This window comes from Symphalangus syndactylus, chromosome 13 (genome assembly GCF_028878055.3).
Source record: "Symphalangus syndactylus isolate Jambi chromosome 13, NHGRI_mSymSyn1-v2.1_pri, whole genome shotgun sequence".
Taxonomy (NCBI): Eukaryota; Metazoa; Chordata; class Mammalia; order Primates; family Hylobatidae; genus Symphalangus; species Symphalangus syndactylus.
Window position 1 is genome coordinate 44,401,736 of NC_072435.2, and position 68,911 is coordinate 44,470,646.

Genomic DNA, 68,911 nt, shown 5'->3' on the forward strand with positions numbered 1-68,911 from the left:
TGCCCAGGAGGCCCTGACAGCATCTCCCCTCCAAAGATCATCAAAGCATGACCCAACCTCAAGCCAGCGTTTGCCCCTCTGTGCTGGGTGACCTTGACCCCGTGGCCTCCCTGAATGTCCATTTCACAGCCAGCCCGGAGGGGGCAGCTCCAGGTTGGAGTTGGGGAGACGGCTTGGGGACACCTCCCGGACAAGGCACATGACTCAGACCCAGCACCAAGCCTCGGTGTCCCCATTCTGATAGAAAAGTCTGGACGGGGCTGGGCACGGTGGCTCACCCTTGTAATCCCAGCACTTTGGGAGGCTGAAATGGGTGGATCACTTGAGGCCAGGAGTTCAAGACCATATTACCATATTAGCCTGGTTAATATGATAAAAATACAAAAATTAGCTGGGCATGGTGGCACACACCTGTAGTCCCAGCTACTCAGGAGGCTGAGGCACAAGAATGGCTTGAGGCCAGGTGCCGTGGCTCATGCCTGTAATCCCAGCACTTCGGGAGGCCAAGGCGGGTTGGTCACCTGAGGTCAGGAGTTCGAGACCAGCCTGACCAAATGGTGAAACCCCATCTCTACTGAAAATACAAAAAATTAGCTGGGTGTGGTGGCAGGTGCCTGTAATCCCAGCTACTTGGGAGGCTGAGGCAGGAGAATCATTTGAACCTGGCAGGCAGAGGTTGCAGTGACTCGAGATCGTGCCACTGCACTCAAGTGTGGGCAACAAAAGTGAAACTCCATCTTATTAAAAAAAAAAAAAAAAAAATGGCTTGAACCCAGGAGTCAGAGGCTGCAGTGAGCCAAGATTGCACTACTGCACTCCAGCCTAGGTGACAGAGGGAGACCGTCTCAAAAAAGAAAAAAAGAGAGAGAGATGGGGTTTTGCCATTTTGCCCAATTTGGTCTCAAACTACCAAACTCAAGCAATTCGCCCACCTCAGCTTCTCAAAGTGCTGAGATTACAGTGGTAAGCCACCATGCCCGGCACCCCCAGTTTTGTTTGTTTGTTTTGAGACAGGGTCTTACTCTGTCACCCAGACTGGAGTGCAATGGTGCAATCTCAGCTCACTGCAACCTCTGCGTCCCAGGCTCAACCAATTCTTCTGCCTCAGCCTCCCTAGTAGCTGGGATTACAGGCGCACACCACCACGCCAGGCTAATTTTTGTATTTTTAGTAAAGATGGGGTTTCACCACGTTGACCAGGCTGGTCTTGAACTCCTGACCTCAAATGATCCACCTACCTTGGCCTTCCAAAGTGCTGGGATTACAGGTGTAAGCCACCATGCCTGGCCCAATTTTTTTATTTTTTATTTTTTATTTTTTATTTATTTATTTTTTTTGAGATGCAGTCTTGCTGTGTCGCCCAGACTGGAGTGCAGTGGCGCGATCTCAGCTCACTGCAAGCTCTGCCTCCTGGGTTCACACCATTCTCCTGCCTCAGCCTCCTGAGCAGCTGGGACTACAGGCGCCCGCCACCACACCCGGCTAATTTTTTGTATTTTTAGTAGAGACGGGGTTTCACTGTGTTACCCAGGATGGTCTCAATCTTCTGACCTCGTGATGTGCCCACCTCGGCCTCCCAAAGTGCTGGGATTACAGGCATGAGCCACCGCGCCCGGCCACCTTTTTTTTTTTTAACTAGCCAGGCATACTGTCGTGGCCCTGTAGTCCCACACTGCACCATTGCACTCCAGCCTGGGCAACAGAGCAAGATCCTATCCCAAAGCAAAAAAAAAGTTACCTCCTCAAAGAGGCCTCCCTACCTTCTCAGCAAAACTGGACACCGCAGCCCTTGTGGTTTGGCCACAGTCTCAATCTGTGACTCCATGGCCTTCCACGCCACCTGCAAAGATCTCATGTGATCTCCTGATTCTTTTTATTTTTATTTTTTTGAGATGGAGTCTTGCTCTGTTGCCCAGGCTGGAGTGCAGTGGGGCGATCTCAGCTCACTGCAAACTCCGCCTCCCCGGTTCAAGCAATTCTCTGCCTCAGCCTCCTGAGTAGCTGGGATTACAGGCACCCGCCACCACACTCAGCTAGTTTTTGTATTTTTAGTAGAGACAGAGTTTCACCATGTTAGCCAGGCTGGTCTCAAACTCCTGAGCTCAGGAGATCTGCCCGCCTTGGCCTCCCAAAGTGCTGGGATTAAAGGTGTGAACCACCGCACCCAGCCAAGTGATCTCCTGATTCTTATCTGTCCCTGCCTCGAGTCTGTGGATCCCCTGAGAGTAAAGACATGGTCCCCACTGTGACCCCAGCACAGAGCCCAGCACATAGTAGGTGCTCAGTTAATGTTTATCACACGAGTCTATAACTCAGGAGGCCTTGGATGAATGGTAGGGCCTTTATTTCCTCAGGTTCTGCTCCTCCCCAGGGATCCCAGCCCCATCCACACCCCCATCTCTGTTGGCTCCTCAGGGCTCACTCCTGGAGGTGGTAGGCAAAGGACAATCTGTCATTCATGGATCCCTGAGGAAGGAACACACAGGGAGGCATTCAGACACCAACAGGCTCTGCAGCCCAGGCTGGCCCTGCTTGGGACGGCAGCTCCCCCAACCCTGCCTTGGCCCCAGGGCTGAGCCCCCAGCCCAGCCCCTACCTTACCATGGACACCTCATCCAGGTTCTCAAACTTGGACTCATCCCAGTGACAGAATCTCACAGCCATGACTACAGATCCAATGAGCAAAAGAGACACCAGCAAACACACAACCACCACCACGCTCGGGTTCCTGTGTAACTCATGGGGCTCAGTGTCACCTGGAGCTGGGGAAATGAGCTCAGAGTCAGCACTGGGCCCTATTCCCCACAAGCCTAAGACACCTACCAGGGCCCAGAGCCTTTTAAATCTGTTCTCAGGAAGCTGAGCTCTCTTCCCTCTCCAGTTGAGGCTGCCACTTTTTAATCATTTATTTTACAGACAGGGTCTCACTCTGTCATTTGGGCTGGAGTGCAGTAGTGCGATCACAGCTCACTGCAGCCTCGATCTCCTGGGCTCAAGAGATCCTCCCACCTTAGCCTCCCAAGTAGCTGGGATTACAGGCATGCACCACCATGCCTGGCCAATTTTTTTATTTTTTGAGACAGGGTCTTGCTCTGTCACACAGGCTGGAGTTCAGTGGCGTTATCTCAGCTTACTGCAACCTCCATCTCCCAGTATCTAGTGATCCTCTTACCTCAGCCTCCCCGGTAGCTGAGACTACAAGTGTGTGCCACCACACCCAGCTAATTTGTGTATATTTAGTAGAGATGGGGTTTCACCATGTTGCCCAGGCTGGTCTTGAACTCATTGGCTCAGGTGATCCACCCGCCTCGGCCTCCCAAAGTGCTGGGATTACAGGCGTGAGCCACTGAGCCCAGCCTAATTTTTAAATTTTATTTAATTAATTACTTTGTTTATTTTTGAGATGGAGTCTTTTTTTTTTTTTTTCCCAAGATGGAGTCTTGCTCTGTCTCCCAGGCTGGAGTGCAGTGGTTCAATGTGGACTCACTCCAACCTCCGCCTCCTGGGTTCAAATTATTTTCCTGCCTCAGCCTCCCAAGTAGCCCGGATTACAGGTGCCTGCCACCATGCCTGGCTAATTTTTGTATTTTTAGTAGAGACGGGGTTTCACCATGTTGGCCAGGCTGGCCTTGAACTCCTGACCTCAGGTGATCCTCCCACCCTGGCCTCCCAAAATGCTGGGATTACAGATGTGAGCCACCACGCCCAGCCATTTTTATTTTATATTTATTTATTTATTTATTTATTTATTTATTTGAGACAGAGTCTCACTCTGCCACCCAGGCTGGAGTGCAGTGGCGCCATCTCATCTCACTGCAACCTCTGCCGCCTGGGTTCCAGCGATTCTCCTGCTTCAGCCTCCCCCAAGTAGCTGAGATTACAGGCGTCTGCCACCACGCCTGGCTAATTTTTGTAGTTTTAGTAGAGACGGGGTTTCACCATTTTGGGCAGGCTGGTCTTGAACTCTTGACCTCGTGATACCCCCCCCCGCCCCTCGGCCTCCCAGAGTGCTGGGATTACAGGCGTGAGCCACCGTGCCCGGCCATTTTTAGATTTTTTTGTAGAGACAAAGTCCTGCTATTTTGCCCAGGCCCAAGTACATAATGTATAACCTGTCTTCCCACCACAGCAAGTATTAGTTTCTCTTTTTGCCCATCACTGCGTGCCCAGCCGCTTAATAATAAGTGCCACTAGGCACTTAATAAATGCGCATAGCATGAAGGGCTTTAGACAATGGAGCAGAGACAGGAAGCTCTTCCTAGAGCATTCTCGGGGCTGTACCTCCCCCTGGTGGTCAGTTCCCAAACTGCAGCCTGTTACACCCGCCACCTCCCTACAAACACCCAAATCTCTTGATACTCACCTGGGCCAGGAGGCTCCAAGGTCTGGTCAGTGAAGGTCAAGGGCTCCGTTCCGGGGCTGTGGGAAGTGGGGCTCCAGTGCGGGGTCAGGGATTCGGAACTGGGGAGGGTGGAAGAGGGGGTGAGCTCTGCAATGGGGGAGCCAGAACTAGGGTGCATGATTGTCTCTGGTTGTGGGGAGGAGGGAATCATCCTTGAATCTGTGGAGCTGGGGCTTGGCTGGATGGTAGGGGTTGCCCCCGAACTTGAGGGGCTGAGGTGGGTTATGGAGCCTGTCTCCAAACTCATGGTGCTGGAGTAGGTTTTGGGGGGTTCCCCTGAACTGTGGGTGCTGTGGGTGAAGGGAGAAGAAATCAGAGAGCTGAGAGGTGATGTCTTCATACTGTTCCCTGAGGTCGTAGTACCTGGAAAGAAAAACATCATTGGAAACTGGGCGTGGTGGCTCACGCCTGTAATTCCAGCACTTTGAGAGGTCAAGGTGAGAGCATCACTTGAACCCAGGAATTAGAGACCAGCCTGGCAACATAGTGAGACCCTCTCTCTCTTTCTCTTTCTCTCTCTCTCTTTTTTTTTTCTTTTTTTGAGATGGCGTCTCACTCTGTCACCCAGGCTGGAGAGCAGTGGTGCGATCTCAGCTCACTGCAACCTCCACCTCCTGGGTACAAGCAATTCTCTGGCCTCAGCCTCCCAAATAGCCGGGATTACAGGCGTGGCGACGCCTGGCTAATTTTTGCATTTTTAGTTTCACTGTGCTGGCCAGATTGGTCTCGAACTTCTGACCTCAGGTGATCCACCTGCCTCGGCCTCCCAAGGTGCTGGGATTACAGGCATAAGTCATCGTGCCCAGGCTTTTCATTTTTATTTATTTTTATTTATTTTTATTTTTATTTTTGTGAGATGGAGTCTCGCTCTGTCGCCCAGGCTGGTGTGCAGTGGCGCAATCTCGGCTCACTGCAAGCTCCGCCTCCCGGGTTCACGCCATTCTCCTGCCTCAGCCTCTCCGAGTAGCTGGGACTACAGGCGCCCGCCACCGCGCCCGCCACCACGCCCGGCTAATTTTTTGTATTTTTAGTAGAGACGGGGTTTCACCATGGTCTCGATCTCCTGACCTCGTGATCCGCCCGCCTCGGCCTCCCAAAGTGCTGGGATTACAAGCGTGAGCCACCGCGCCCGGCCCATTTTTATTTTTAATTAATTTATTTTTTTGTCCAGGTCATAGGGAGACCTGAAAGATTTAGGACACCATGTGAGCACTCAGTGGGAAACTGAAGCTCCCCCTCAAATTCCTGCTCCTCGTCTGAAGTCCCACAGCCTGGGTTCAAGTGCAGATCAGTGTTCCCAGTCCTCTTGGCTCAGAGCTCTAGAAGCCCTTTGGACATGGGAAGTGACTGCATCCCAGGCAGTGCTGGGCAGCTCCTTTAAATTTTCTGGGACTCAGTTTTCTTTTCTGTAAAATGGAAATCATGTGGCGCTGGTGCCTCTGACAGTTCATCAATCAGGTTCGTAGCGGGTGTACACAAGCCAGGTGCTCCCAGCTATTGGGGAGGCTGAGGCGGGAGGATTGCCTGACCCCAGGAATTCAAGGCTGTAGTGCGCCATGATTGCGCCACTGCAATCCCGCCCGGGAGACATAACGAGACCTTGTCTCTACAAAAAAAAAAAAAACAAAAATTAGCCAGGCATGGTGGTGCATGCCTAGTCCCAGCTACTCAGGAGATTGAGGTGGGAGGATCGCTTGAGTCCAGGAGTTCAAGGCTGCAGTAAGCCATGATCATGCCACTGAACTCCAGCCTGGGTGACAGAGTGAGACTCTGTCTCAAAAAAAAAAAAAACCACACACACAATAGAATAGAAACACAGTGGGTGCACAGTGACACTCAACTATAAAGATCCACCTATGAGCCCAGAGAGGATCAGCACTAATTTTCTCCAGGTACCCCTAGGCTAACCTCAACTTTAATGGAAGACACAAAGATGCGGGCGCTGGGAACATGTCTCTGGAACCCACCCTTCTGCATGTTGGTCCAGCCACTTCCTGGCTCCCATCGCATCCCAGGCATGGAGTCCAGGGACCAGGCTGAGGGCGGGTAAATAGTTCATGAGCCACCTCCCGCAATGACTTCCCACCCAGTTCCAGGTGACTGGGCCTCTTCATTCATCAACTCTCTGCTCCACCCATCCACTCTGCTCTGGGCCAAACTTTGTGCTTCCTCCTTGACTCACCCCAGGCAGCAGAAATGCGGAAATAACACACAACACTGGCCCTGAGAGAGGGCTAGGTCCACATGCCACCCTCCCCAGATCTCTATGTAGCCCCCCAGGCCCTGTGGGGATGACAGCTGAGTCTAGAAGAAGCATGGAACTCAGGCTGGACTTCATCCCCATTTAACAGATGAGAAATTGAGGCTCAGCGTAGCAGAGGGTCTGGCCTGAGGTGACTGGGGAGCTGGGCAGAAGGCCCCTCAAGGAACTTTGTCCTCTGTTTCTGCTGAAATGAAGATGATTCAGAGGCCATAGTGGACCCCAAGCCAAGTCAGAATTCTGGGGAGCTGAGTGCTTAGTGAACTGAAAGAGGACTTGAAAGAGGAAGAGTTGGAGAACACAAGCCTTGCTGAGTGCCTGGCACTGAGTAGGCACCGGTGAGCTGCTGAAGAGTTGACCAGAAGGTGAAAATAAAGCTGTTTCCAGGCACTGCGCTGGGTGTATGCTTTTCCCAGAGACTCCTAGACTGGGAGGCTCATGTGAGCGAAGGCAACCAGTTCCAATCTGGGTCTGGGACAAGCTGGACTGAGCCTGTTTCCTGAGCTATGAAATGGAGATAAAAGTGGTGCCTTCTGAATGAAACCCTTCCCTGCAATGAGCATTTCAGCAGCCATGGTGGCCTCTGCTCTGCTATTACAGGTCTCGGGGGCAGGACAACGGGCAGAGAGAGTGACGACATACTGGCAGGCAAAGGGCAGAAAAAGGGAATGCGAGAAGCTCAAGGCTCCTCCCCTCCACCCTAGGCACTGTCTTATAGGAGAGCAAGAGGGAATTAAGTCAGACATCCAGAAGAACTTCTCATGGGAACCACAGACGTTTGATGACCAGGAAGTGAGTCCCTGTTCCCTGGAACCCCCATGGCCCTGCGGTCTTCACCATTCTCCCTTTGGGGATTGGCTAAAAGGAACAGATTTGAAAAGAAGCCCCAAAGTAGGTGTGAGGCCGTCTGTCGCCTCCAGCAGGTTCAGGGCTCACTGGAGTTGCAGAACCCACAGCCCCAGGGCTTGGGAGCAGCGGTGCCTCATCTGTCCTCACAGCTGCTCCGTTTGTTTCTGGGGGAAAGGCCAGCCTTCCTCGGAGGGTTGGTGGACCAGCGTGGCCTGAGGGAGGGGTCCAGAAGCCAGGTGTGTGACTGGGCTGTGTGTCCCCCACCCCCACCCTTCCGCTTTCTGGAAGCTGAGCCTCCCTTTTACCAGCTCTTACCTTTAGTACTGTCATTCCTATCAGCTTTCAGCAGCAGCACTAGCACCAAAAGCAGAAGTGGCGGCAGCTGGGGGCGCGCCATTCCTGTGCCGGGAGGGCCTGCCACTAGCTCTGCACAGGTGTGTGGCCAGGCGTGTGCCCAGGTGCCAGCTCCTTGCACCTGCGTGTGCGCTCCCTGCTGGCGGAGCAAGGGGCTGTGCAGGGGCGAGGCGCAGGTGCGGCTTCAGGGTGTGGGACCTCCCTGGGGCACTCCTGTTCCCCGGGTGCAGTTCTCGCCCTCTTCACCTGGACTCCACCCCTTCTAAACACGATGACCCAGAAGCTCTCAAAGCCAGTCATCCACTGAAGACACCCTGCCCCTGCCGTCCTCTTTCCCCCTACTCCTGGCTCCACAGCTGCCCAAACCTCTGCTGTCACTCCCTCTGCCCCTCCTTCAGCCAGGTTGCCCCCTCTGGGAGCCCCTATTGCTCCCACCTCCCTCCTATCCCTGAACCCACAGGGCTGGGGATGTCCTTGTTCTCCTCTGTCCTCTTCCTCTTCTGTCCTCTGTCTCACCCAGACTGGGGCCTTTTGGGGACATGACTGAAACCTTCTAACTTTCTAGCATTTGTATTATGGATTTTTCTTTCTTTTATTCTCTTTTTTTTCTTTCTTTTTTTTTTTTTTTTTTTTTGAGACGGAGTCTTGCTCTGTCACCCAGACTAGAGTGCAGTGATGCAATCTCGGCTCACTGCAACCTCTGCCTCCCAGGTTCAAGTAATTCTCCTGCCTCAGCCTCCTGAGTAGCTGGTGCCTGCTACCAGGCCCGGCTAATTTTTGTATTTTTTAGTAGAGACAGGGTTTCACCATGTTGGCCAGGCTGGTCTCAAACTCCTGACCTCAAGTGATCCACCCGCCTCGGCCTCCCAAACTGCTGGGATTACAGGCATGAGCCACCGTGCCCAGCCCTTTTTTTTCTAAGAGACAGGGTCTCACTCGTTGCCCAGGCTGGAGTGCAGTGGCACAATCACAGCTCACTGCATTCTCGAACTCCCAGATTCAAGCAACCTCTCGTCTCAGCCTCCCAAGTAGCTGTGATTACAGGCGTGTACCACCATGCCGGGCTAATTTTTTTTTTTTTTGAGACTGAGTTTAGCTCTTGTTGCCCAGGCTGGAGTGCAATGGCACAATCTTGGCTCACCACAACCTCCGCCTTCCGGGTCCAAGCGATTCTCCAGCCTCAGCCTCCTGAGTAGCTGGGATTACAGGCATGTGCCACCACGGCCAGCTAATTTTGTATTTTTAGTAGAGATGGGGTTTCTCCATGTTGGTCAGGCTGGTCTCGAACTTCTGACCTCAGGTGATCCGCCCACCTCGGCCTCCCAAAGTGCTGGGATTACAGGTGTGAGCCACCGTGGCTGGCCTTTTTTTGTTGTTGTATTTTTTTTAGTATAGATGGGGTTTTACCATGTTGGCCAGGCTGATAGCTCTAACTCCTGACCTCAGGTGACCCACCCGTCTTGGTTTCCCAAAGTGCTGGGATTACAGGCATGAGCCACCGCACCCAGCCATCCTGTAGGATTTTTTAGGGGTGAGGGACTTGAGGTGAGTGCTCTGGGCCGGGTCCCAGACACAGTTCTAGAGTGCACTGGGGACAGTTTCCATCTGGGATGGGCTGGACACCACCCCACTACCTGTACACGGATATGGCAGGGGCACAGCTGAGAACACATTGGCGGCACCTGACCTCCAGGAAAGACTTGAGGTCCCCATGCTGGCCACAGACCCCAGATGCATACTGCATGGTTGGAAACTTCAGAGTTCTCTTCCCCCTGGGATGTTCGATTCCCCCACTATACCCAAGCCACTTCCATTAACCCAGAACACATCACCCAAGATCTAGGCTCTGGAGGACTTTATTCATTAGACCCAGAGAGCCATGAGTGCCTCCCAAGAAGTCCCCACTATAGGGAGCCAGAGTCCTAGATGCTGGGCCAATGCGTGTGCCGTGAGCTGGCCCAGGGGTCTGCTGGTCCCAAGAGCGCCTCTGTGTTCTTCAGACAGCTCCGGGTATGGTGGCCTCTCCAGGTGGCTTGAACCATCTTCGCTGCCATTTGCTGCTGCCTCATCTGCTGGCGGATCTTAAAGCCCCTCCAGGCGGACTGGATGGCTGTGGCCGCTTTGTCCTGGTGATGCGGCTGCCTGGGACTCGGGGCAGCCCGCTGGTAGGTGGAGGCCCAAGACACTGCCCCGGGGCCCCCAGCGCCCCGGCCCATGCCCTGCACCACGCGGGTGGGCTGGGTGCGTCCACAGGTATGACAGGTGCGAGAGCTGGAGCCCACTAGCATCACCACGCTGGGCGGGCTCCCGATCCTGGAGCTCAGGGAGTGGCAGACGCTGCAAGCGTGTGCCTGGCAGGACTGGAAGCAGCGATGGTCAGATACTGTCCTGGCTCTGCCATCCTGGAACCAGCTTCGGTCAGACATGACCCTGGCCCGGCCGCCCAGCTCCACCCACGTGACAGAGTGGAGCATCTGCCGGTGCTGGGCTTGGTCCCGGCGGGTGCTGTAGCCGCGCCAGGCAGCCTGGATGATCGTGGTGGCTCTGCAGAGGTGTGCCAGGTTCCGCCGCACACGGTAGCCGCGCCAAGTAGCTTGGATGACCGTGGCCCCCCGGTGCCACACCTGGATCCTGCAACGCGCCAGGTAGCCACGGATGCCCGCCTGGATAGTGATCACTGCGAGGATGCGGATCTCCTCTGCAGCCTGCATGGACACCATCGGCTCCCCGGACTGCCTGGGATGCACCACCGCCTTGTTGCGCCGGGTGTCCCAGGACGCAGCACACCTGGCTGGCTCCCACGCGTGGTTCCACGATTGGCCACTAGCCACACCAGCGTCCGCGGGGCCCTGGAGTATAGTGGAGTTCAGGGATGCCTTGTGATTAAGGGCAGGATTCTGGGGGCTATAGGAGTCCTGCGATCCCCACGGTGACTCCTGGTTAAAAAAGGGGCGGCAGGGAACCACTCGGGGAAGACTCGTAGCCTAGAGACGCCCTCCGAACTCCCAGGGCCAGCGGAGGAATGGCCGAGGAGTGTGTCATCTCCCCAGTGCGGATGACGGGCCTTACCTCTGCAGAGGGCCTATGGGTGGAGTTTGCACCACCTCGAGCTGAGGCCTGGGATGGTTGTCTTTGCACATACTGGAAGGGCCTAACCCTGGCCACAGAACTTTCTAGCAGTTCTGGAACAATCCTACCATGCACGGATCTGTAGGAATTTTTAGGGCCCATGGAGTCCCAGCAGCTGCTCTGAGCCAGGTTTCCAGACACTGTTTTCTGGAATGGATTGGGGACAACTTCTGTCTGGAAGGGACTGGACGATGCCCTTCTAGCCGAGGACGAATATGGTGGCACATGTGAGACTATGCTGGCAGTCCCTGACCTCTGAGGAAGACTAGAATTCCCCATCCTGCCCACAGACACTGAAAGCAATCTGAAAGCCTCAGAACTGCCACAGGCCAGCTGGGGTGATCCTGAGACTACATTAGAAGCCACTGTACCCTGAGAGTGGTTTTGGGGTATGACGTGAACGACAGACCCCTGTTGATAAACTGAGGGGGTCTTAGTGGCTAAACCCAGGGCCTGGAAAGGGACAGGGACCATGCCACTAGCATGGCTGGGAGCCACCTCCCTGAACAATGGTGTTTGGCCTTGGGGAAGAGTCCCTTTCTCAGACAGGGACCTATGATCATGGCCATCAGCTCCCAGAGGACTGGGGTACATCCACGGGGTTGCGCCAATGACCCTGGCTTTGCTGATTAGGTCACTGGATCCACTTGATCCTGACACTTGGGACACAGCCTCATCCAATTCTCCTAGCTCGGCTTGGTCCCCTGTGGCCCCAGATGGCATTATCCCAGCATCTTGGCTCAATTTTAAGGCTGTTGATAGAACCGTAGGCACTGGCTGTAGACTCCTCACTGTGCCACTAGCTGCCGGGGCTGAGGAGTGACCTGGAGCCAGGCTGGTGGTGTGGGGCATCTGCAAGGGGGCTATAGACCTCTCCTCAGCCAGGGCTTTGAGGTAAGGAGGGGCAGTGATGTCAATCACCATGGACCCCTTGGAGCAGCTCTGAGCCACACTAGGGGCCCCAATCATTGGCACAGAACCAGGGGGGACAACTGGGCTCACCCCACTCACTCCCGAACCTGGGAGCAAGTTTGGAGCAGCTAAGCTAGCGGAGGGTCTTACAGATAAGACTCGGCTTCTTTCTGTCTGCCATCAGACTCGGAGCCAGCCAACTGGACACAGAGCCCGCGGGAAGGCTCTGACCCATGCCTCGGATGGTGGAACCCGGGGGAAGGCTGGAGGTTATGCCACCAGGCAGAGTGCCTGGGACTGCGCCCATGCTCATCCTACAGGCTACAAAACCCCCTGCTGCACCACGACCAGCCCTGCTTTTCAGAGAGTCCTGCGGAATCATATCTCTCTGCTGGTAACTGGGTGGGACCATGGGTGCCTCAGAAGGGTGCCAGCGGTCTGTTTTTTGGAATAACCACACCGATCTGGGAACTGCTGGGGCCCACGCTGTTCAGGGAAAGATTAGACTGAGTCACGGCCAGTCTGTCGGGCGCTGAAGCCAGAGAGGGGCTGGGGGCCATCCCTGTGGTTCCAGAGGGTTGCATCAAAGGGCCACCTGCCTCTAAGACCTGGGATGCAAGGGAAGCCACGCCGTTGGCCACCTGACATTGACTTTGGCCCATGCCAGTTGCTATGGTTCTCCAGGGGAGACTCCCAGCTAGGCCAGGAGACGTGGTCCCCTGAGACCCACTGAGGAACATAGCATCAGCCAAGGGCTCCTGGGGATGGCTTGTAGCCACACCCCTGAACAGAGGCGTGATTCGCTGGCCTACACAACAGGCCTCCTCATCAGCATGAGAGAGATTTGGTGTTGAAACACTAACCACAGAGGGTGGACACACATGCTTCCCACCAACCCTGGGTGGATGATGGAACCCAAGGGACACGTTGTTGAACTTGAAGTCCGGGAGGCTGGATACCATCTCACTAACCATCAGAGGTTCTTCACATAGGTTCACCCCAGTACCCAGGGATGGCTGGTTCGGACCCCGGTCCATACTTCCAGCCACAGAGGAATATGGTCCACCGGGCTAACTGAAACAAACGCTGATGGGTGACACAGACGTGCGGCTACTGAATCCACCCTTGAACACTGCAGATTTGAATCCAGCCTAGAGCCCCAGCATGCCTCATTGGGGCCATGACACGTACCACTGACCACAGATGGCTAGGATCTGCTTGGGGCCAACCCAGTGTCCGGGGGTGACTGAGCCAGGCTTAGGGCTTCCTTGTGGGCCACAGATGGTGGGAACAGGCTGGGGGATATGGCTGGCTCGGCTAGGCTGGAGGCTAGGGTACAGGATGAATATGTCTTCCCTGGGCTGGAGGCCACAGATGGTTGGGCTTGCCTTGGGGATACTGCAGTGGTCTGAGATGGGTGGGCTAGGCTGGGGCCCACCCCACTGGCCACGTATGGATGAGCTAGGCTTGGAGACAACCCATGGGGTCCTGATGGGTGGGCTAGGCTTGGAGACACACCAATGGCTTGAGATGGCTGGGCTGGGCTTAAGGACACCACACAGGTCATAGGTCGGTGGGCTAGGCTTGAAGACATCCCTGTGGCTTGAGACGGCTGGGCTAGGCTTGGGGATACACCACAGGCCATAGGTTGATGGGCTGGTCTTAAGGGCATTGCAGTGGCTTGAGATAGCTGGGCAAGGCTTGGGGACACCTCACTGGGCATAGATCGATGAACTTGGCTTGGGGACACCCTACAGGTCATAGATGCATGAGCTCGCCTAGGGGACATCCTGCTGCTTACAGATACGTGAGCTTGGCTTGGGGACACCCTGGAGGCCATTGGTGGGTAATCTCGTCTAGGGAACACCCCACCGGCTTGAGATGGCTGGGCTAGGCTTGAGGAAACCCTACTGGCCACAGATTGGTGGGCTACACTTGGGGACACCCCAGTGGCCTGAGATGGCCAGGTCAAGCTTGGGGATTCCCCAGTGGCCTGAGGAGGCTGGGCCAGGCTTGGAGACTCCCGAATGGCCATAGATGGGTGAGCTAGGCTTGGGGACACTCCAATGGTGTGAAACGGCATGGCTAGGCTTGGGGGCACTCCAATGGTCTGAGATGGCATGGCTAGGCTTGGGGATACTCCAATAGTCTGAGATGACATGGCTAGGCTTGGGGACACTCTGATGGTGGGAGATGGCTGGGTCAGGCTTGGAGACTCCCCAGTAGGCTGGGATGGGTAGGCTGGGCTTGGGGACATCTCAGTGGGCTGAGATGGGTAGGTTGGGCTTGGGGACTCGCCAGTGACCACAGATGGGTAGCCTGGGCTTCCATCAGTGGCCATAAATGGGTAGGCTGGGCTTGGGGACACCTCAGTGCACTGATATGACTGGGCCAGGCTTGGGGACTCCCCAGTGACCACAGATGGGTAGGCTGAGCTTGGGGACATCTCAGTGGGCTGAGATGGCTGGGCCAGGCTAAGGGACTCCCCAGTGGCCACACATGGGTAGTCTGGGCTTGGGGACACCTCAGTGGGCTGAAATGGGTAGCCCGGGCTTGGGGACACCTCAGTGGCCATAGATAGGTAGCCTGAGCTTGGGGACACCTCAGTGGGCTGAGATGAGTAGTCTGGGCTTGGGGACACCTCAGTGGCCACAGATAGGTAGCCTGAGCTTGGGGACACCTCAGTGGGCTGAAATGGTAGCCTGGGCTTGGGGACACCTCAGTGGCCACAGATAGCCTGAGCTTGGGGACACCTCAGTGGGCTGAGATGGGTAGCCTGGGCTTGGGAACAGCCCAGTGGCCATAGATAGGTAGCCTGAGCTTGGGGATATCTCAGTAGGCTGATATGGGTACGTTGGGCTTGGGGACACCTCAGTGGCCACAGATGGGTATCCTGGGCTTGGGGACATCTCAATGGCCATAGATAGGTAGCCTGGGTTTGGGGACACCTCAGTGGGCTGATATGAGTAGGCTGCGCTTGGGGACACCTCAGTGAGCTGATATGGGTTGGCTGGGCTTGGGGATACCTCAATGGGCTGAAATGGCTGGGCCAGGGTTGGGTACTCCCCAATGGCCTGAGATGGGTAGGTTGGACTTGGGGACATCTCAGTGGGCTGAAATGGCTGGGCCAGGGTTGGGTACTCCCCAGTGGCCTGAGATGGGTAGGCTGGACTTGGAGACACCCCAAAGGCTTGAGATGGCTGGGCCAGGTTTGAGGTTACCCCAGGGGCCTGAGATGGCTGGGCTAGGCTTGAGGGCTCCCCACTGTCCATAGATGGCTGGGCTAGGTTTTGGGACCCCCAGTTAGCCATTAATTAGTGATCTTGGCCTGAGGCCACTCCAAAGGTCCTTGATGGGTGTCCTTGGCTTAGGGACCTCCTAGTCACCACAGATGGCTGTGCTGGTCTTGGTGTCACTCTATTAGGCACAGAGGAGTGTGGTAGCCTTGGGGTCACCCAATTACCCATAGATGGGCAGGTTAGCCTTGGGGACACCTTACTGGATGCTATATGCTGGGATAGGCTTGGGGCCAGCCTACTGAACCCTGATGCCTGGCCTAGGTTTGGGGCTACCCTACTGGCCAGTGTAGCCTGGGACACAATTGGGGCCAAGCTCTTGGCCACAGATGGTGGCTTATATGCAGTGGAGACTACAGTACCTAAAGACAGAGTCCTCCTCAGCTCTGTCTTGACGGTTGCCTGGGACACCTCAATCAGATTCACAGAGCTCTTGCCTAAAGAGAACTTGTGGATCTCAGCCTCTGAGCCCCAGTGAACACGCAAGGTCAAGCAGTTAGACACTGAGCTGTGTTGGAAAATGGGCACTTTCTCCGAGGCTGGAGTGGGCCGGTAGGGGAAGTGTACAGACATGTACCTATAGCCAGTTTCAGTCTCTTGCGTATCCTTAAACCTCTGGAGTGTCCTCATGGACTCCGGAGGAAAAAGGGACTTCACCGCAAGGTCCCCTTCTAAATTGCCTTCCCATGACTCATCTATCTTGTTGACAGCAGGCAGGCTGGCCACAGACACAGCAGAAAGGCTGAGGGAACTAGAGCTTTGCAGAGAGTTTCCGGAATTGCTCTCCTGACTGTAGGTCACAAAGCCCTGGGAGAAGCTCCTGGCCAGGTCACTGTCTCGATCCTGTGGCAAACCACCTACTGGCTCACTGAGGATGGCTGGCTGGTGGTCTGTTGCCAGCTTCTGGGGGCACAGCAGGGCAGACACAGAATCCTGTGTTCGATTCCTCCCCTGTCCACAGACAGATGTCTTGGGACGAACTTGAGCCAATGCACTGCCGGGGGAAGCTTGAAACAGACCACGAGTCTTGGATGCCTGAGTTTTGGTCACCATGGTGACCTGCAAGGGACTTGGGGCCCCCTTGTCCATCACCTCCCTAGTACCTGGGGAGGCCTGTTTGCAATTTGGGGGCCGATACCTCCTCCCCAGGCTCTCCTTGGAAGCCCTGGATGCCTGCTGCTGGCCTCTAGCCACTGAGGGTTGGTAGAGACAGGATGTGCCCTGCTAACCCCTGAGGACTGACACCAAGTCGGGCCCCCACAGGCGGGGTAAGGCTGGTGAACACGGGCAGCCCTCCCACGACCCACGCTGTATGGAAGCCCACCCAAGGCCACCTGCCATCCCTGGTTGATGGACGAGAGGCCACCCTGCTGACCACATGTGGCCTGTGGCAGCTCGGGGCCGTGCCATAGGTCACGGAGGGCTGGCTCATGCTTGGGCCCACATAATTGGCAATGAGAGGCTGCCACAGACTAGGGGGTGGCTGCAAATGGGACGGCTTGAGCAACCTGGGGCCCTCCCCACTCCCCTCGGGGTTAAAACCTGATGCCAATGCGCCAGGCTCTAGGGTCAGGCGTGTTTTTTCCTTTTGGAACTTGGGGCTCAAATCCAGGTTTGAGGAGAAGTCCCTGCTGGACTCCATCTCCCGGGACAGCCTGGGATACAGGCCAGTGATCAGGGGGCCCTGGTGAATGCTGGTGATGACGCTACCCATCACAGAGGCTCCCACAGTGACCACAGGTAAGCAGGGTGATCCCCACAAGATGGCCCCATCCCCCACCTCCTCCAAGGGCCCGGCAGGTTGGCCCATGGTGAAGCAACCCCAGATCCCAACCTGGGAATCCCTGACCTTGCTGGTCTGTGGTCTCACGGGGCCCAGGGAGGGCCCCACGGGGCCGACAGACTCCTCCTGCAGGCCACCTCCGCCGGGGCCGGCGTCTTAGTCACCCTGCTTCCTGTTGATTTCGAGGTGGCCTTGGGGAGGATGGTTCCAGTCCTCAGGGCCACCTGACACCAAGACTGGCTCAGGAGAGCACCCAGCTCACCCTGACACAGGGCCTGGCTCAGAGCTGCCCACTCCTCCTCCGTCAAAGCCTTGCTAAGGACCTCAGCCAATTTACCCTGCATGACCTTGGTGAGTTCCGCCCGGAGCTCACCCCGGGACAGGGCTCGGGACAGGGTCAGGCGCAGCTCACTCCAGGACAGCGCCTTCACCAGCGCCATGCTCAGCGTGCTCTGGGGCAGGGCTTTGGCGACAGTGGCATCCAGGACCTCCTTGGACAGGGCCTGGTTCAGAGCTGCCCGGACTTCTCCCTGGGAGAGGGCTTTGGCCAACAGAGTGCGGAGATCCTCCTGGGATGCCAGCACATCAGCTACTTCAGCACACAAGGAGGCCAGCAGGGAGCCTACCGTGTCCTCCTGGCAGGGCACCGCCTGGCCGGGCCTTGATGGCTGGGCACGTGTGGCTCCGCTGTCTCCCCAGGACTCAACATTGCATGTGGAATGTCCGGTGCGTGCCATCAGCGGCACCAGCATACCCTGGACCTCACAGGCTGCCGGGCATGGTCCCCCCTGAGTGGTCTTCCCCGGCACGTATCTGTGGGGCTGTGGCTGGGTCTGTCTGTCCTCTGGCTTGGCCCAGGGTGGGGCGCTGAGGCCACCAAGGTACTGGCAGGCGTGGTTGGACACCTTGGACCCTGTTAGGAGCACCTGGGAGTGGGTGTTGCTGCTGAGATCAGCAGCCTGGTGTGCTGGGATGAGGCACTTGGTTATGTCTGTGATCGGCTGCCCCTGGGACTGCGTCTTGGTCACAGAGCTGGCCAGAGGCGCTTGGGATTGGACCTTCATGGCACCTGTGGCCAGATGTGCCTGGGAATGCATCTTGCTCAGACAGGTGACCACATGGGCCAGGGATGGGGTCTTGCTCAGCTCAGTGGGCAGATGTCCCTCAGATGAGGCCTTGGTCAGCAGGGCGGCCAGTGGTCTCTGGGACAGGCAGGGTGGATGTCTCTGGGATGAGGCATTGGTCAGTGGGGCAGCCAGCTGCCCCTGGGGCAGGGTGACAGCCATGTCTACAGGCACATACATGTGAGGTGGCTTGTCCCCTTCCTCAGCAACTTTTGTCCAGGATGGAGCCCCAGCCATTTCCACTGCCACGCTGGTCTTAAATGCCATGTCTGTTTTCACCTGTTTCTGGGGGCCAGTCTTGATTTTCTCGGCTTCCAAAGGAAGCTTAGCTGGAGCCATGGGGACCCCAGTTCCCAGATGTGGTTGGGCCAGGCACCTGATCTTCCTCTCAGCCAAATAGGAGGGGGATGAGGCTTTCACCGCCTCTGCAGCCTGCTTCACATTCATGGTGGCCTTGGCCTTGGGTGGGTTCTCATGGATGGAGCCTGGGGTGTTGGGAGTTCTGGCTGCTACCGCCGCTTGGGGTGGAGCCTTGACATTTGCCACTGTTGGAGAGGCCAGATACAGGGTCTTGAAGATGGTGGCCACCGAGCGTAACTGGGCTGGGGTCTTGGTTATCATGGCTGCCAGGCGAGTCTGGGGTGAGGGCTTGGTCACCCCAACTGGGCTCATCTGGGATGAAGTCTTGGACATTGTGGCTGCCAGACATGTTTGCAGTGGATTTTTGGCTGGGGTGGCGACCAGGTGCGTCTGGGGTGGGGTCTTTGCAATCGCAGACCCTGGGCATACCTGGGGCGGGCTCTTCATGATGGAGGCCAGAAGGGAAACCTGAGGTTGGTTCTTTGCCGTGATGGTTGCAGGGCATGTCTGCCGTGGGGTGCCAGTTCTGGAGGCTGTGGGGTGCACCTGGATCTTGGTCATTGTGGGCACGGGGCACGTGTGAGGTGCAGTTTTGATCACTGTGGGCCCCGGATACATCTGGGCTGGGGTCTTGGTCATTGTTACTTTGGGAACTGGGCTAGTCTTGGGTGGGATGGTGGTCGTCGTGGACGCCGGATATGTCTGGAGTAGAGTCTTGGTGATCATGGGCCCTGGACATATCTGGAAGGGGGCTTTGGGGGTCTCTGCTTTCACAGGGCCCCGGGTTTGGGCTCTGGATGGCCCCATAACTGCCTGGTTATACCTTCTGGACAATGGTGTCCCCGGAGCCCCAGCTTTGTTGGTCTGGGCAGTTACACGTTTGGTCTTCACTGAGTCACCCTCTATGTGGACGAGGCAGGTGCTTCTGATGGTTCTGGTCAGCAGGAATGGCTGGCATTTTGCATCCAGACTCACTGGGCAGGGAAATCTGATGGTGACCGTCTGGTGTGGCAGGAAGGCCACCCCCTGGACTCTGGCAACATGAGGAGCCTGCACACAGGGCTCTGGGGTACCCTGAGCTGCTGGGGGCTGCAGGAGAGGGGACGACTGGGGTCTGCAGAGGACCAGATTGTCACAGGAAGGGAACTGGGTCTCCTTGTTCACCATGATGGGCAGGGACAGAAGGCGGTTCTCTTCCGGATGCTGGAAGCGCACCTGCTGCGGGGCGTGATAAGGGATGTCCCCCTCCTCCGCCCTCATTTTCTTCACCAACAACTTGCTGGAGTGAAGGATGTGTCTCTTGTTGAAGCGCCGCCAGGCCTCCTGGATGGCCTTGGCCGCCATCATCTGGGAAATCAGCTTCTGCCGAAGCCGATAGCCCCTCCAGTTGGCTTGGATGAGCGTGGCTGCGCGGGCGTGCATCATGTCCATCTCGTCTACCAGGATGTTATTGAAGGCCTGGCTCTCGACCACAGCCCGGAGGCGTGGGATGCGGCGGGACACCGTCTTGGCTTGGGCAGGCTGTTGCGGAAGATGCTCCTTGGACTTGAGGCCCTCGTGCTGGGCCTGTGAAGGCACTTTCTCCGTTTTGTCCGGGAGACTAGGGGTGGGCAGGGGCTGGAGGATGCACTGCCCACTGGGTGACAACTGGTTTGTGAACTGTAGCTGGGTGGCCGGCTGCATTGCCTTGATTACTGGACAGGTCAGCTCTGCCTGTGGGGGTGGCAGGGGGTGGTCAGGGTATAGCAGGTCGTGCAGACAAGAGGTCTCCTGGCTGGGGTGGACACTGGCCCCCCAGACCCAGATCTTCTTGTTACTGGCACCTTGTGATCTTCTGCCTCCCTTTTTCCATCCGTCCCTCTCCCAAGTGGCCTTTGCTATCCTTATATCCACCTCTCATCATCCTAAGGCTACTTCATCCTGGCACACAGTGCATGACATCTGAATGCCCGACCACTTACCTGCTTTTCTTTTTTTTTTTTTTTTTTTTTTTTGAGATGGAGTGTCGCTCTGTCGCCCAGGCTGGAGTGCAGTGGTGCAATCTCTGCTCACTGCAAGCTCCGCCTCCTGGGCTCATGCCATTCTCCCGCCTCAGCCTTTCTGAGTAGCTGGGACTACAGGCACCCGCCACCACGCCTGGAGAATTTTTTGTATTTTTAGTGGAGACGGGGTTTCACCGTGTTAGCCAGGATGGTCTCAATCTCCTGACCTTGTGATCCACCTGCCTCGCCCTCCCAAAGTGCTGGGATTACAGGCGTGAGCCACCGTGCCGTGCCCGGCCCTTTTCTTTTTTTCTTTTTCTTTTTTTTTTTTTTTTTGAGACAGAGTTTCGCTCTTGTTGCCCAGGCTGGAGTGCAATGCTGTGATCTTGGCTCACCACAACCTCCACCTCCTGGGTTCAAGCGATTCTCCTGCCTCAGCCTCCCGAGTGGCTGGGATTACAGGTGCACGCCACCATGCCTGGCTACCTTTCTGTATTTTTAGTAGAGACGGGGGTTCCATCATGTTGGCCAGGCTGATCTCGAACTCCCAACCTCAGGTGATCCACCTGCCTCAGCCTCCGAAAGTGCTGGGATTACAGGTGTAAGCCACCGCGCCTAGCCTGCTTTTCAAACTTTATCTTGGAGGTACCCCGGGTTTAGCACTGATCATAATGTTTTGGAAATTTCCTGTTTGCCTCTGTGTGGTGTGTGTGTGTGTGTGTGTGTGTGTGTGTGTGTGTGTGTGTTTGAAAAAGAGAGAGAGAGAAGTGTGGTGGGGGAGATTATTTGCCTCTCCCCATTGACTGTGAATCCTAGAAGACAGAGTCATTTCTGTGTCCCCATCTCAGTCACAGGGCTTGGTTCCAAGCTGTGAATGGGTAGGTATTGGGTGGGTGGCCATCTTGACTGATAAATGGTGAGTGGATTGGAAGTTGGATGGACAGATAGATACAGGACTAGATACTGAATGGATGAATCAGTCGATGAGTGAATGGTAGATGGGTTGGAAAGACAGACGAAGGTTTGTATGAATAGGTAAATAAAGTTGATGAATAAAGTGTTAAAGGCAAATCGGCCAGGCACGGTGGCTCACGTCTGTCATTCCAGCACTTTGGGAGGCCAAGGTGGGCAGATTGTTTGGGGTCAGGAGTTCGAGGCCAGCCGGGCCAACATGGTGAAACCCTGTCTCTACTAAAAATACAGAAAAGTAGGCCAGGCATAGTGGCTCACGTCTGTAATCCCAGCACTTTGGGAGGCCGAGGTGAGTGGATCACAAGGTCAGGAGTTCGAGACCAGCCTGGCCAACATGGTGAAACCCCATCTCTACTAAAAATACAAAAATTAGCTCGGCATGGTGGCACGTGCCTGTAATCCCAGCTACTCAGGAGGCTGAGGCAGGAGAATTTTTAAATCTGGTAGGCAGAGGTTGCAGTAAGCCGAGATCATGCCACCTCACTCCAGCCTGGGTGACAGAGCAAGACTCTGTCTCAAAAAACAAAACAAAACAAAACAAAAAGGAGGCAGGTATGGTGGCATTTGCCTGTAGTCCCAGCTACTCGGGAGGCTGAGGCAGGAGAATCGCTTGAACCCAGGAGGAGGAGGTTGCAGTGAGCCAAGATCGTGGCATTACACTCTAGCCCGGGCAACAAGAGCAAGACTCTGTCTCAAAAAAATAAAAGGCCGGGCACGGTAGCTCACGACTGTAATCCCAGCACTTTGGGAGGCCGAGGTGGGCGGATCACGAGGTCAGGAGATCGAGACCATCCTGGCTAACATGGTGAAACCCCATCTCTTTTTTTTTTGAGATGGAGTCTTGCTCTGACTCCCAGGCTGGAGTGCAGTGGCACAATCTCGGCACCATGACCTGCCCCGTCTCTTCTAAAAATACAAAAAATTAGCCAGGCATGGTGGCAGGTGTCTGTAGTCCCAGCTACCCAGGAGGCTGAGGCTGAGATCGTGCCACTGCACTCTAGCCTGGGCGACAGAGGGAGACTCCGTCCCCCCCCAAAAAAAAAAGGCAGATTAACAGAAAAATGGACAATGGTGGGTGGGTGGGCAGGTGGGTGGATGGATGGATGGATGGATGGATGAGCAGATGAGTGAATGAGCAGATGAATGGATGGAGGGATAGGCGAATCAATTGATGAATAGATGGGTGGATGGATAAATGGATAGAGGGAAGGAGGGAAGAATAGGTAAGTAGATGGATGGAGGGAGGGACAAATAGGTAAGGGAGGAATAGGTGGCTGGATGGATAGACAGATGAGTGAATGGGTGCATGGATGGCTGGCTGGATGGAATGATAGTTGGATGGAGGGATGGATGGACACACAGATGAATGGATGGATGCGGGGGTGGATGAATGGATGGATGCAGGGGTGCTGGATGAATGGATGGATGGGCAGATGGGTGGACAGATATGTAAATGGACTGGTGAATAGATATAGGTGGATGGATGGGTAGATGGACAGATGGATAGATGGATGGATTGACTGATAAATGGATACAGGGATGGAGGACTATGTGGATGGATGAATAGATGAATGGGTGGATGGATGAGTGGATGGATGGATGCTTGCATGGATGGATGGGTAGATGGGTAGGTAGATGGGTAGATGGAAAGATGGAATGATGGGTGGGTGGGAGGATGAATGGATACATAGATGAATGGATGAATGATGGATGGTGGATAGGTAGGGGGAGGGACAAATGTATAGAAGGATGAATGAATGAATGAGTGAGTGGGTAGATAGATGTAAGATGAGTAGATAAATAAATGTGAAATTAAAGAAGGCCGGGCACAGTGGCTCACGCCTGTAATCCCAACACTTTGGAAGGCCGAGGCAGGTGGATCACCTGAGGTCAGGGCTTCAAGACCAGCCTGGCCAACATGGCGAAGCCCCATCTCTACAAAAAATACAAAAAAGTAGCCAGGTGTGGCGGCGCATGCCTGTAATCCCAGCTACTCAGGAGGCTGAGGCAGGAGAATCGCTTGAACCCGGGAGGCAGAGGTTGCAGTGAGCCAAGATCGCGCCATCACACTCCAGCCTGGGCAACAAAAGTGAAACTCCGTGTCAAATAAAAGGAAAGAAGGAAGGAAGGAAGGGAGGGAGGGAAATTAAAGAGAGCTGGAGAGACTGGTGAAGAGATAACCCAACAGGAGGTAGACTGATGGGTGGATGGGTGAGTGGGTGGATTAGGGGATGGATAGGTAAATGGCATACGGAAGGACGGAAAGAAGGAAGAAAAAGTGGTGACTGTGGCTTTCAGAAGTAACTAGGATTCAGAGAGAGCTGGAACACTGTCAAGCCACCCTGATGCACAGCCTGGAGCACAGCACACTTGCTTGGCAGAAGCCCCTCTCTTCAGGTTGGACTAGCCAGACCCCTTGCCCGTGGATCATCTTCTTACCTTGAAGGGTCATAGATTTGGAGGAGTAGCAGGAGAAGAAGATGTAATCTCAGAAGCCGGCCTGCAAGAGGAGGCAGCCTTCAGCCTTTCATCCATACAATATGCAGCAACACTGCCCTGGGCTGGCTCAAGACCAACACAAAAAGAAACGTTAAAAGCAAAAACGCTAAATTCTAAAATTTCTAAATTCTAAAAACGCTAAATTCTAAAAAAAAAAAAAAAAAACAAAAAACCCTGCAAAGATGAGGAAATTTATTCCAGTGTTATTTTGTGGCTAGAAATCAAATAAAACAACTGGAAATAACCAAAACAGTGATTAGTAGAGGTTCTGCTACAAATGAATACAAAAGTATGTTCAAGGATGTTTAACACTGTATTGTTAGCCGGGCGCGATGGCTCACGCTTGTAATCCCAGCACTTTGGGAGGCCGAGGCGGGCGGATCACGAGGTCAGGAGATCGAGACCACGGTGAAACCCCGTCTCTACTAAAAAATACAAAAAAAATTAGCCGGGCGTGGTGGTGGGCGCCTGTAGTCCCAGCTACTTGGAGAGGCTGAGGCAGGAGAATGGCGTGAACCCGGGAGGCGGAGCTTGCAGTGAGCCGAGATTGCGCCACTGCACTCCAGCCTGGGCGACAGAGCGAGACTCTGTCTCAAAAAAAAAAAAAAACAAACAAAAAAAAACACTGTATTGTTTAGCAAAGGAAAAACTGGAAGAAATCAAAATTATCAATGGAGACAGGCTTAAATTAATCATACAAGGGCATGATATCCAGGCATCAGAAATGGTGTCCAGGCTGAGCACAGTGGTTCTTGCCTGCAATCTCAGCACTTTGGGAGGCCAAGACAGGAGGATCACTTGAGGACAGGAGTTTGAGACCAGCCTGGGAAACTAAGCAAGAACTGTCTCTTAAAAAAAAAAAAAAAAAAAAAAATTGGCCGGGTGCAGCTCATGCCTGTAATTCCAGCACTCTGGGAGGCCGAGGACAGTGGATCACCTGAGGTCAGGAGTTCGACAGCAGCCTGGCCAACATGGTAAAACCCTGTCTCTACTAAAAATACAAGAAATTAGCCAGGCATGGTGGTCGACGCCTTTAATTCCAGCTACTCAGGAGGCTGAGGCAGGAGAATATCTTGAACCCGGGAGGCAGAGATTTCAGTGAGCCGAGATCATGCCATTGTACTCCATCTGGGGCAACAAGAGCAAAACTGTCTCAAAAAAAAAAAAAAAAAAAAAATAGGCCGGGCACAGTGGCTCACGTCTGTAACCCCAGCAATTTGGAAGGCCAAGGTGGGTGGGTCACTTGAGGCCAGGAGTTCCAGACCAGCCTGGGCAACATGGTAAAACCCGTCTCTACTAAAAATATAAAAATTAGCCAGGCATGGTGACATGCGCCTGTAGTCCCAGCTACTCGGGAGGCTGAGACAAGAGGATCATTTGAGGCCAGGAGGTTGAGACTGCAGTAAGCTACGATGGCACCACTGCACTCGAGCCTGAGCAACAGAATGAGACCCTATTTCTTTTTTTTTTTTTTTTTTAAACAGAGTCCCACCCTTTTGCCCAGGCTGGAGTGCAGTGTCACAATCTCGGCTCACTGCAACCTCTGCTTCCCGGGTTCAAGCGATTCTTGTGCCTCAGACTCCCAAGTAGCTGGGATGACAAGTGTAAGCCACGGTGCCTGGCTGAAGACCCTGTCTCAAAAAAAAAAAAAAAAAAAAAAAGATTGTGATTAAAGAGTAAGTATAAGATAAAAGGTAGCCGGGGAGGCTGGGCATGGTGGCTCACACCTGTAATCTCAGCACTTTGGGAGGCCAAGGCAGGTGGATCACAAGGTCAGGAGTTCGAGAACAGCCTGGCCAACATGGTGAAACCCCGTCTCTACTAAACATACAAAAATTAGCCAGGCATGGTGGCATACACCTGTAATCCCAGCTACTTGGGAGGCTGAAGCAGGAGAATCACTTGAACCCAGGAGATGGAGATTGCAGTGAACTGAGATCATGCAACTGCACTCCAGTCTGGGTGACAGAGTGAGACTCTGTCTCAAAAACCAAAAAAAAACAAAAAACAAAAACCAGGCTCGGTGGCTCACACCTGTAATCCCAGTACTTTGGGAGGCCGAAGCAGGTGGATCACGTGAGGTCAGGAGTTCAAGACCAGCCTGGCCAACATGATGAAACTCCATCTCTATTAAAAATACAAAAATTGGCCGGGCGCGGTGGCTCACGCCTGTAATCCCAGCACTTTGGGAGGCCAAGGTGGGCCTGATCACGAGGTCAGGAGATCGAGACCATCCTGGCTAACACGGTGAAACCCCATCTCTACTAAAAATACAAAAAATTAGCCAGGCGAGGTGGCAGGCGCCTGTAGTCCCTGCCATGCGGGAGGCTGAGGCAGGAGAATGGTGTGAACCCTGGGGGGCAGAGCCTGCAGTGAGCCGAGATCGCGCCACTGCACTCTAGCATGGGTGAAAGAGCGAGACTCCGTCTCAAAAAAAAAAAAAAAAAAAAAAAATACAAAAATTAGCCAGGCATGACGGCAGGTGCCTGTAATCCCAGCTACTTAGGAGGCTGAGGCGGGAGAATCTCTTGAACCTGGTAGGTGAAGGTTGCAGTGAGCTGGCTCATACTATTGCACTCCAGCCTGGGTGACTGAGCGAAACTCAGTCTCAAAAAAAAAAAAAAAAAAGATAAAAGGAAACTCTATGTGGTACTTTAGGGCTGAGGGAGAATCCCCAAAAAAGGGGCAAATTTGGAGAGCATTCAGACTTCCTTGGAGAAAGTATGGTCCCGCCTAACAAGTAACGGAGGTAATTGCTGGATGGGCCAAGCCAGAGCTGGTCTGGAGATGCAGAACAAGCAAAAGGCCCACCCTCCAGGGTACAGATGTGGGAACAGGTTATCAACAGTTGGTGCTGTGGATGTGCACTGGAAACCTAAGTGTTGTTGGGGCAGGAGGCCTTCAATGTGTATGGGCCACTGTGGGGGCTCTGTTCTTTTATTATTATTTATTTATTTATGATTTTTGAGACAGAGTCTCACTCTGTCACCCAGGCTGGAGTGCAGTGGCACACACCATCTTGGCTCACTGCAACCTCTGCCTCCTGGGTTCAAGTGATTCTCCTGCCTCAGCCTCCCGAGTAGCTGGGATTACAGGTATGAACCACCACACCCAGCTAATTTTTGTTTTGTTTTTGGAGGGACGGGGTTTCACCATGTTGGCCAGGCTGGTCTCAAACTCCTGATCTCAGGTGATTCGCCTGCCTCAGCCTCCCAAAGTGCTGGGATTACAGGCGTGAGCCACCGCACCTGGCCTTTTTTTTTTTTTTTTTTTCTTTTGAGTTTCGTTCTTGTCGCCCAGGCTGGAATGCAGTGGTGCGATCTCCTTTCACTGCAACCTCCTCCTCTCGGGTTCAAGCGATTCTCCTGCCTCAGCCTCCTGAGTAGCTGGGATTACAGGCACCCGCCACCACGCCTAGCTAATTTTTGTATTTTTATTTATTTTTGTATTTTGTATTTTGTATTTTTAGTACATCATATTGGTCAGGCTGGTCTCAAATTCCTGACCTCAGGTGATCCACCCACCTTGGCCTCCCAAAGTGCTGGGATTACAGGCATTAGCCACCGCGCCCGGCCTTGGGGGCTCTGTTTTTTGTGTGTGTTGAGAGGGCTGCAGAAAGGTTTTCACCAGGTCAAGACTGCAAAGTCACAGGACCACGTTCTGGGCCCAGGGCTCGGGCAGGCTTCACCTGGTGAATGCCTCACCAGCGCCCTCTATTGAGAATTCTTAGCATTGTGCTCACTTTTTTTTTTTTTTTTTTTTTTGAGACGGAGTCTCGCTCTGTCTCCCAGGTTGGAGTGCACTGGCACGATCTCGGCTCACTGCAAGCGCCGCCTCCCAGGTTCACGCCATTCTCCTGCCTCAGCCTACTGAGTAGCTGGGACTACAGGCGCTCGCCACTACGCCTACCTAATTTTTGTTTTGTTTTTTTTTTTTTTTGAGACGGAGTCTTGCTCTGTCACCCAGGCTGGAGTGCAGTGGCGCAATCTCGGCTCACTGCAAGCTCCGCCTCCCGGGTTCACGCCATTCTCCTGCCTCAGCCTCTCCGAGTAGCTGGGACTACAGGCGCCCGCCACCACGCCCAGCTAATTTTTTGTATTTTTAGTAGAGACGGGGTTTCACCGTGGTCTCGATCTCCTGACCTCGTGATTCGCCCGTCTCGGCCTCCCAAAGTGCTGGGATTACAAGCGTGAGCCACCGCGCCCGGCCTTTTTTTTTTTTTTTCTTTTTTTTTATTATACTTTAGGGTTTTAGGGTACATGTGCACAATGTGCAGTTTTGTTACATATGTATCCATGTGCCATGTTGATTTCCTGCACCCATTAACTCGTCATTTAGCATTAGGTGTATCTCCTAATGCTGTCCCTCCCCCCTCCCCCCACCCCACAACAGTCCCCGGAGTGTGATGTTCCCCTTCCTGTGTCCATGAGTTCTCATTGTTCAATTCCCACCTATGAGTGAGAACATGCGGTGTTTGGTTTTTTGTCCTTGCGATAGTTTACTGAGAATGATGTTTTCCAGTTTCATCCATGTCCCTACAAAGGACACGAACTCATCATTTTTTATGGCTGCATAGTATTCCATGGTGTATATGTGCCACATTTTCTTAATCCAGTCTATCGTTGTTGGACATTTGGGTTGGTTCCAACTCTAACTCTTTTTTTCTTTTTTTTGAGACGGAGTCTCACTCTTTCACCCAGGCTGGAGTGCAGTGGCGCGATCTCGGCTCACTGCAGGCTCCGCCCCCCGGGGTTCAGCCATTCTCCTGCCTCAGCCTCCCAAGTAGCTGGGACTACAGGCGCCTGCCACCACGCCCGGCTAATTTTTTGTATTTTTAGTAGAGACGGGGTTTCACCGTGTTAGCCAGGATGGTCTCGATCTCCTGACCTCGTGATCCGCCCGTCTGGGCCTCCCAAAGTGCTGGGATTACAGGTGTGAGCCACCGCACCCTGCCAAGCATTGTGCTCACTTTAAAGGAGACATAACGAAAGAAATTCCTTTGTTTATCACATATTGAAAAGGTCCATTCGGAGACAAGAGGCAATGCATGGATAATTGACACACATATATTTATTTATTATTTTTATTTTGAGACGGACAGAATCTTGCTCTGTCGCCCAGGCTGAAGTGCAGTGGCATGATCTCAGCTCACTGCAACCTCCGCCTCCCAGGTTCAAAGTGATTCTCCTGTCTCAGCCTCCCAAGTAGCTGGGATTACAGGCACTCGCCACCACACTTGGCTAACTTTTGTATTTTTAGCAGAGATAGGGTTTCGCCATGTTGGCCAGACTGGTCTCGAACCCCTGACCTCAAGTGATCCACCTGTCTTGGCCTCCCAAAGTGCTGGGATTACAGGCATGAATCACCATGCCTGGCCTAATTATTATTATTATTTTTGAGATGGAGTTTCGCTTTTGTTGCCCAGGCTGGAGTGCAATGGCACCATCTTGGCTCACTGCAACCTCTGCCTCCGGGTTCAAGTGATTCTCCTGCCTCAGCCTCCCAAGTAGCTAGGATTACAGGCATGTGCCACCACACCTGGCTAATTTTGTATTTTAGTAGAAACGGGGTTTCTCCATGTTGGTCAGGCTGGTCTTGAACTCCTGACCACAGGTGATCTGCCCACCTCGGCTTCCCAAATTGCTGGGATTACAGGCATGAGCCACCTCACCCGGCCTAATTTTTTAATTTTTAGTAGAGATGGGGTTTGACCATATTGGTCAGGCTGGTCTCGAACTCCTGAGGCAGGAGAATAGCTTGAACCCGGGAGACAGCAGCTTTGGGAGCTGAATGGGCCCACTCCAGGGGCTGAGGTTTCATCAACCAAATGGTGCAGCTCTTTAGAGGAACTCAACCAGAAGGGGTGAGAAAAGGGATTGTGAGGGATGAGAAGAAGGAACAGGGGCCACCTGGAGACAGAAGCCGAGCGACTGGCTCGGTAATTTTGAGTAAACCCCTCTGAGCCTCAATTTCCCTATCTGTCACAAGACGTTAAGATCACCATCCTCAGGTTGCCCAAGAGACACAACAGGCTCGGCTGGGCGCAGTGGCTCCTGCCTGTAATCCGAGCACTTTGGGGGACCAAGGTGGGAGGATCACTGGAGCCCAAGAGTTTGAAAACAACCTGGGCAACATGTCTCTATTTATTTAAAATAATAATAATAAAGAGACATAACAGGCTCTCCAGGATGTCCCCCATCACAGGTGAACAAATCCACCATCAAGGCTTTAGAGGTCCCTAGAGCCCCTGCTCTGAGAGGCCAAGGAGCTGACCCATCATTTGCAGTCACCCAGATGGCCCAGAAGGGCTCTAAAGGCACTGGGGGCCAGAGGAGAACGACAGGGTCCCCCACGAACCCTCGAAAACAAGCACTCCACCAGCCCTACTCACCCGCCCCCGAAGCCACCAGCCCCACTCACCTGCCCCTGAAGCTGAACCCAGCAGTCCGAATGGCCAGTCTTGGAGCCCTGGTGCCGCAGCAGCTTTGTGACTCAAAGCCAAGTTCTGGCCAATCCCTGCCAGCTCTTAGGGGGAGAGGATTCTAGAAGGCACAGCCAGAGGTTGGGGAACAGGATCCAGGGCAGGGCCAAAGGTCATGGTGGTTGCTACCTACACCAGCTCATCCTGAGTAAAAAGGGTTCTCAGCACAGAGGGAACCCCAAATCTCCCCCTCCATGTACCTAGAGGCAGCTTCAGTCTTTCATCCCATGGGCATTTTCTGAGTACCTACTATATGCTGGAATTTGCCCAGGGTCTGGGGATACAAACAACTCAAAGAATTTGGGGGTATAAAATGGCTAGATGGGAAGGAACCAAAAAGGGGGTGCAACGGGCCAGTCAGGATTCTCACCGATATCTTAGGTCTGGCTCTGAGACTGCGGGCTCCTTGGGGTAGGGCCAGACTTGATGTCTCTTGGGATCCCCACAGGGCCCGGCAAAAGTGGGCACTGACCCTGAGCCGCAGCACTGTAAGGGGAAGTCAGGCCGCTGTCCTGGGTCACCTCCTGGGGCTGGGCTGCGGCCCAGCATGAGTCACCGCTGGCTGGGCCGAGGCTGACACGCACCTTGGACTCAGTGCAGCTGGCTCCAGCCAAAGCCAGCCTGGCCCAGAAGCCTCCGCCTGGCTTCCTTGGGGAGCCGCTGGGGGTTGCCGGGACAAGAGCACAGCTGCCTGGCCTCCCTCTGCAGAGATCACCCCCTCCAAAAACTTCTCTATACTGTGGGTGTGACTTTGGACAAAATCAGGGACATGGCAGATGGCAGTTGGATGGGGTTTAAATCCTTTGTTTTTTTGAGATTGAGTCTCGCTCTGTTGCCCAGGCTGGAGTGCAGTGGTACGATCTATGCTCACTGCAACCTCCACCTCCCTGGGTTCAAGTGATTCTTGTGCCTCAGCCTCCTGAGTAGCTGGGACTACAGGTGCATGCTACGACACCCAGCTGATTTATGTAGTTTTAGTAGAGATAGGATTTCACCATGTTGGCCAGTCTGGTCTCAAACTCCTGACCTCAAGTGATCCACCTCCTGCGGCCTCCCAAAGTGCTGGGATTACAGGCGTGAGCAACTGAGCCCAGCTCATCCTTTGGATGTTTCATCACAACAGGTCCCTTCTGTGCTGTCAATGAGCTAAACACAAACTGGGAGTTCTCAGGGCAATTGGAGGCTGTAGGAGCCCAGTAAGGTGCTGGCCTAGCCTGAGGGTTACTGGGGACAGGCTTCCGAGGACTGTGCAGCTGAGGCTGGGAGGTGGCGCTCAGCTGGATGACTGAGGGAAGAGTAGCTGGCACAGAACTACAGCTACAGCCATGCAAAGGCCCTGAGGCCAGGAAGGCAGAATACTGGGAATTTGGGCAGAGAGGCTCCTGAAAGGAGACACTGGCCAGCCCAGGGACTGGTGCAGTCAGGACTTTTTCCAGAAAGTTTTCAAGTAAGGAGTCAGATCTGTGATTTAGAAAAAGCCCTTCACATCACAGCTCATGCCTGCTTGACTCCCCCATCAGACTGGAGGGCTGGCCTCCAGGGAGTATGCATCAACTAGGTGTCAATAAATGCTGGGGAGGCTGGGCACGATGGCTCACGCCTATAATCCCAGCATTTTGGGAGGCCAAGGTGGGCAGATCGCTTGAGCCCAGGAGTTCGAGACCAGCCTGATCAATATGGCAAAACCCCATCTCTACTAGTAATACAAAAATGAGCCAGGGGTGATGGCAAATGCCTGTAATCCCAGCTACTTTGGTGGCTGAGGCAGGAGAGTCGCTTGAACCCAGGAGATGGAGGCTACAGTGAGCCGAGATTGCACCACTGCACTCCAGCCTGAATGAGAGTGAGACGCTGTCTCAAAAAAAAAAAAAAAAAAAAAGAAGATAGAGGCCAAGTACCCGAGTACAGTGGCTCAATACCTATAGTCCCAGCATTTTGGGAGACTGAGGTTGGAGGACCACTTGAGCACAGGAGTTCAAAACCAGCCTGGGCAACATAGATCCCATCTCTAGAAAAAAATTATTTAAAAATTAGTAGGGCGGCTGGGCGTGGTGGCTCACACCTGTAATCCCAGCACTTTGGGAGGCTGAGGTGGGCAGATCATGAGGTCAGGAGATGGAGATCATCCTGGCTAACACGGTGAAAGCCCATCTCTACTAAAAATACAGAAAAATTAGCCGGGCACGGTGGCGGGCGCCTGTAGTCCCTGCTACTCAGGAGGCTGAGGCAAGAGAATGGCGTGAACCCGGGAGGCGGAGCTTGCAATGAGCCGAGATGGCGCCACTGCACTCCAGCCTGGGCGACAGTGAGACTCCATCTCAAAGGAAAAATAAAAATAAAAATAAAAAAATAAAAATTAGTAGGGCATGGTGGCGTGCACCTGTGGTCCCAGCTACTTGGGAGGCTGAGGTAAGGCAGGAGGATCAGTTGAGCCTGGGAGGTCAAGGCTGCAGTGAGCTGTGGTCTCGCCACTGCACTCTGGCCAAGGCAACAGAGTGAGACCTCATCTTGTAAAGAAAAAAAAAAAAACAACTTGTGGGGCACAGTGGCTCACGCCTGTAATCCCAGCACTTTGGGAAGCCAAGGTGGGTGGATCATCTGAGGTCAGGAGTTCGAGACCAGCCTGGGCAACATGGTGAAACTCCGTCTCTACTAAAAACACACAAAAAAAATTTAGTTGGGCATGGTGGTGGGCACCTGTAATCCCAGCTAATCGAGAGGCTGAGGCAAGAGAATTGCTTGAACCTGGGAGGTGGAAGTTGCGGTAAGCCAAGATCAGGCCATTGCACTCCAGCCTGGGCGACAGGGGAAGACTCAGTCTCAACAAAAAAAAAAAAAAAAAAGAAAGAAAAACAAAGTATGTCCTCCACTTCTCTGCACGGCTCCTCAGAGGCCTCTTGCCTTAGACCACTTGGGGGCAGGCAGGCAAGAGACCTGGGTTTGAATCTTTGCTCTGCCATTTAATGGGGTGTTGGCCGGGTGTGGTGGCTCACGCCTGTAATCCCAGCACTCTGGGAGGCCGAGGCGGGCAGATCATGAGGTCAGGACATTGAGACCATCCTGGCTAACACGGTGAAACCCCGTCTACTAAATATACAAAAAATTAGCCAGGCGTGGTGGCGGGCAACTGTAGTCCCAGCTACTCGGGAGGCTGAGACAGGAGAATGGCGTGAACCCCGGAGGCGGAGCTTGCAGTGAGCCGAGATTGTGCCACTGCACTCCAGCCTGGGCAACAGAGCGAGACTCCGTCTCAAAAAAAAAAAAAAAAAAAAAAGGGTGTTAGGCAAGTCTCAAAACCTCCCTTCCCCTTCCCTACTAATTGGGGGCCACAGTAGTTACCATCATTGAGTGCGGTCACTGCTATCCGTCCCCTGAGCACCTCCCAGTTCTGACTTCTGACCTTAGAGATGGTACACTGGATGCAAACACACCCATCTCACAGCACAGGATGTAGAGGCCATCGGGGGAGGAGGACTCGCCTGAGGTCACACAAATGCCAACTGGAACCTAAGCTGGGACCCAGTCTCCCAACCAGTGACACTCTGCCTGAGATGTGGTTCTTGGTCTCCTGTGTGTCAAGACACCCCTGCTCTCCCATCTCAGCCTTGGTTCCCTTCAGCAGGTTCCTTCAGGCCCTGCTGAAACACCTGCATGACTTCCCACAGGGCAACGTGACAGCTAAAAACCAAACCCTGGCCAGGCGTGGGGGCTCACGCCTGTAATCCCAGCACTTCAGGAGGCCAAAGCGGGTGGATCACTTGAGGTCAGGAGTTCCAGACCATTCCTGACCAACACGGTGAAACCCTGTCTCTACTAAAAATACAAAAAAGTAGCCAGGCGTGGTGGTGGGCACCTGTAATCCCAGCTACTTGGAGGCTGAGGCAGGAGAGTCGCTTGATCCCGGGAGGCAGAGGTTGCGGTGAGCCTAGATGGCGCCACTGCACTCCAGTCTGGGTGACAGAGCGAGACTCTGTCTCAAACAAATGAACCCCAACATAGCTGTTGGTGGCAAGGCCTTTCTCCATGGCCAAGGGACAGTGGCCATTCTCTGCAAGTTTTCTTCATCTGTAAAATGGGTACAATTCAGTAGCCCTCCCTAACAGGGCTGGCTAGGTACACATGGCCACCAGCCCGACTTGCTGTGTGACCTCGGCCACTAATGTTCACATCCCTCAGGGTCCCCAGTGAGTTGGAAGCCCAAAGCGCAGGGTCTTAACAGCAAAGGGCAGAGCAGGCAGGAGAAGCAGGAAGCCTGGGGTCAAGGCTCTGGAAGTGGAGTCCAGGGTGGGACTGTCTCTGCACAGTCTCCTTAAAAGGCTGTGTGATGTCAAGCCAGTTGCTCAACCTCTCTGAACCTTCGGTTTCCTCAGTGGGGAGGAGGATGTTGGGAGGAGGAGGAGGGGCGAACTTCAGGGAGATACTTGGAAAATCCCAATCCTGGAGGCAGACCTCTTGGGTTAGATCCCACCTGTGTCACCTTCCTCCTGGTACTGGGTCCATCGGCTTGTCCTGGGCCTCAGCATCCCCCGATCCACCAAACGAGAAAAGCTTACACTGTAAGCCAAGCACTGCTCTGTAAACATAAACTCTCTTAATCGTCACAACTTTATGGGGCAAGTTTTTCGACTGCTCTCCCCATTTTACAGACAGGCAAATCAACGCCCAAAAGGTTAAAAAAAGTTCAGTAAGTTTCTGTCTCTTCCTTCCTGCCTTGGGCTGGGGCTATGCCCTTTCCGCCTCGAAATCTCTCCTTCCCAAAAGGCAAGGGGGCATTAGCTAGTTCCAAACGCCGATCAAAGACCCCAAGACCCCTCCCCAACCTGGACATCAGCCGGCCCCGCGCCCAGGCGCGTCTAGGGGGCGCTCGCTGCGCGCCAGATGTGCGGGCCCCTCTCGGACACCCACTCTCCGCTCCCTCCCAACAAGGGGAAGAGCTAGGGACAGAGGGAGGAGAGAGAGGCGGGGGTGTAGGGGGAAAGCGAGCCAGGCCCCGCCCAGCCCGCCAGGCCCCGGCGGGAGAAGAAGGAGGCGGAGAGCCGAGCTGGCGTAACGAGACTTTACTGAAAACAGAAAACCGGGCGAACCAAGGATTACAAACAGGAATGTGGACTCGTAGCAAAACAAAACAAAACAGAAGAAAAAGGGAGGGGGGACCGCTCGAAAGAACGGAAGGGGGAGCGAGATCGAGGAAAGGGGCGGAGAATTTTTTTTTTCTTCTTCCCATTTCTTTAAAAAACCAACACAAGAAAACACACACACACACAACCAACGTTTGTTCCCGAGTAGAAACATAAATAGGGCAAAATCGAACACTCTGTTCTTCTCTCTTCCAAAGGAAAAAAAAACAAGTAAAAGTAAAGGAAAGGCAGGGTTTGAGGCTGCGCCCCCTCGGAGCCCCCTTCCGCGGCGCGGTGTACAAAGGGGCAGCCGAGACGCGCGGGTTTGTGCAACACGGGGCGGCCGCGCGGGGGACAGAGGCAGCGCGAGGGCGGGGGATCATGCGCTCGCCCCCCCGGGAGCAGGGGGTCCAGCTTGTCGAGTCCGGGGCGCCCCTTCCGAGTCCTGGGCACCCTCGGGGGGGATCCCCGGGGGCCGCGCCCTCTCTGAGTTCCTGGGCACACTCGGGGAGGGAGGTCCCCAGGGCCGCACCCTCTCCAAGTCCGGGGCGCCCACAACATCCCCCCGCGAGCCCGCCCCTCGGGGATGGTGGCCGCGCATGCGCCCCGCGCGCGGACTCAGTACGCGGGCACCTGGTGCTGGGGCAGCAGCTGGCAGCCGCTGTTGACGTGGCTGAGGACTTTCTGCTTGAGCTGCGCCACCTGCTCGCGCAGCAGGCTCGCCGTGGACGCCAGCTCCGTGTTCTGGCTCTTGAGGGTCTTCACTTTCTCTTCCAGGCGCGAGATGCGCTCCAGCTTGCGCTTGCGGCACTTGGAGGCGGCGATGCGGTTGCGCAGCCGCTTGCGCTCCGCCTTGATGCGCTCCTGCGTGTCCATGTCGATGGGCGACAGTGGCGGGCTCTCGCCGAAGCTCGGCACGTCGGGCACCGTCTGTGGCTCGTCCTTGAGCGCAGCCAGGCGCGGCGGCCCCAACGCGCCCGGGGGTGGCGGCGGCGGGAAGGGCACAGGTTCGGCAGCGAAGGCGACCGTCGCGGCGCCCCCCGCGCCCCCGGCGCCGCCCGCGTAGCTGCTCAGGTTCGCGTAGACGGGCGCTTCGGGCGCGGCCGCCGCCGGGGCCAGCTCGCCGGGGGGCGCGGAGCCCGTGGCCGTGCCCGAGGGCCCCCCGGCGGCGGCGGCGGCAGCGGCGGCCGCGCCCGCGCCGAGCTGGTTCTGCTTGTGTAAATCCTCCAGGGCCTTGACGAAGCCCTCGGCGAACTCCTGCTCCTCGCTGGCCGCCACCTTGGGGTAGAGGAACTGTGTGCTCGTCGGCGTGGTGGTGACCAGCCCGTTGGACTGGATGATGAGGCGCTCGAGCTCGGGGGAGGCCAGCTTCAGCAGCCCCAGGTCGGGAGACGCGAGCAGGCCGTCGGGGGGTGCCGCGCTGGGGGCGCCGTCGGCGCGCAGGGGGGTAGGAGGCGGCGCGGCCGCAGGCTTGAGCGCCGCCGCCACCTGCTCACTCAGGCTCAGCGTCAGCGCGTCCTTCTTCATCATGCTGCCGGCCGCGGCCGTCGGGGGCGCCCCGGGGAACAGGCGGCCCGGGGACGCGAAGCTGCCGCCGCTGCCACTGGCGCCGCCGCCCAGGCCGCTCAGCGCCTCATCGCCGTAGAAGGGTGTTTCCATCCTCCGCCTCCCCCGCCGCGCCGGCCCGGGGGGGAGTGGCCGCGGCCTCCCGGGGGGCCCGCGCCCCCCCGTCCGCTCGGCCCTGCGCCCGCCCCGGCCGCGGCCGCTGCGCCCGGCCCTCCGCTGGCGGCGGCTCCTGCGCCGCGCCACTCGTGCGCCCTCTTATAGCCTCGGCTCGGCGCGATGAGCTCACCGCCCCCGTTCGCCATTGGGTGCGGGTGACGTCGCTCATTTGCATGGAGGGGCGGGGCCAAGCCGCCGACGCCCGCCCGGCGGCCGTTGCCCCGGCGACGCGCGGTAAACGGCACAACAGCGCGCTGCCTTGTGGGTTGACGTCATGGGGGCGGGCCGCGCGCCCGGATCGGGTCACCCCGCCCCGGGACCGCTGTGTACGACCGATCTCCCCGGCGCCGCCTCCGCCAAGGCACGTCCCGGGTGGCGTGATGGGCCCGGGCCACCAGGCGCCCGCCCGCCCTGAGGCCCCGCCCCGTGTCCGCGCGTGGGGCCCCGGCCGGGCGGGGGCGGGGGCGGGGGCGGGGGCGGTGCCGGCCTCCGGGGACTGGAGGGGGATGGGGTCCCGCATGGATAAATAACTCCTTGGCGCCTCCTGCTCTGCTGTGCCGCCAGCGCCTCCCCTAGCGCGCCTTCTGGAGAGGCTTTGTGCGGACTCGGGGCTGGAGGCCTGGTGGGGCTGTGTCCGGGGGCTCGCCGGGGGTGTGGGGCAGGTCTGCGTTCCTCACCCTCCCTCCTTCCCTCCCTCCCTCCACCCCGCGTGTGATTGCTCAGGGAGAGACAGGGAAGGGGAGAGGAGGGTCGCCAGAAGTTGCTGGAAGCGCTTGGATCCTGATCATTTTCACTGAGTGCGTTCTAGAACCAGGAGTCCGACTTCCTGCCTTTACAGATGGGAAACTGGGCTCAGAGAGGTGGAGTGACCATCCCCCGAGAGTTAGCTAGGAGTCACAGCAGGGCCAGGGCTGTGACTAGGCCTGAGCTCTCGTCCACCCTTAGAACCCTAGAACGTGGGAGTCTAGGCCCCTGCTCAGCCCCTTCCTTCCGCCGCCCACGTTTTAACCCCAGGTCTGCCAGGGCTGTGATGTCCCGGGCGAGGGTGCCCAACTCCAGGGGCTGGGCTGATGAGGCAGGAATGCCGGCTATAATTATTACATGCTTGTTACCACTATCATGGCTGTTAGGGCTTAATTGGGCCAGTATTAAGACTGGCTGGGAAGGGGGTGTGAGGGAGGAAAGATGGACCAACCCCACCAATACTCACAAGGGATCCTTATGATATCTGGATCTGACCTACAGCCTCTGCATGCACCTCTCCAGCTCCCCACTTATGTCTGGATGGAGCCCACACCCTCCTTTCCCTGACCTCCTTCCCCTCACTCTCTCTGATCCTTGGCCTCCCAGTTGCAGGACTAATCGTACCTCTGGGCCTTTGCACGTGCTATGCTCTCTGCCTGGTACTCCCTTCCCCTAGTGCAAAGATGTGTCTTCAGGAAGTGCCCCACCCTCAGACTTTATTCCTTTATTGTAGCCTCTGAATCTGCCAGAATGATGGAATGGACCGTAGTCCCTGAAGGTCAGGGACATTGCCTATGCTGAGCCTGCTGACAGGGCCTAGTATAGAATGGATGCTCAGTATTAAAGGTGAATGCGGGGCTGGGTGTGGTGGCTCATGCCTGTAATCCCAGCACTTTGGGAGGCCGGGGCAGGCAGATCACTTGAGGTCAGGAGTTCAAGACCAGCCTGGCTGAAATGGTGAAACCCCACCTTTACCAAAAATACAAAAAATAGCCGGGTGTGGTGGTGTACACCTGTAATCCCAGCTACTCGGGAGGCTGAGGCAGAAGAATGGCGTGAACCTGGGAGGCAGAGCTTGCAGTGAGCTGAGATCGTGCCACTGCACTCCAGCCTGGGCAACAGAGTGAGACTCCGTCTCAAAAAAAAAAGAAAGAAAAAAAATAATAATAGGCTGGGCGAAGTGGCTCACACCTGTAATCAGCACTTTGGGAGGCTGAGGCGGGCAAGTATCTGAGGTCAGGAGTTCGAGACCAGCCTGGCCAATATGGCAAAACCCTGTCTCTACTAAAAATACAAAAATTAGCCAGGCATGGGGAGTGCATCTGTAATCCCAGCTGCTCTGGAGAAAGTCAGGAGAATCACTTGAACCCAGGAGATGGAGGTTGCAGTGAGCTGAAATCATGCCACTGCACTCCAGCTTGGGCAACAGAGCAAGACTCCATCTTAAAAATAATAATAATAATAATAAAGACCTGGCCAGGTGCGGTGTGAGCGCCTGTAATCCCAGCACTTTGGGAGGCCGAAGCGGGTGGATCGCGAGGTCAGGAGATCAAGACCATCCTGGCCAACATGGTGAAACCCCATCTCTACTAAAAATACAAAAATTAGCTGAGTGTGGTGGCGGCCACCTGTAGTCCCTGCTACCTGGGAGGCTGAGGCAGGAGAATTGCTTGAGCCCGGGAGGTGGAGGCTGCAGTGAGCCAAGATTGCACTACTGCACTCCAGCCTGGGCAACAGAGTAAGAATCCGTCTCAAAAATAATAATAATAATAGGCCGGGCACAGTGGCTCATGCCTGTAATCCCAGCACTTTGGGAGGCTGAGGCTGGCAGATCACCTGAGGTCAAGAGTTCCAGACCAGCTTGGCCAGCATGGTGAAACCCCGTCTCCACTAAAAATACAAAAATTAGCCGGGCATGGTGGCGCATGCCTGTAATCCCAGCTACTTGGGAAGCTGAGGCAGAAGAATCCCTTGAACCCAGGAGGCAGAGGTTGTGGTGAGCCAAGATCACGCCATTGCACTCCAGCCTGGACAACAGAACGAGACTCCGTCTCAAAAAAAAAAAAAAAAACAAAAACCCATCTCTACTAAAAATACAAAATTAGCCAGGCATGGTAGCGCATGCCTGTAATCCCAGCTACTCGGGAGGCTGAGGCAGGAGAATCGGTTGAACCCAGGAATTGGAGGTTGCAGCGAGCTGACATTGCGCCATTGCACTCCAGTCTGGGCAACGAGCGAAACTCTGCCTAAAAATAATAATAATAATAAAGACCTGGCCTGGTAGGCCTGGGATCCGAATTGCCAGGGCAGGGAATTGGGGGTGTGGGTTTGTTTTGTCTCTAGATAGGTTAGGAAGGTGTCTTTCTGCCTATTGGAGTGTGTGTCTGTGTGTGCACCTGTGTCTATATTTGTGTTGTATAGACAGACACAGGTACACACACACAGATACATACTCAGATCCGTGGGTCTCTGTGCTCTCTAGCCCAGGTTCTACACTGGACAAAGAGATCCCTAGTGGGACAAGATCCAGCCCCCAGACGTGTAGCCAGCCCTGCCCTGGGAACCCGTCTCTGGGCCCCGTACAGTGGGGCCAGAGTGGAGGAGAGGGGGTCATGCCTCTCCCTGAGGCAGGAGGTGAGTGGGCGGCCTACAGAGGCCCTGCCCTGAACTTGGGCCTCAGCCTTCGCAGCTGGGGAGATGGTCTGGTGAACTGTAGGCTGAGAGCCTGAGCTGAGTGGGGCACTTCCCTGGAGGCAGGCAGGTGAGACACAGAGGCCTGTTACCTCTCTGAGCCTCAGTTTTTCCTTCATGAAAATTGAGCAAATAAACCTACCTACTTCGTGGAGTATCGCGAATTTTTTTTTTTTTTGAAATGAAAGCCCTCACATATTTATTACTGAACCCAGCCAACCCACGCGTTCATAACAGATTCAGAGAGTAAAACACGTGGAACTCTCCAGATAGTGGTGACACTTTCAGCTTGATATGGTAACATGATTGTTACCGTCAGACAGCATAAATATGTGTGCCATCTCGTGCAATTCCTTATGGACCCAGCTTGGTTCTTCTCCAATGTCCTTTTGGAGTTGTACCTAATTTTATTTCCAGTTTTCATCCAAATCCACTGGGGAATGGGACGATTTTGCTTTTGTTTCTTGGCCAGGAATCGCTTAATCCTGAAAGTCTTGTGAGAAGACATGGCAAGAAGCGGAGTCAAGAACACACCACGATGGCGGAGAAAGAAAAAGCATTGTGATTTTTATTGTATTTGAAGAAATAGTAAGGGGTAAGGCTGGGTGCGGTGGCTCACGCCTGTAATCTCAGCACTTTGGGAGGCTGAGGCAGGTGGATCACAAGGTCAGGAGTTCTAGACCAGCCTGGCCAACATAGTGAATGAAACCTTGTCTCTACTAAAAATACAAAAATTAGCCGGGCGTGGTGGCGCACGCCTGTAGTCCCAGCTACTCGGGAGGCTGAGGCAGGAGAATCACTTGAACCCAGGAGGAGGAGGTTGCAGTGAGCCGAGATCGCACCACTGCACTCCAGCCTGGGCAACAGAGTGAGACTCCATCTCAAAAAAAAAAAAAAAAAAAGAAAGAAAGAGAAAAGAAATAGTAAGGGGTCAATAAATGCTTTCTATGATTGTATTATTTGGCCAAACGTAACTGCAGTTCTTTGGTTTTGAGTTCTCTCAGCTTGGAATACCCTTATACTCTTGGCAAACTCCTACACATCCTTCAAAACCCACCACCTTCTCCAAGAAACCCTTCCTGACCATGTGCCCTAGGACCGCCGTCAATCCTTTCCATCTGGCTAAGACCTGTTTGTCCCCTATCTGTGTCTTGTTCTGTCTCCTCCATAGAAGGGGAGGAGAGGTCTTCAGGGCTGGATGGCGAAGGCCTCTCCTGGCCCCTAAGTGTGGGAAACTGCCTTTGCCACCCCCAAGGGCTCCTTTTTTCTTTTCTTTTCTTTTTTTTTTTTTTTTTTGAGATGGAGTCTCGCTCTGTCGCCCAGGCTGGGGTGCAGTGGCTTGATCTTGGCTCACTGCAACCTTCCCCTCCCGGGTTCAAGCGATTCTTCTGCCTCAGCCTCCCTAAGTAGCTGGGATTACAGGCACATGCCAACACGCTCGGCTAATTTTTTTGTATTTTTAGTAGAGACGGGGTTTCACGATGTTGCTCAGGCTGGTCTTGAATGCCTGACCTCGTGATCCGCCCGCCTCGGCCTCCCAAAGTGCTGGGATTACAGGCTTGAGCCACTGCGCCCGGCCTCCCGTTTTCTTTCTTTTTGCATTTTCTGTTGCTCTGCCTCAATGCCCTTTCCTAACCTCTCCTTCCTCCTCCCAGCCAGAGAGCCCTCTGGGACACCCCATTCCTGTCCTTCCATTTGTCCCAGCCCTGACCCCACAGCAGCTGTTGGTCCAGCTCTGTCCTCCCAGAATGGGGGTTCCTCAGGGGCAGATCTGAAGCCACTTTGGACATATGGGCGGAGGGTGTCTCTAACGCCATCAGCTAGTCCCACGCAATGAACTAGAGAGAACTTTCATTCATTCAATCCACATACACTGATTGAGCACCTACTGTAAGCCAGGGGAAAGGGCACACATGAACAAGACCAACATCTGCACTTTGGTAGGCTCCCATACCAAGGGAGAGCCAGACCAGCACAGTTTTCAGGAGAATCAATGATGTCCCCGCCATAGATGGTAATGGAGGGAGCTGATATTTTAGAGTTGGTTAATCTGGGAGGGGTGGCCCAGGATGTAACACCAAATGACAGACAAGCTGGACCTAATTGCCAAATATTGGGGGATCAGAGTGTTCCAGTAATAGGAACAGCCAGTTCAAAGGCCCCGGGGCAGGAACCAGTTGGACACATTTCTAGAAGGTGGGGAGGCAGGTGGGACTGGATTGGGAAGCCAGTGAGTGCCAAACGAAGAGAAGGGGAATGCCAGTGCCTCCACCTCTGCTCAGGAGGGATTTGCCCCCAAGGCAGTGAAAGTTGCAGATGAGGTTGGGGCAACACTAGGGCTTGGTCCGGGACTCTGCATTTTCACCTTTATCCCGGCAGCTCCACGAGTGGCGAAGGACGTTATCCCACTTCTCAGGGCAGTGTCTGGAGGGGGCGCGACATGCCCAAAGTCGTACAGGCCAGGCCAGAGAGAACCCTGCCCTCCAAACAGAAGCCGAACCTGCCGCCCCGCTGCCGCCGGGGTTTGAATCGCTGTGGCTGTTGCCCTTCCCCAGCGCAAAGCGATTTCTTGTTTGAAGCAACTTGCAGGCCGGGCACAGTGGCTCACGCCAGTAATCCCAGCACATTGGGAGGCCAAAGAGGGAGGGTTGCTTGAGCCCAGGAGTTTGAGACCAGCCTGAGCAGTCTAGTGAGACCTCTTCTCTACAAAAATTAAAAAGCTGGGCATGGTGGTACATGCTTGTGGTCCCAGCTACTTGGGAGGGTGAGGTGGTAGGATCGCTTGGGCCCGGGTAAGTTGAGGCTGCAGTTTAATTTTTAGTCTTTATTTGAACACCCAGAAACCGAAAATAACCTTGATAAATCGGAAAGCCCCCAAAAAAAACGAGTTAAGCAGGCAGCCCAAGGGGTGAGGTGGAGCCAGGCACTCACGACCCCACAGCGGGGAGGTGGGGCTTGTGAGGAACCTAACCCGGCGATTAGGACCCTTAGGCTGGCAGGGGCGGGGCTTGCAGGGAAAGTGCCCCGACGGCCAGACCCCCGCAGGGCGGTCGGGAGCTGGGCGCCAGACTCAGGCTGGGGGCGCTGTCTGGCCCGCACATTCCTCAGGATCAAGTTACCCAAGAAGGCTGAGGCCTCTCTGTTCCCCTCCTGCCAGGCCTCCGCCCCCTCCAGGAGCAGGAACCGCAGTCTGTCCCCAGTCCAGCGCAGGTGTCTGCCCAGCCTCTCGGAGGGGACCCAGGCCCTGCCCTCTGGACTGGCACCGGATCCATCCTGCCTCATAAAACCATTTTACAGATGAGGAAACTGAGGCACAGTCAGCCTCCCTTCAGCATTGATGGAACCAGATTGAACCTGGCTCTGCCAGCTTTATGACCATTTTTACTAACTGGGCAGGCCTAGAAGAATGGTTCAGTCAAGTGTTTGTTGACTGACCATCTAGAATCAGTCTCCAAAGCCTCTTATAGCACAAGGAGAAAAGAACTTCTCATACCACTTACCCTCCTACCCCACCCTAGGACAGGCAGGACCCCTGCACTTATCCAGCATGCATTTAATGTGCACTTCCTGTATGCCCAGGCCTGGGTTAGGCCGTTTCACAGGTAGATATTGGAGAACCAGAGGGTTTGGGGATCAGAGGGTAGTGAATTTGCTTTCTTTAGACCAACTCCAGAAACTGGTTTGGGCCAGGCAAAGTGGCTCACCCCTGTAATCCTAGCATTTTGGGAGGCCGAGGCAGGAGGATTGCTTGAGGCCAAACATTCAAGACCAACCTGGCCAACATAACAATACCCCTGTCTCTAAAAAAAAAAAAAAAAAAAAAAAAAAAAGGCTGGGCGCCGTAGCTCATGCCTGTAATCCCAGCACTTTGGGTGGCTGAGGCAGGCGGATCGCGAGGTCAGAAGATCGAGACCATCCTGGCTAACACGGTGAAAACCCGTCTCTACTAAAAATACAAAAAAAAAAAATAGCCAGGCGTGGTGGCGGGTGCCTGTAGCCCCAGCTACTGGGGAGGCTGAGGCAGGAGAATGGCGTGAATCTGGTAGGCGGAGCTTGCAGTGAGCCGAGATCGCACCACTGCACTCCAGCCTGGGCGACAGAGCGAGACTCCATCTCAAAAAAAAAAAAAGATAAATTGGTCTGTAGTCTAAGCAGGGTGGCTCATGCTTGTAATCTCAGTTCTTTTGAGAGGCAGAGACAGGAGTATCTCCTGAGCCCAGAAGTTCAAGAGCAGCCTGAGCAACATAGCAAGAACCCATCTCTACAAAAAGATAGAAAAATTAGCTGGTTGGGAGGCTGAGGCAGGCAGATCACAAGGTGAGGAGATCGAGACCAGCCTGGCCAACATGGTGAAACCCCGTCTCTACTAAAAATACAAAAATTAGCTGGGCGTGGTGGTGCATGCCTGTAATCCCAGCTACTCGGGAGGCTGAGACAGGAGAATCACTTGAACCTCGGAGGCGGAGTCTGCAGTGAGCTGAGATCGTGCCACTGCACTCCAGCCTGGGCAACAGAGTGAGACCCTGTCTCAAAAAAAAAAGCTGGTTTGGTTTTTTGTTTCTTGGTTGTTTTGGGCCAAACTCACATGCCATCATTCATCGATTCAACCATGCTTTTTTTTTTTTTTTTTTTTTTTTTGGAGACAGAGTATCACTCTGTCTCCGAGGCTGGTGTGCAGAGGCATGTTCTCAGCTCACTGCAACCTCTGCCTCCCAGGTTCAAGCGATTCTCATGCCTCAGCCACCAGAGTAGCTGGGATTACAGGCGCATGACACCACACCAACTGATTTTTGTATTTTTAGTACGGACGGGGTTTCTCCATGTTGGCCAGGCTGGTCTTGAATTCCTCACCTCAAGTGATCCGCCTGCCTCGACCTCCGAAACTTCTGGGCATGAGCAACTGCGCCCGGCGACCATGCTCTATTGAGTGCCCGCTGTGTGCTGGGCAGGTGGGTTCTCACTGCCCGGAGGCGATGTTCTGGGGGACTGGAACTGGAAGCAGGGTCATTTTAGAGAAGCATGCTGTAGGTTGGTCTCACGATTTTCCTTTAAGTTGTCCCCCTTTTCTGTTTTTATTTCAGTAAATATATTTCAAAAGGGAACCTTCATGTCACCACCAAGAATGGAAAACCAGTTTCTCTTGCTATAAATAGAAGGAAACCAAAAAACTATGAAATGAGAGCAAAGTCAGGCATTCCTGCCTCAGGAACACTCAGGGCTGGGGCTGGACTTCGAATGTCAGAGTCTTATCAAAGGCAGGGAAGCCCCAAGCAGAAGGGCAGGAGGGGCCACAGGGACCCACTTGGCCGATGCTCCAGTCCCGTGGGTCCCAGAACACAGTAGGCACTTGATGAATGTGTGTTGATTTGTTAACATGGAACCCATTATTGTAGGTGCCCCCCCACCATGATGTGTGGGTTTCGCCTGCATCCGACCACATACTCGTGGCTTTTCCAGGTACTGAGCCATTTCCCTGCTGACAGACTGAGGGCAGGGTGGTGCCTGAATGGGGAGGGGTGGGGGAGGTGGCAGGCAGCTGCCTTTTGGGCAGGGGACCCCACAGGGGCCTCTCTCGGGAGGCTTCGGTTTGGTTTGGTGACATGCCAGGATGCAGCTCAGGGCAAACGTTTATTTGCAGCCTTGGGGCTGTCCCCACCCACAGTTCTGTGGGCCCCTGACGTCTGTCCACACTGAGATGTGGGCCCCTGTGGCCCGCCGCCCTCCCTGGCTGTCTGTGGTGTGTGAATCAATGAATGAGTGAATGAGTAAAGGAATGAATGCAATAAGTAGCATAATGGATGAGTTCGTGGAATAATGAATGAATGAGTGAAGTAATAAATGAGCGGAAGTATTCATGCTGCCAAGATGGTAAACCCATTCTCTAGGTATCTTTTATCCTTTTTTTTTTTTTTTTTTTTTTTTTGAAGACAGAGTCTTGCTCTGTCGCCCCGGCTGGAGTGCAATGGCACCATCTCGGCTCACTGCAGCCTCCACCTCCTGGGTTCAAGTGATTCTCCTGCCTCAGCCTCCTGAGTAGCTGGGATTACAGGCGTGCGCCACCACGTCCGGCTAATTTTTGTATTTTTGTAGAGACGGGATTTCACCATTTTGGCCAGGCTGGTCTGGAACTCCTGACCTCAAGCAATCCGTCCGCCTCGGCCTCCTAGAGTGCTGGGATTACAGGCGTGAGCCATCTAGATATGCTTTGTTCCCTTTTTTCAGATGGACAAACTGAGGCTGTCAGCCAAGAAAGGCTTCAGTATGTGGAAGGCAGATTCGAAGCCAGTTGGCCCTGCACACCGTGGACTAGGGGTTCCTGGAGCGAGCTTAGGGGTCCGGACTGGTGCAGAGGGGGCGCTGGACCTGGCCCCCAGCCAGCGGAAGGGATCTGGGCCCCAGATGGGGAGTAGATGGAATTGGGGGCAAGGCAGGCGGCAGACGGGTGGAGAAGAGGCCGCTGCCCCCGGCTGCGGGGATTGGGAGGCACCGGCAAGGTCCGCGTTGATTCAGAAAGGACCCCAAGGAAGGAGCAACTTTGGGGGACCCCAAAGTTGTCTGAGTGGTATCAAAGGCCGTGCCCATGGGGCCCTTAAGCGCTACAGCAGGGGTAATAGTGGGGAGACCCCCGCCTGCTGCACCCAAGGCAGATTCCCTCAACTCCCACGCCTTCCCGCCTCCCGCTGCCCCCGCTTCCCTTTCCTCCCGCCTCCCCCCTGCTCCTCGCCTCTCGCTCTCCCGGGGAGGAAGTGGCGAGAATGCGGGGGTGGGCGCCCTATTCTCACTTCCCCTGGGGAAGGGCGGGGCCTGCGGGGTCCTCTCCGCCGCCAGGAGACTGGGCACCCCCGCGTACAGGGGTGGGGGCGGGGAGCCCCAGGAGCTGGGCCGGCGCTGCTCAGTCCCTGGCCAGGTGACAACCGTAAGTTCCCTGGTCTTCGATGGTTCTCAAATGAAAAATAGGGAGAAAGACATTGAGTTGGAAACAGCGAGTTGTTAGGGAGAGAGGACCCCACCCCGGGCCGGTACTAGCAGCCAGACACAGACACGCCCTGCCCCGGAGGGGTCAGGGCCAGGCCGAAGGGAGGGAAGTCGCAGTAAACACGGGGTTGGGTTGGGGCGGGAGGCGCATTCCACGCGGAGGGACCGGCGCGGGCAGAGGCCTGGAGGCTGGTCAAGGCCTCCTACCTTGCCCAGCTGCGGGGTCCTCAGCGTGTGGCCCCTCCCCTAATGGGAGGGGGAAGAAAGGATCCGCGGGGAGGGGTCTCGGCGCTGCCCGCAGTAGTGGAAGAGTTAATTTCCCGGGGCTGCCGGACCCCGCCGCGAGCTGGCGGGTGGCGTCAGCGCCGACGTCAGGGCGAGGTGGTGCCGCGTAGACGCGGACGCTTCGGACGCCCGGCCCCCACCCCACGCGGCGCTGGAGGCCGCGGGGATGGAGGCGGGGGCGGTCGGCCCTGCAAGCAATTTACTGGGCGCTGTGCAGAGAGGGAAATTGAGGCACGGGAACGGGCGTGGCCTGGCTGGTGCTAAGCCCGCTAGCCCGCGTCCCGCACTGCCGCCCCCTCCCAGCTCCTCCAGGTCGCCGGACGACCTGGAGCTGGTTTGGGCTTGTTTTCCATTGCGCAAATACCGGCGAGTAAACGTTTGCCCCGGGCTGCGACCTGGCACATCACCACCTCTGCATGGCCTCAGTTTCCTCAACCGGATAATGGGGAGAGTTGACATTTAGTGTGGGCGCTAGGCTCGGCCTTGAAAAGGGGGTGTGGGAGGGGACTCCACCCCAAGAAAGAGGCTGGAGCGGGGACACCTGCGAGGCGGGCTGTGAATCCCGGGCTGGTTCCCCAGCCCCCTCTCCTCCCGTCCCTCACTCCCCTCCTCTCCCTCCCCTTCCTGCTTTAGCTTCCCCTCCCCTCTTCCCTATCCCCTTCTCCCTCCCGTCTCCCCCGATCTCCTCTCCACCCCCTCTCTTCCTTTCCCCCGCCCGTCCAGCGAGGCCGCTCCACCGGACTGCTAATTAAATGCAGAGCTGGGGGGAAGGGACGGCGCGTGGTTAACCCCTTCCTCGCCGGGGCCCTGAACCGGGGATGGGGAAGGGTGTCCCCCACCGGAATTTCCTTCCCCCGCAGGGGCAGGCCTTAAGCTCTAGGACAAGCCCATTTGTTGAGTGGGTATATCGAGGCCAAGGGAACGGCCCCAACGTTCTGGGTGAGGCTATACTAAATCGGGCCTCCTGATTGGAGGGCCAGAGCTTCGAGATAGCGGAAGAGAAAAGCAATATCGTGGTTTGGAAATAAACCAAGAGAAAAAAAAAATGAGTTGGAAGGAGAGACAGCGGGGAGAGAGAGGGTGGAAAAAAATCTGGGAGCAAGACGGAGACAGAGGGACAACCAGGTAAGAGAGGTGGAGCCCCGGGTGTGGCCTGGAGGCACCCAGGCAGGCTCCCGGGAGGAGGCGGCTTCCTGGAGGAACCTGTGGTGGAATAACTCCTGGCCCTGGTGTTAGCCTCCAGGCCTGGCTCACCCACTGACTGCTGACTTCTGACAGGGCCTTGTGGCCTGAAAGGAAGGTCATGCCTGCCTTTGGAGCCATCGGTGAACCCAAGTCCCTGCCCTGTCCCTGAAACTTCAGAGAGGGGCCCAGCGAAGCGAAGTGTGGGCTATGTGCTGTGAGGTGACTCAGTGGCCCCTCATTCTTGGGACGGGAACAACTGAAAGAAATGAATGATAAGAAGTCAGGTGGTGAGAAAGCAAATGACAGCAGGCAGAGGGAGTGTGGGGTGGGGGGGCCAGAGGATCCATGATACCAGCAGCAGGGCCACCATGAGGATGCCCCAGGGAAGGGTGTTCCTGAAAGCTGAAGTAGCAAGAGCAAAGGCCCTGGGTAGGCATTTGAGGTATTTGTTTGTTTGTTTGTTTTTTGAGAGGAGTCTCCCTCTGTCGCCCAGGCTGGAGTACAGTGGTGCGATCTCGGCTCACTGCAACCTCCACCTACCAGGTTCAAGCGATTCTTCTGCCTCAGCCTCCCCAGTAGCTGGGATTACAGGCGCGCGCCACGATGACCAGCTAATTTTGTATTTTTAGTAGACAGGGTTTCAGGCTGGTCTCCACCTCTTGACCTCGTGATTCGTCCGCCTCAGCCTCCTGAAGTGCTGGGATTACAGGCGTAAGCCACTGTGCCGGGGCTGAATTTGAGGTGTGTTAAGGGAACATCCAGGAGGAGGCGTGGCGCGGGGTGAGGAGAGATGGGGATTACAGGGGCCTCCAGATCCTAAGCAGGGAGGGTGGGGGGGGGTGACTTGAGTCCTTGGCCAGCCCAGGTGGAGCCTGTGACTGCTCTCCCTGCCTCAGTTTTCCTACCATTATCCATGCTCCAGAAGCAGCAGGGGAGGCTTTGGGGATGTGGAGGTTGCCCAGGGTCACAGGGACCCCTGTTGTGCCCTCTGTCAGTGCCCCTCTGGTCCCCCCACACCCTCTGTGGCTCCCTGCTATGGCCAGTCTTCCCCGTCATCGCCCCTGGCTCTCTTCTCTCCTGCAGTCCAGCCACTCAACTCTTGTACATGTCCCTCATCTGTTCTCACAATGCCCGCCCCAGGTGACAACATTCCACCAAGCCCCCTTCAGGAGATGGTGGGGCTGACACTAACGGGGAGGGGGTGTAGGGAAGGTGAGCACCCTGGCCCCTGAGTGCTGCACACAAACTGTGTAAAAATAGCTGCTCCCCCTGCCCCTGCCCCCTGTGAGGAGGCGGCTGTGACGGTGGTGGCTGCAGTGATGGGGATGTGCCCAGAGAAGCATCCGGCAGGGCCAGTTGCCATGGTGATGCTGACTCAGCAGCAGAGGCAGGTAGCGGCATCTGGTACCCAGCCGGCACGCCCCTGCTTGGCCTACGCTCATAGCACCCTGTCCAGCCCCAACTTTGCAGCCTCCACCCTGGGGGTGTTTTCTGAGGCTGCAGAGGGGTGGGTGAGACCTCGGGAAGGACTGGACAAGTTCCTCCACCAGACACCACTCAGTCATCTGCTGGAAGGTGGGAGACGCTGCTTCTTATGGAGCGGACCTCAGTGTCAGGTCTTCCTCCATCAGCCATCCACCCATCTACCTACTCACCCATCCATCCACTCATCCACCATCCACTCATCCCCCATCCATCCACCATCCACCCATCCATCTACCATCTACCATCCATCCACCCACCCACCCATCTGTCCACCCATCCACCATCCACTCATCCCCCATCCATCCACCATCCACCCATCCATCTACCATCTACCATCCATCCACCCACCCACCCATCTGTCCACCCATCCACCATCCACTCATCCCCCATCCATCCAACATCTACCCATTCATCCATCCATCCATTCCTCCACCCAGCTGCCATCCATCCATGCACTATCTACCTGTCCACCATCTGCCCATCCACCATCCATCCATCTACCCACCCACCCACCCATGCATCCACCATCCACCCATTCACCATCCACCCATCCATTCACCATCTACCCATCCACCATCCATCCACCATCCACCCATCCACCATCTACCCATCCACCATCCATCCATCCACCTGTCTACCCACCGACCCATCCATCCACCGTCCACTCATCCACCCATCCATCCACCATCCACCTATGTACCCACCCACCCATGCATCCACCATCCACTCATTGACTGTCCACCCATCCATCCACCATCTACCCATCCACCATCCATCCACCATCCACCTACCATCTACCCATCCACCATTCATCCACTCATCCATCTACCATCTACCCATCCACCATTCATCCACTCATCCATCTACCATCTACCCATCCACCATCCATCCATCCATCCACCTATCTACCCACCAACCCATCCATCCACCATCCACTCATCCACCCATCCATCCATCATCCACCCATCCACCTGTCTACCCACGCACTCATCCATTCACCATCCACTTATCCACCCATCTATCCACCCATCCATCCACCCATCCACCTACCCACCATCCACCCATCCACCATCCACCCATCCATTCACCATCCACCTTTCCATCCATCCACCCGCCCACCCATCCATCCACCAATCCACCTATCCATCCACCCACCCGTCCACCTACCATGCACCCACCCATCCATCCATTCCTGTGTTCATCCATTCACTCAACATTTTTGGAGCACTTACCGTGTACTGACATCCTTCTGGGCACATGGTGGTTGCCATTGTCGATGCAGTCAGGGTATCAGAGAGCAGTCTGGGGTGCAGGGACTTGGGTGAGGACAAGGCCTCCTTGGCTACTTGGGGCCAGGCCTTGAGATGCTGAGGCCCTATCTCTTCCTTATTCTCCCAGTCTTGCTCCTTCTCTCTTCCTGCATCTCTCAATCTCTCTCTGTTTTCCCATCTGAGTCCATCTTAGATCCTTCCCCATACCCCCAGGCCCCCCAGCAGCTGCCGTCTATTCCCCTCTTCCTTTCCCCACTCACTTGTTCCATGCCAGCTTTCCCTTGAGTACATCTATGTATTCCCACCTCGGGGCCTTTGCACATGCTGTTCCCACTGTCTGGGAGACTCACTCACCTGGAATTGATCATATTTAATTCTTGGCTGGCTTTCTTTCTTTCTCTCTCTTTTTTTTTTTTTTTTGAGATGGCATCTCACTCTGTTGCCCAGGATGGAGTGCAGTGACGCAGTCACAGTTCACTGCCCCCTCCATCTCCTGGGTTCAAGCGATTCACCTGCCTCAGCGTCCCGAATAGCTGGGATTACAGGCACATGGCACCACACCCTGCTAATTTTTGTATTTTTTTTTGAGACAGAGTCTCGCTCTGTCGCCCAGGTTGGAGTGCAGTGGCGCAATCTCGGCTCACTGCAAGCTCCGCCTCCCGGGTTCACGCCATTCTCCTGCCTCAGCCTCTCCGAGTAGCTGGGACTACAGGCGCCTGCTACCACGCCTGGCTAATTTTTTGTATTTTTTAGTAGAGACGGGGTTTCACCATGGTCTCGATCTCCTGACCTCGTGATCCGCCCGCCTCGGCCTCCCAAAGTGCTGGGATTACAAGCGTGAGCCACCGTGCCCGGCCTAATTTTTGTATTTTTAGTAGAAACTGGGTTTCACCATGTTGGCCAGGCTGGTCTTGAACTCCTGACCTCAGGTGATCTGCCCACCTTGGCCTCCCAAAGTGCTCTGGGATTACCATATTTAATTCTTGCCTTCCTTAGTGTCTGCCTCTATCCCCATCCCCAGAGTATAAAGGCCAAAGAGCTGACCTGTGGTTCTTTCAGGGACCTGTTTGTGCCTTCATTTCTCCAACTACGAAATGGGTAAATGGGCATGGTGCTAAAAGGATGACCTCATAACTGGGGCAGGGGTTGGGAGGAAGCCCTTAGACCTGTGCCCACTGCAGATTAAACACTCAGTAAACTCCTTTCCTTGGAAACAGCCCAAATGTCCATCAACTGATGAAGGATCAACAAAATGTGGTCCACCCACACAATGGAATATGATGCAGCCACAAAAAGGCATGAAGCAGGCGGGGCACAGTGGCTCATGCCTGTAATCCCAGCACTTTGGGAGGCCAAGGCGGGCAGATCATGAGGTCAGGAGTTCAAGACCAGCCTGGCCAACATAGTGAAACCCCGTCTCTACTAAAAATACAAAAATTAGCTGGGTGTGGTGGCGCACATCTGTAGTCCCAGCTACTTGGAAGGCTGAGGCAGGAGAATTGCTTGACCCGGAAGGTAGAGGTTGCAGTGAGCCGAGATCGTGCCATTGCACTCCAGCGTGGGTGACAGGATAAGACTTAAGACTCCATCTCAAAAAAAAAAAAAAAAAAAGCATGAAGCACTGATCTGTGCTACCACATGCACAAAACTCGAAAACATGATGCTGAGTGAGAGAAGCCAGGCATGAAGGGCCACACAGTGTGAGATTCCATTGAGATGAAATGTCCAGGACAGGCAAATCCACAGAGACAGGAAGCAGCTTCCTGGTTGCCAGGGGCTGGGAGAAGGGAATGGGGAGTAACTGCTGATGGGGACCAGGTCTCCTTTGGAAGGGATGAACATGTTCTAGAATTAGACAGAGGCGATGGTTGCACAACAGTGTGGGTGTATTAAATGCCCCTGAATTATGCACTTTAAAGTGGTTCATTTTATGTTATGTGACTCCTGCCTCAATTTATTTTAATTTTTTGAGACAGGGTTTCACTCTGTTGCCCAGGCTGGAGTGCAGTGGCATGATCTTGGCTCACTGCAATCTCCGCCTCCTGGGATCAAGCAATTCTCCTGCCTCAGCCTCCTAAGTAGCTGGGATTACAGGCGTGCGCCACCAAATCCAGCTAATTTTTGTATTTTAGTAGAGACGTGGTTTCACCATGCTGGCCAGGCTGGTCTTGAACTCCTGGCCTCAAGCCATACGCCCATCTCGGCCTCCCAAAGTCATGGCTCCCATGAGCCACTGCGCCTGGCCTTCAATTTATTTTTTAGAGACAAGGTCTTCCTCTGTCGTTTAGGCAGAGGTCAAACCGTGCAGTGGTTCGATCTTGGTTCACTGCAGCCTGGTCTCCAGGGCTCAACCAATCCTCCCACCTCAGCCTCCGGAGCAGCTGGGACTTACAGGGGCCATGCCACCATGCCAGGCCAATTTTGTTTATTTTTTGTAGAGATGAGGTTTCACTATGTTGCCCAGGCTGCTCTCGAACTCCTGGATTCAAGCGATCCTCCTGCCTCGGCCTCCCAAAGTTCTGGGATTACAGGCGTGAGCCACCACCATGCCAGGCACCTCAATTTTTTTTTTTTTTTTTTTTTTTTTTTTTGAGACAGAGTTTCACTCTTTTTGCCCAGCCTGGAGTGCAATGGTGCGATCTCTGCTCACTGCAACCTCCATCTCCCGGGTTCAAGCAATTCTTCTTCCTCAGACTCCTGCGTAGCTGAGATTATAGGTATGTGCTACCATGCCCGGCTAATTTTGTATTTTTAATAGAGACGGGGTTTCTCCATGTTGGTCAGGTTGGTCTCGAACTCCTGACTGCAGGTGATCCGCCGGCCTTGGCCTCCCAAAGTGCTGGGATTATAGGCTTGAGCCACCGCACCCAACCATCTCAATTTTTTTGTTAAGTACATTAGGTAAAAATGAAGGAAATCTGAATAAAGTAGGGAATTTAATTATTACAAACAAAACAAAACTGCTTCTTAAGTGGTTCAGGGAGGTTGGCTCTCTGAAGGTGTTTCTAGGTTGACTCATCATCTCTAAGGGAGAACAGAGGGCCAGGGAGGCCTTCACATCTACAGTGTGCCAGCCCTTGCCTGGTACCCTCGCCCTTGCTTTGTTTTATTTTGAGATGGAGTTTCACCCTGTCACTCAGCCTAGTGTGCAGTGGCATGATCTCGGCTGACTGCAACCTCTGCTTCCTGGGTTCAAGCGATTCTACTGCCTCAGCCTCCCAGGTAGCTTGGACTACAGGCATGCAAGGCCACGCCCGGCTAATTTTTGTATTTTTAGTAGAGACGGGGTTTCGCCATGTTGTGGCCAGGGTGGTCTCGAACTCCTGACCTCAGGTGATCTGCCTGCCTCGGCCTCTCAAAGTGCTGGGATTACAGGCATGAGCCACTGTGCCTGGCTCCCTCGCCCTCACTTTGCTCACCAGCCAGCTGACTGCCTTTTCAACACACCCAGCACGCACCTTCCCCAGTGCCTTGACACCTGCCATTCTCTCTAATTGGAAGCCTCAGGTGATCGAGAAACGCTGGATTCCACCCCGGCAGGCGGAACCGAGGTACAGTTCTGTGTGCTCTCTTTCCCCCACCTTCCATAGGCCACCAGCAAGGTCAAGGTTCTTGGTGGTTAGGACAAAGTTGACCGCACCTTGGGGCCACAGAGGGCGTTGAGTATGACCAGGGAGGCTGAGAGCCTGAGATGACAGCAGGGTGTGAGGGTATCTTGGAGGGCACAGTGCACACCCCTCTCCCACCCTGGGAGGGAGAGGACCCTATAAGCTAAGTGGGGTCTTGAAGCCAGTGAGAGGGTGAGAAGGTAGAATTCAGTCCAGCTGGGGGCTCTGTCAAAAGGGCCTGCTATTTTTTTTTTTTTTTTTTGAGACGGAGTCTCGCTCTGTTGCCCAGGCTGGAGTGCAGTGGCGCAATCTCGGCTCACTGCAAGCTTCGCCTCCCAGGTTCACGCCATTCTCCTGCCTCAGACTCTCCGAGTAGCTGGGACTACAGGCGCCCGCCACCACGCCCGGCTAATTTTTTGTATTTTTTAGTAGAGATGGGGTTTCACCGTGGTCTCAATCTCCTGACCTCGTGATCCGCCCGCCTCGGCCTCCCAAAGTGCTGGGATTACAAGCGTGAGCCACCGCACCCGGCAAAAGGGCCTGGTTCTGGCTGCCTCAACAATGCAAACAGCAAGAACTTTTTTTTTTTTGGTGAGGGGGGTCTTGCTTTGCCACCCAGGCTGGAGTGCAGTGGCACAATCATGGCTCACTGTAGCCGTGACCTCCCTACTCAAGTGATCCTCCCCCTTCAGCCTTCTCAGCAGCTGGGACTACAGGTGTGTACCGCCATGCTTGGCTAATTTCATTTGTTTTGTAGAGGTAGGGTCTCGCTGTGTTGCCTAGACTGGGATCTTGGGCTCAAGCCATCCGCCCGCCTTGGCGTTCCAAAATGCTGGGATTACAAGCCTGAGCTACTGTGCCCGGCCAAGAACCATTTTTAAATTTAATTATTATTATTATTTTTTTTTGAGATGAAGTTTTGCTCTTCTTGCCCAGGCTGGAGTGCAGTGGCGAGATCTCAGCTCACTACAACCTCTGCCTCCCAGGTTAAAGCGATTCTCGTGCCTCAGCTTCCTGAGTAGCTAGGATTACAGGCGCCTGCCACCACACCCGGCTAATTTTTGTTTTGTTGTTTTGTTTTGTTTTTTTGAGACAGAGTCTCACTCTGTTGCCAGGGTGGAGTGCAGTGGCGTGATCTCGGCTCATTGCAACCTCCGCCTCCCGGGTTCAAGCAATTCTCCTGCCTCAGCCTCCCGAGTAGCTGGGACTACAGGTGCGTGCCACCAGGCCCGGCTGATTTTTGTATTTTTAGTAGAGATGGGGTTTCACCGTGTTAGCCAGGATGGTCTCCATCTCTTGACTTCATGATCCACCCACCTCGGCCTCCCAAAGTGCTGGGATTACAGGTGTGAGCCACCACGCCCGGCCAACTTTTGTATTTTTTAGTAGAGACGGGGTTTCACCATGTTGCCCAGGCTGGTCTCAAACTTCTGACTTCAGGTGATCCACTCACCTCAGCCTCCCAAAGTGCTGGGATTACAGGCATAAGCCACTGCGCCTGGCCCATTTTTTTAATTTTTAATTTTTTTTCCCAAGACATAGTCTTGCTTTGTCACCCAGGCTGGAGTGCAGTGGCGTGTTCTCGGCTCACTGCAACCCCCACCTCCCAGGTTAAAGAAATTCTCCTGCCTCAGCCTCCCGAGTACATGGGGTTACTGGTGCTCACCACCATGCCCGGCTAATTTCTGTATTTTTAGTAGAGACGGGGTTTCACCATGTTAGCCAGGCTGGTCTTGAGCTCCTGACCTCGTGATCCACCTTCCTCGGCCTCCCAAAGTGCAGGGATTACAGGCGTGAGCCACCACCCCCAGCCATTTTTTTAATGTTTAAGGAAAACTGCTGGGCAGTGAGGGTCTCCCCAATGTCACTGAGCCCCGGCCTCCCCAACCTGGTAACTGAGATTTCAGGGGGTTTCAGAAGAGGCTGACCTTTCAGAAGGCTCTGGGGCCAGGATGTCTGAGTTACTTGATGCTGGAGGGGTGGGGCATGGAGGGTCTGGCCCTGGTGGTACAGAGGAGGGGAGATGAGGGAGGGGAAGACACTTGAGGACGTAAGGAGTATTTTTAGGTCCTGAATGCAGCCCTGAAATATTTCCACGGCCACTCCCGAGAGCGAGCTGGGTGACTATTTCGGTGCCTGGTTCCAGTGGAGGCGGGGCAGGGGTGAGTCACTGCCCGGTGGCCACAGAGGCCAGGCCCAGGCTGGGAGGCGGCTCGAAGGGCAGGGTTGCAGGCCTGCAAGGTGAATGGTCACTGGCCTGGGGCCAGGCTTCCTAAGCCAGCCTCCAGGGCACAGAGGACAGTGGCCTTTCTATTCCCCATGGCACGGGCCAATCCAGAGAGGCCACTGCCTGGGTCCCCCAGGACAATGAGCTGCTCACACCAACCCCATAGCTGTAAAGATGGAGGGTCCCCCATGAGGTTTCGGACACCCTACAGGTGCTAGGCGAGATGCCACTCTTAGATTATTTCAAGCACTTATTGAGCACTTGCTGTATACAAGACCAGTCTTGGCCGGGCACGGTGGCTCACGCTTGTAATCCCAGCACTTTGGGAGGCCGAGGCAGGCGGATCACGAGGTCAGGAGATCGAGACCACGGTGAAACCCTGTCTCTACTAAAAATACAAAAAAAAACTAGCCGGGCGTGGTGGCAGGCGCCTGTAGTCCCAGCTATTTGGAGAGGCTGAGGCAGGAGAATGGCGTGAACCCAGGAGGCGGAGCTTGCAGTGAGCCGAGATTGCGCCACTGCACTCCAGCCTGGGCGACAGAGCAAGACTCCGTCTCAAAAAAAAAAAAAAAAAAAAAAAAAGACCAGTCCTAAAATGATTACTGGCATCCTCCCTTCATGCAATCTGCCCAACAACCCCCATGAGGTAGAGCTGCTGTTATCCCCCCGACCAGGGAGGAAACTGAGGCACAGTAGGATTAAGCCCTCCAGGCACCTAACTTATGTGCCTCAAAATCCTGTCCCTCAGCTGATGTTACAATCAGGGGAGTGAGTTTTAAAGCAGCAGCCAATCTTGCTTACCCCTCACACCCTATTCCCAACCAATTTTGGGGTCCTGACTGTGCCTGAGCTGGGAGAAGGTCAATGGATCCTTCAAGTTTAAGGAGGCAGTGGAAAGAGGAGGTCACCATTGCTGTGTGACCTGGGGCAGGTTCCTCACCCTCTCTGTGGCTGAGCAGTGAATGGCGTCGCCACGCTATGGGTGAGTTCCGGAGCTGCCTGGCACACATTCATGATAGATAAACAATGGTTGGCTGAGCATAGTGGCTCAGGCCTGTAATCCCAGCACTTTGGGAGGCTAAGGTGGGAGGATCGTTTGAGCCTAGGAGTTTGAGACCAGCCTGGACAACATGGTGAGACCCCTATCTGTAAAAAAAATAAAAAACAAGGATCGGCTGTTGCTCGGATCGTGTGCCTGTCCTGAGCCTTCAATTCTCCATCTGTGAGGACCCTCGAAGGTGCTGGGTTGCAAGTGGCTTTGGACACCCACGGGGCTGAGCGGCAAGGCTGAGTGGGAACTCAGGGAATCCTCGCCCTCACTCGAAGTCTCCTTGAAAAGTGGCTGATGCTTGGCTGGGTGAGGTGGCTTACGCCTGTAATCCCAGCACTTTGGGAGGCCCAAGCGGGTGGATCGCCTGAGGTCAGGAGTTCGAGACCAGCCTAGCCAACATGGCGAAATCCCGTCTCTACTAAAAAATGCAAAAATTAGCTAGGCGTGGTGGCGGACGCCTGTAATCCCAGCTATTCAGGAGGCTGAGGCAGGAGAATCACTTGAACCTGAGAGAAAGAGTTTGCAGTAAGTGGAGATCGCACCACTGCCCTCCGGCCTGGGCGACAGAGTGAGACTTTGTCTCAAAAAAAAAGAAGTGGCTGATGCCAAGCGTCAGGAACAGATCCCTGCAAGTGCTCACCCCAGCTCCTGTAGGGGCTTCTGACCTGAGCCCTGACCCCACCTCTGCCCCTTCCCCACAGTTCAGAGGCTCCGCGCTTGCAGTTCCTCCACCTGTTCCAGGCTCTGCGTGGCCAGCAGCTTCTTGTCCACTAGAGATTTGGTTTGACTGGACCTCCTCTTAAATTTTTTAAAAAAATTTATTATCATTTTTTTTGGGACAGACTCTCGTTCTGTTGCCCAGGCTGGAGAGTGAAGTGGCGCGATCTTGGCTCACTGCAACCTCTGCCTCCTGGGTTTAAGCAATGCCTCCTGAGTAGCTGGGATTACAGGCACACGCCACCACACCTGGCTAATTTTTGTATTCTTAGTAGAGATAAGGTTTCACCTTGTTGGCCAGGCTGGTCTCATACTCCTGGCCTCAGGTGATCCACCTGCCTCAACCTCCCAAAGTGTTGGAATGACAGGTGTGAGCTGCGGCACCCCGCCGGCGTCCTCTTGCTCTGTGGAAAGGAAGTGCCACCTCGGGGTCCTTCCTGGGCAAGGCCAGCTGGTCAGCCTAGGCCCTGGCAGCCTCCTCCTCCTTGCCCTGAACCCCCAGCACTGCCCCCTTCCTGCCCTCCCAGCTTCCACCCCTGCTTCTGACTGTTCCAGAACCCTCTGTGGCTGCTTCTCGTGTCACTCAGGGCCCACATCCTCCCCATTTCCTGCCCCTCTCTTTGCTCCTGTGTCCCCTGGGCACAGGGCCTTTGCACGGGACTGTCCTCCTGACCCCTGCTGGTCCCGAATGTTCTTTCCCAAGATGGCTGGCTCCCTGGTCTCTCAAGCCCTTCCTGAATCTTCAACGTCCTTCTCTCACCTTCCCTGACCACCTCTTCATTCACCTCCTCACGAGCCCGCCCTGTTTCTGGTTTTGGTCTTTTTTTTTTTTTTTTTTGAGAAAGTCTCGATCTGTCACCTGGGCTGCAGTGCAGTGGCAGGATCTCGGCTCACTGCAACGTCCGGCTAATTTTTTATTTTTAATAGAGATGGGGTTTCACCATGATGGCCAGGTTTTGAACTCCTGATCTCAGGTGATCTGCCCACTTCGGCCTCCCAAAGTGCTGGGATTACAGGCATGAGCCACTGCGCCTGGCCTGGTTTCTTCTTTTTACAGCATTTATGCATTTGACATGCATATGCTTGTGGCCGGCTTACTCCTGTGGAAGGGAAGGACTGCCAGGGCTGTGTCACCAGCACCTGGGACAAGACAAGTGGCCCTAGTGCCAGGCTTGTGCCAGGCCCTGGGCTCCAACAGAATAAGGTGGGGAGGGAGGTGACAGGGACACAGGCCATCTGGGGGTGGCTGTCAGAGTAGCTCTGGGAACAGCAGGTGAAGCCCAGAGGAGGAGGGAGAGGAGGAGGGAGAGGAGGAGGAGAGGGAGGAGGGGGATGGGGGATGGGAGAGGGGGATGAGTGGAGGGGGATGGGGGAGGATGGGGAGGAAGATGGGGAGTGAGAGGAGGGGGATGGGAGAGGAGAAGGGGGAGGAGGAGGGGGAGGAGGAGAGAGGGATGGCTTCCCACAGCTGCCTCTCGGGGGGCCACTGCCCAAGGCCAGCCTCTGCACTTTTGTCCCTGAAGCGGGTGTTTGGCTCCAGGATGAGGTGGCGTCAGCAGCCGACCCAGGCCTGTCGCACTCTGGCGGAGGACTGTGGGCTGGCCCTGCAGAGCTCAGCCCCGGGCTGAGTCACAGCACAGCACCAGGCGTGGGCCTCCCTAACAGAAAGCAAACTCCAGGAGAGAAGGTCTGGGGGCGGGTGGGGACCATCTGCAATAAAGGCAGCCCCAGTTGGGTGAGGAGGGCACGGACCCTGGGCCCAACAGACCATTGGAGGGACAGAAAGACCAGGAAGCCTTGGATTTAGGAACTAGACTGGTGCTTTTGGTTTCTTTTCTTGTTGAGGGGGCTGAGGATGAGGCTTTGTGAAACCAACCAGGAAGAATGAAACACAGAGCTGATCCGACACCCAGCTCGAGGGAGGGGGGCCAGAAGCTTCTGGAAGTCGGCTGCCCCTAAGCAGGGGCCACTCTAGCCCAGGAGGCCAAGTTGGCAGAGGCAGGCGAGGGGACTCTGCAGCTCAAGTCACGGGCCAGGAGGGACTGGGCCTGGAGCCCGCAGCTGCCGGGCTGGAAAGGTCAGAGCCGGCTCTGCGCCAGCAAGAAGCCACAATTACGTAGGCAGAAGAGCCCGGGGATTAGCCCCAGCACCTGGTACCCTGAATGGTAAGAAGGCACCTAGGGGGTGTTGGAACACATTCTGAGTTCAGAGTCTGGTCAGGGAGAAAAAAACAAACGGAGATCAGCAGGAAGGGGAAGGGGCCTTCGAGGGCTTTCCCATCCCTACTTCCCAGGACATCTGACCCCAGAGCTCCTGGATTTCATCCACGCCGCATGACACACACGACCCCTGGGAGGAAGAAGCCCAGGCCCCTCGGAGAGCCCCAGAGGCCTCTAAGGGCCAGTGAGTCTAGGACGAGGGGTAGGAGCTGCAAATGGGGCCTCCCTGCTCCCCACCCTTCCTTCCCTCCTTCTCTGAAGATTGCCCCACCCACCTCGCCCTGTGAGCCCAGCCCCCTGCACGGCCCACCCTGTAGGGGCATGGGATGTGCCAAGAGATGCTCCTGTCGACCAGGCACGGTGGCTCATACCTGTAATCCCAGCACTTTGGGAGGCCAGGGCGGGAGGATCACTTGATATCAGGAGTTCAAGACCAGCCTGGCCAACATGGTGGAACTGTGTCTGTACTAAAAATACAAAAATTGGCCGTTTGTGTTGGTGCACACCTGTAATCCCAGCTACTCGGGAGGCTAAGGCAAGAGAATCGCTTGAACCCAGGAGGCAGAGGTTGCAGTGAGCCAAGATCGTGCCACTGCACTCCAGCCTGGGCAACAGAGCAAGACTCCGTCCCAAAAAAAAAAAAATGTTCTTGTCCAACAGGCAGGTGGTTGCAGTGGGCCAGTGCATCCCAAGGCTTCCAGGCCTGGGCCCCCAACTGCTGCCCCTGCCTGTGTTGAGGGGGCAGGTTTGTAAGGTTCAGGGCAGGCCACAGCCTGGACCCCACATGCCCCATCTCTAACCATCAATCAAGTGCCACTGTGGCGGAGAGGATTCAGGTGACAGCAGATATCCATTGTTCCCCACCCCACACACAAGGAGAGCATCCCAGGCTAGAACATTGTAAATGCAAAATCTATACGATGGCAAGTAACTCTGAAGACTCAAGAAAAAGAGTTCCCCCACGGACGGGACCTTTTATTCCAATCACCTCTCAAAATAGGTCTCCAAACGGGGACCCTGAAGAGAAGGCTACGTGGGGGAACGGGCCACGGCCTGGCTCAGGGCTTCCCTGTGGTTGCTTCACGGTCCGCAGATGCTACCCGGAGCCTTTCCCGAAAGCACTGACTCAGTGTCTCAGGTGCGCGCCCAAGGTGTGACAAGCCCGGCCTGGCTCAGGAAGGGGGCAGGAGCCTCGTGAGAATCTTCCATGACAATCTTCCGAGGGGATTCCTGTCCTGTCTTCTCTGTGTGAACGCCAGTGTGGACAGATGAGGATAGATGATGGAGCCCAGGCCACCCGGGAGGGGGTGATGGGGACCATGCGTGGCCCCTGCCTGGGACTTCCCTCCCCACACACCCCTCAGCATTAACATCTCCACAGAGGGGAGGAGGTTATAGGACAACCTGGTGTGGGGGGCACCGGGGACTCTCAAGAGCCCTCACTGTCCAGATGCTGGTCTTGCCTTTTGTAAAAGGACATCAGTGCCCCACTGTGCCGCTGACGCCTGGTGAGAACTCTCAAAAGGAAGCTTCCCTTATGGGAACGAGGATTTCCTGAGAACCCAGCAATGGACAGAGGGCAGGAGACCCGCTAGGTGCGCCCAGAGGCTCAAAAGGAACAGTGGATGTGCAGTGTGTAGTTTTATTTGTTTTTATTTCCATAACACGAGAGGAAGCGAAGGGCCAGGGCCCGAGGCATCCCCTGCATGAGTTCGAAGGCTTTCAACCATCCCGGGTTTGTTTTGAAGGCAATTTTGGGGCCGCGCCCAAGGAAACTCTCTGCAAGCTGTCAGTCCGGCGTGAACAGCTTAAAATAAAAACTCCTGTCTGGTCGCTGCTTGGAGAGCCTCCGAGAAATGCAAAACAAACCCGCCTGGAAAATGCTGCCCTGAGAACCAGAGCGAGGGCTTGAAAGATGCCTTCAACACAGACTCTTCCAGGAATCCCGCCAGCTTTGGGACGGCCGTTTCACAAAACCAAAAACACCAAGTAACATTTCCAACCAGAGAATTGCCGGTTTTAGCAAGAAAAAGGGGCTTCACCTAAAAGGAGGGTCGCAAAACACAAAGGGGGTTCCCCCGGTGCCCGCCTCTTCCTTTCCGAGCAGATCTGTCCGAGACTGTGGAGCGGAATCGCCGCCCTGGCAGGAGGGGGCGCAGCGGCCGGTCTGGGTGGGCGCTCACTGTTTGCCTGCCTGTCTGCCAGGCTTCTTCTCTGGCTGGCCTCTGCCTGTGCCCGGGATCCCACCTCGGCCCCGGCCACCAAACACACCTAGAGGACAGAGAGAGGGGGCTGCAGCAGAGCCAGGTGGGTGGGACCTTCGACAGGATCCCAGCGCCCTGAAACTCTAAGCCAGGTCACCTAAGTCCCCAGCCTCAGCTTCCTCATGTGTGAGGTGGGGACTGAGGGTGCTTTGGATCTCCTCCGTGGGGCAGAGCATCTGAGGAAGGCAGGAACTCCAGGGCATCCTCATTATGGGACTAGACCCAGCCCCCAAGGATGAAAGGGGGGACTAGGTGACAGAGGACACTAAGTCACGTCGGGGGTTGGGGCTGGCTTCCTAAAGGGCAAAGCCAGAAGGGCTTCCTGGAGGAGGAGGAGGTAGGAGAGGCGTGGAGCAGAGACCAGGGCAGTAGGCCAGGCTGGGGGCTGCCTGAGGTGGGGTCTCCCATGCTCCAGGACCACCCACAGCCCCTCATCTACCTGCCAGGAGGAAAACAGAAAGAGGGATTTCTGTGTATCCAGCCCCAGGGATGGGGAAGGGGAGGGGACTCCCCAGCAGGCCTGAGGCCACAGAGGTAGACCATGAGGACAAATGACATTTTCCATGAAGCCCCTGAGGTGGGAGCATGTGGCCACTGGGTAGGTGACAGGGGGCTCCAGCACCCCCACCCAGGGGGGTCCCGGGAGATGAGGGCCCCAGGGACTGAGTGGACGCTACAGCGGCGCCTACAGTAATCCTGAGCAGGCTGCACGCAGGGCACGCCTGTCCCCACACCCTCTGTGTGCCCGGCGCCCCTTCACGCCACCCCTGCCACAGGCCAGGCCTGGACACAGCAGGCTGGGCAGGCCGGGACCCAACATTGATCCCTCCCTCTCTGTCTCCCTCGGGGACCCCAGCTCTGTGAGCCCCGTCTAGGGAGCCGTTTCAGAGAACTTTCTAGCTGGATGAACGCTTGAGGAAATCAAAGCTGGGGCTTCAAACAGCAGGAGAGCCAAGGCCAGCAAGAGGAGCTGGCCCTGAGGCCCATGTGCTGGGTGCCAGGGGCCAGAGGCCAGCGCTGCAGGCAGCGTAGCTCAGGCCCTCCACAGAGCCCGCTCGGAGGCTCAGCCGTGGGCCAGGGAGGTCTGGGGACAGGAGGACTGACCCCAAAAGGAACTGGAATCACCGTGTACTCTGCAGACCTCAACCCCATGAAGGTGGGGTCAGGGGTCCAGATTCAGAGGATCTAAGAGGTCAGGGCTCTCATCAGCCAGGGGCCACCAGTCCCTGTGGGGACAGAGGCCAGAGGCCAACACTGGCCTGGGCCACCAACTTCCCCTCTCACCAGGCAGGACCAGCTGTGCCAGGGTGCACGGCCTGGTGGGGGTTACTGCGAGGCTGCTATCTGCACCCCGTGGCCCCGTGGCTTCCTGCAGAGCGGCCAGAGAAATTCCCCACTTCCCTAGGTAGGACCCGACCCACTCTCTCAACAACCTTGACCCCAAGTACTGGGAAGGAGCCAGGCCTGAGACCCCAGAGGCCCCACCCACCCTGAGATTCCCAAAGCTCCCTGCCTGGAGTACTATCCCTGCCCCTCCCTCGGGCTCACTCCTTACCACCTCGTGAGCCTGCACTCAGAATTGGCACCTGGGACCTTCCGGGGGCAGCCATGCCATGCTGCAAGCCCCCAGGCTGGCACCTGAGCCCAGCACACAGGCAGTGCCCACGGATGGAAGAAGCAAAGCCCAGGTCCCCCCCCCCCCGAGAACACAGAGCTAGGGACAGAGGTGAGGAGGGGCAGGGACTACAGATGGCCCCCAGGCCTAACAAATGGAATTTTATGCCAATTCATCATCTCCGGTGGGGGCAGGAGACCTTGGCTCTGGATAGAGCCACAGCAGGGAAAGGGCCCCACGCCAGGTCCCAAGTGGAGGTGCCACCAGCCTGGACAGATGGGTACCACCAGGCCCTCTAAGAGGGGAAACTGAGGCTTGGGGAGGTGACTTGATGTGCCCTGAGGACCGCCAGGAGGCGCAGTGAGAGGAGGGCTGAGTCCCAGGTCTCGGGGCTCCTCTGCCTGGGCCTCGGCTCATGGCCAAGGACCAGGAGGGGGGCCCAGGAGGGTCGGGAGGCTCCGAGGCAGCGCTGCGAGGGCACCAGCGAAGAAGGCCAACCCCAAGAAGGAGGGATGCCGCGTGTGGTTGTCTTCCCGCCCCAGGTACGTCCACTAGAGAGGGGAGACCCACCTCGGCCGGCGCCACCCATGCCGCGGCCTTTCTGCTGCTTCTGCTGCTGCAGGCCCCCGCGGCCGCGGCCCTTGGCCACCACCTCCTCCTTGACCATGTCGATGATCTCGTCGGGGATGCGCAGGTACTTGATGGTGCTGCCGCGGATGTAGCACTCAGGCATCCGCCAGAACTTGTCCCCGTCCTGCAGAGAAGGGGAGCAGGTTATTAACTTATCACCGGGCCGTCTGGCTCAGCCCTGGGAGCGGGGTCTCAGATCTGCGCAAGGCCCTGCAGATCCCGCCCGGCCTGCACCCCGTACCACCCCTGCAAGCTGCACAGTCTCAGTCCTGGGACATACGTGGCAAGGGGTCCACCCTGCAGGCAGGATCTCTCCTGACCCCAGGCAATCCTCCACCCAGGAGCAAGGGTGGGTGTGGTAGGCGCAGCCCCCATCGTGCACCCACAAGGAAGATTGGCTCCTATCCTCTGCCGGTGGGCCTGGCTCAGGAGTGGCTGACTGGGGCTCCCTACAGCCTGGGATGGGGCTCTCTCTGGTTGGGGTTCTTCACCTGCAGCCCAAAGCCCAGAGCGGGTGGGGGCCTCCCTGTGCACCAGACACAGCTGTAGCCCAGCTACTCCTCCTTCTGCCCCAGCCCCACCTCACTTCTGGAAGCCTCTCTATGTGCCCTGACTCATTCATTCATCCAAGTATCTCCTGACAGGGCCTGAGCTGGGGTGCAGGGACATGTGAGCAAGCTACAGGCCTAGTGTGGTGGGTGAAGAGGGGCGGGGAATGGGGGGATTTGGGTCCTGCCAGGGTGGCTCAAGGGCGGCTCCCAGCGATGCCAGTTTTAGGAGAGCTAACCGAGACTGGAGAAATGGGGGCCTTGCAAAGTCACAGACTCATGCTGCAATGCCTCCCTGAGGCCCCCACTGGGACAGATCGAGGGACTAGCAGATCGAGGGACTAGCAGGGACCAGGGCCATTCCTACCGTATCAGTTTCCCAGCCCCGCCCCACCGCCCAGGTTCCTGGACAGATCCATGCACGACGCCTGGATGGCCTTTGCCCCCAACGCCCTTTAAAGTCAGATCACAGTATCTTCCAGCTTGGAACCCACCCAGGGCCCCCTCTGTCCTGGGGGTAAGGTCTAAGAACCTCAGCAGGGCTTTCTAGGGCCGGAGATCCTGCCCCGCCCTGGCGATCCTCTCCCAGCCCGACGACACTCCCTCCAGATGGAACTTACTGTTTCCAGAACACACACCATGGGCTTGCCCCCAGAACTTGGCACGTGGTTTTCCCACTTCTCATCTGGCTAACTCTGGCCCCCAAAAGGCCTTACCTACTCGAATCCCCAGGTCCTCCTGTCAGACACTCTCCTCCACGCCTGGGTGGGTGTGGCCTGGCCTAGCGCTGGGCGGGAAGGAACAGCCCCTTTGGGTGCTCACTCTCCCGGGAACCCCTCGAGAGCTCGTGGGGCGGACACACTATGGTTCTGTGGGGGCTCAGGGCCTGGGCAGGCGGCTTGGCGCCCAGCTCTCCAAGGCAGGGCCCAGAGGCTTCCTCGTGCAGGAACCTGGGCAGGGCCTGAGCTCACTGCAGGGAGGCCCCTGCCTCCTGCCCACAACGCTCCAGAGGTCTCTCAGCCCGGGGTCTCTGTATCCTGTGGCCTGCCTCTGAGGGAGGGAGGGCCCCACTTAGATGGGGACAATGTGAGTTCCCATCACCTCTCCTCCCAGCCACATGTGACAGCAGCATCGCCGTCCGGCCACAGAGGCAGGCTGCTCAGGGAAAGCCACTCGTCCACTCGAAGCTGGAGGCAGAGGCCAGACCAACCCCTGGAGACCACGCAGCCTCTGAATTAACAGGCTTTTCATGTCTAGGACCTGGAGGTGTCCACAAGACCGCACATGCTCACACACGCAACACACCTGGTGATTCCAATGCTGGAAGCGGACAGAGCCCCGCTGGCCGCAGATGGGAGGCACGCGGTTCTGCACCAAGGTACCATCCAACACAGCCAGACTGGACCCACCCAGACGCCCTCCGACAGGCCATGGCACGAAACCTAGCAAGCAGCTTCTAGAGCTTCTAGCGCTGCTGCACAGCAGCCTCACCATCTGTCCCCACTGTGCTGATGAGAAGCCCAGTCCCGGGTGTGGGTGACGGTCAGGGTAAGATATGGCCACTTCAGGAAGAAGCACCTCCCCCCTCAAGCCCTGTTGTCCTGTCAAGGTGACCCCAGGCAGGCACTCCAAGCTCCCCAGCAGCTTCCTCCCTATACCATGGGAGGCTGTCACCCACAGGGAGACAAGACAGATGGGGTCAGGGAAGGTTGGTGGGAGGAGTCCAAGGGAGCCGCTGCCTTCAGCACCATCCCTGACCTCCTCCTCAGTGCTCTGTGGGTCATTCCAGGGGCAGGGAAGGCCCATGACGCCAGGGGAACCATCTTCCAGTCCCGGCCGACCCAGCAGCGCTCCCAGCCAGGCACTTCCCGGTCTTGGGCTCTGGCTGGTGGCTCCTGGCCCACCGGGTCCTGGCGCTGCTCCTGCCCACTGTGACCTGGGCATCCCGGACATCCCAGAGCCACACTACCATGGCCCGCAGAGTCCAGGCAACATCCAGGCTGGACTAAAGGCAGCAGAGTCCGGGAGGCTCGGGCCTCCACTGGAGGGGGCTGCCCCAACCTGAGCCACAGGGAGTCCCCAGGCCTAGGTCCTTCCAGGTCAGGGGTGGCACCAACAGACACAGCAGGAAAGTCTCCCACAGGGTCCAAGTCC

At 55.6% G+C, this 68,911-nt stretch overlaps 5 protein-coding genes across 7 annotated transcripts in view; all 5 read right to left on the minus strand.

The window, feature by feature from the left end:
- Positions 1-2,286: 2,286 nt before the first annotated feature.
- Positions 2,287-8,127, minus strand: CIST1 (colon, intestine and stomach enriched 1). 2 transcript variants are annotated; one of them, XM_063616467.1, is made up of 4 exons: positions 7,827-8,127; positions 4,364-4,765; positions 2,602-2,762; positions 2,287-2,466 (listed from the first exon to the last, which is right to left on the minus strand). In XM_063616467.1, exons 1-4 carry the CDS (start codon positions 7,906-7,908, stop codon positions 2,419-2,421), a joined length of 693 nt encoding a protein of 230 aa, XP_063472537.1. In that variant the 5' UTR covers positions 7,909-8,127; the 3' UTR covers positions 2,287-2,418. The 2 variants fall into 2 exon arrangements, with proteins under 2 accessions (XP_063472537.1, XP_055094101.1); XM_055238126.2 differs by having other exon boundaries at positions 7,821-8,127.
- A 1,578-nt stretch (positions 8,128-9,705) lies between these two features.
- Positions 9,706-24,056, minus strand: IQCN (IQ motif containing N). Its single transcript, XM_055236454.2, is given in 5 exon segments — positions 9,706-10,714; positions 17,052-17,083; positions 17,086-20,074; positions 20,076-20,182; positions 23,863-24,056. Coding segments are annotated over 5 exon segments (4,068 nt in total). The 5' UTR covers positions 23,876-24,056; the 3' UTR covers positions 9,706-9,787.
- LOC129459588 (uncharacterized) lies at positions 10,716-11,963 on the minus strand. Its single transcript, XM_055236487.2, has one exon. It carries the CDS (start codon positions 11,961-11,963, stop codon positions 10,806-10,808), a length of 1,158 nt encoding a protein of 385 aa, XP_055092462.1. The 3' UTR covers positions 10,716-10,805.
- An 11,389-nt stretch (positions 24,057-35,445) lies between the features above and the next one.
- JUND (JunD proto-oncogene, AP-1 transcription factor subunit) lies at positions 35,446-37,317 on the minus strand. The gene has a single exon (XM_055236489.2). The coding sequence runs from the start codon at positions 37,177-37,179 to the stop codon at positions 36,139-36,141; it is 1,041 nt and encodes a 346-aa protein (XP_055092464.1). The 5' UTR covers positions 37,180-37,317; the 3' UTR covers positions 35,446-36,138.
- Positions 37,318-63,335: 26,018 nt separating this feature from the next.
- Positions 63,336-68,911, minus strand: part of LSM4 (LSM4 homolog, U6 small nuclear RNA and mRNA degradation associated) — a 17,023-nt gene continuing 11,447 nt past the window's right edge. Inside the window, exons 4-5 of one of the 2 annotated variants that reach the window (XM_055236513.2) lie at positions 66,150-66,333; positions 63,336-63,971 (exon numbers count right to left, since the gene is read on the minus strand). In XM_055236513.2, coding sequence (XP_055092488.1) covers positions 63,880-63,971; positions 66,150-66,333 — 276 coding nt within the window. In that variant the 3' untranslated portion in view covers positions 63,336-63,879. Of the gene's footprint in view, positions 66,334-68,911 lie in introns of both variants that reach the window. The other variant, XM_063616471.1, reaches the window with a different exon arrangement.

Coding starts and splice junctions, on each gene's coding strand:
- CIST1 (XM_055238126.2), bottom strand. CDS start 7,908: ATGGCGCGCCCCCAGCTGCCGCCACTTCTGCTTTTGGTGCTAGTGCTG. Junction 4,766..7,820: donor TGACAGTACTAAAGGTAAGA/GCTGGTAAAAGG, acceptor TTTTCTTTCCAG/GTACTACGACCTCAGGGAAC. Junction 2,763..4,363: donor CTTGGAGCCTCCTGGCCCAG/GTGAGTATCAAG, acceptor TCATTTCCCCAG/CTCCAGGTGACACTGAGCCC.
- LOC129459588 (XM_055236487.2), bottom strand. CDS start 11,963: ATGATTGGGGCCCCTAGTGTGGCTCAGAGCTGCTCCAAGGGGTCCATG.
- JUND (XM_055236489.2), bottom strand. CDS start 37,179: ATGGAAACACCCTTCTACGGCGATGAGGCGCTGAGCGGCCTGGGCGGC.